Source organism: Malania oleifera, chromosome 9 (genome assembly GCF_029873635.1).
Source record: "Malania oleifera isolate guangnan ecotype guangnan chromosome 9, ASM2987363v1, whole genome shotgun sequence".
Classification (NCBI taxonomy): Eukaryota; Viridiplantae; Streptophyta; class Magnoliopsida; order Santalales; family Ximeniaceae; genus Malania; species Malania oleifera.
In genome coordinates, this window is record NC_080425.1 from 79,829,091 (window position 1) to 79,901,179 (window position 72,089).

The 72,089-nt window shown below is 37.3% G+C and overlaps 1 protein-coding gene across 2 annotated transcripts; it reads right to left on the reverse strand.

Annotated features, from left to right (window-relative positions):
• Positions 1 to 20,083: 20,083 nt before the first annotated feature.
• On the reverse strand, positions 20,084 to 48,997 carry LOC131164337 (serine/arginine-rich splicing factor SR45-like). Of its 2 annotated transcripts, none has more exons than XM_058121448.1 (12): positions 48,573 to 48,997; positions 42,656 to 42,724; positions 36,865 to 36,953; positions 27,754 to 27,800; positions 27,545 to 27,625; positions 27,248 to 27,398; positions 26,923 to 27,163; positions 26,778 to 26,843; positions 25,551 to 25,667; positions 22,938 to 23,004; positions 22,815 to 22,852; positions 20,084 to 20,468 (listed from the first exon to the last, which is right to left on the reverse strand). In XM_058121448.1, the coding sequence occupies exons 1-12, from the start codon at positions 48,926 to 48,928 to the stop codon at positions 20,405 to 20,407; spliced, it is 1,386 nt and encodes a 461-aa protein (XP_057977431.1). In that variant the 5' UTR covers positions 48,929 to 48,997; the 3' UTR covers positions 20,084 to 20,404. The 2 variants fall into 2 exon arrangements, with proteins under 2 accessions (XP_057977431.1, XP_057977432.1); XM_058121449.1 differs by having other exon boundaries at positions 20,084 to 20,705; positions 48,573 to 48,976.
• Between the last annotated feature and the right edge of the window lie 23,092 nt (positions 48,998 to 72,089).

A 72,089-nucleotide genomic window follows, 5' to 3' on the forward strand; every position in this document is an offset into this window, starting at 1 on the left:
GTTCGGAGCTATCACTGGTTCCAACTCTTTTAGTGCCTTGGGTATGAAGTTCTTCATGTTCTTTGTTTTTGGCTTTCTTGAGTAAACAAGTGTTTCCTTATTAGTTTGTTTTTCTGCATCTCCCCCTGAGTTTAATTGATCATTTGCATATGACAAGTCAGGAAATGATGCAATAGGAGACTCAGTAGATGGGTTAGGGAATGATGTAATGTGAGACTCAATAGATGGCACAAATTCAGCAGTTGAGAAATCAAAGAACCGATCTTCGCTCCACATCTCCCCCTGAAGAGAGGGCTTTTGGAAATAAGGAGTGGTTTCAAAGAACGTGACATCAAGATTAACAAACATTCTTTTGGAGACAGGATCATAACATTTGTAGTCTTTCTGAGTAGGAGAGTAACTAATAAAAACGTATTTAATGAAACGAGGTTCCGATTTATCCCGATTGTGAGCATGAACAAGAACAAATGTAATACAACCAAAGATTTTTCAGAGCGAGATTGGAGTGGAGTTGAGAGTTGGGGAAATATTCCTGGAATTTCTGGAGAGGAGTGGCAAAAGAAAAGACTCAACTTAGCATTCAATTAACGAGATATATAGTTGTTAAAATGGCATCGCCCCAAAAATAGTTTTTCATATTTGTAGTGAACATCAATGCCCGAGCTACTTCAAGTATATGTTTGTTTTTATTTTTAGTAAGCCCGTTTTGTTGAGGGGTATTCACACATGAACTTTGATGAACAATTCTATTTTCTTGAAGATAATGTCCCAAGATAGCATTGAAATATTTTGTACCATTATTAGTACACAAAATTTTGATGTGAGTTTGTAATTGTGTTTGAATCATGGAGTGGAAACTGACGAAAATAGAACAAACTTCAGATTTATCTTTCAACAAGTAAACCCAACAAATACGAGTATGATCATCAATAAAAGTAACAAACCATCTCGTTTGAGTGCGATTAAGAGAGCGTGAGGGCCCTTATAAATCACTATGAATCATAGTAAAGGGTTTGGATGGTTTGTATGTGAATTTTGGAAAGGAATTAAGTTGGTGTTTTGCAAGTTCACAAATCTCACACTGAAATTCAGAAAACGTTTTATTTGAAAAAATGGAAGGAAATAAGTATCTTAGATATTGAAAATTTGGATGACTCATCCTAGAATGTCATAACAAAATTTCACTATCACAAGAAACAGATGCAGAATTCCAAATAGTAGTTTTACATTGTCCACTCACATTAGCCTCCTCAAAGTAGTAGAGTTTCTTACACTCTTTAGCAGTGTCAATCGTCTTCCCCGATGATAGGTCCTGAAAAACACAATGACATGGAAGAAATTTAGCATGACAATTGGAATTTTTAGTCAACTAGCTAATGGGTAGTAAGTTGCAGGATAAATTATGAACATGAAGAACGGACTCTAGTGTGATGGAGTCAGGGAGTCAGATATTTCCTTTGCTTGTGATAGGCGAGAGTGATCTATCTATAATTTTAACTTTCAAATTTCCATAATAGGGTGAATATGATGAAAAAAGATGATAGGCATCAGTCATGTGGTCAAAACAACCAGAATCAATTATCCAAGGAGTTTTAGATCTAGATGTTATATTTAAGGCTTGCAAAAAATTACCCCTTTGGGCTAAAGAACCCAAAGAAAGATCGATGGTGTTCGGTTGAGTGAAGGGTCTGAGTCTCGATGGAAGAAAGTTGGGGTTTTGAAAAAAGATGCTCCTTCGAAAGATGAGCTTTTTGCTGAGACTCCCATAAAAAAACTGTAATTTTATGAGGTCCCAAAATCCGAGTCCTTCGCCAAATCAACTGCCCCATTACTGCTCGTAGTTGCAGAATCACGATCGCGAGCACCGTCGATAACCTTATCGGCGCGATGATCAACGACCACACATCTTTGCGCATCAAAGCTATCGAGGTGAACCTGGGACTCTTTAGGAGGGGTATGGAAGTCATCGCGAGCTGTGTCTTTGTCTTTCAAACTATTTGGCGCAGAAACCATTAGGATTCCAGTGGACTCCACAAGATCTCGCCAGAGCCCGACGAATCGACGATGATATTATCCTCTAATTTGCTGACGAATGGGAGGCGGTGAAGATGCTCTTCTTGAGGACTTGAATACTCGTAGGATTGGAGCAGAGAATAGAAGGCATCCTCCATGGATTCCTCTTCGTCGCTGCATCTAGGGTTGTCGATCCCTGACAGTAAGAGCCCAAGAAGTTCGTTACGGTCTTCGCATCCTGAGAAACCCACGATGGAGGCGGCTTCAGAGTTGTCATCAAGGGTTTTAGAGGAGCTCGACCCGCTGTTGTTGATGACTTTGTCGGTCATTGCTAACTAAGGCTTAGAAACACTAGCTCTAATACCATGAAAATAGAATGTAATTTCTGTATTTCTTGAATTGAATATTTTGGACATCCCAAACTACAATATATTATACAATGGAAGGTTCTAAATATGGAAACAATCTCCCTACAGAATCACTCTCAATAATATACAATCTTCTATATTTACCTACTCTCCTAATTTACTCAATATACCTAATGATACTAAGGATTTCAACACTTGCTTCTTCTTTTTTTCTCGATAGGTGCAAGATCGTTCCATGGCTCTTTTTATTATGTCTTCTTGCAGACGGTGCAAATTATTGGTGTAAAATTTGGAAAGTTACACAAATAATCAATGATACAAGCACTATGCTTTCCTAATTACATGATGGCTATTCCTTGATCAGGCTCTGGGAAAATGTTTTGATGCTTAGGTTAGCATGGTGACCAAGAAAAAGATACAACAAAGCAATAATATAAGGGCTTCAAAGTGTACTTAACTATCATGTTCCCTCTTTTTCACTCTTATAGGGGTGTCTATTAACTTTTATCATGAGATGTTTGGGATCCACCTTTGACCGTAGTTGGATTACTTGTTAGTGCCTAATTGTGGTCATGCCTTATGCTATTTTTCCTTATTGGTCATGCTAGCTATGGTAACCAGACTATAGTTACTCCTACAAAATTTAGGGTTGACGTCACCCCAGCGATCTAGGCACACTTAGTAGCTTCACCTAACCATTAACATGTGGCAGCTCCACAAAATAACTAAATCACTTATCCTTCACGAGACATGCATATGGACTTAACATATGCACTCCCTATTTTTCCTTTGTCTAACCCAATGTTGTCTATACTAAATGACGAGGTACAAACAACTTAGATAAGGTTAAATAAATCAAACCTTATTGATTAGATGTCTATTTCAAGAAATGTTATATATAAACAATAAATGTGCCTTAATAACAAATAAAAACAAACATTTCCAAAATGAAAGACCATAATAGAGGTGAAACACAAGATAGGCCATCCCATTAAAAGCCTTATAGTTCGAGGATATTTCCGAATCCATTGGAGGCCATGCTAGCATCTGGTACATATTGAGAGGCAACCCATCTTTCATACTTTACTCCTTGTCCACCCCCTTCTATGATTTAAATCCAATATGAAAGTTACAAACTTAATCCATTAACATACCTTTAAGGGTCTCACTTGGACTTATATTAATACATGTTCTAATGCAAAACACAAATTGTCACACTATTTGTTCATTTATTCCATATTAGTAGTGATCTAAATTATTTGCTTATGTAATTAATTGCTTCATTTTATATTTGGTTTTTTTAAATAGAAATATTAATTGCTTTTAGTAAATAGAGAAAGCTACATTATAATTGCATTAAATAAAGTATGGTAAAATTCATGAATCGTTATTGACCTTCGGTAGTAGTTTCAAACTAGCCATTGAATTTCAATTTGCAACATATTATACAATAAATTTTAGAAATTGTTTCAATGTCATCTAGTGTGCAAAGATCATATAGGGAATGTTATCCTAGCATCCTAATAAGACGTCTCACTAAGTTCTTGTGTCCCACACACACCTATTTACCACTTCATTTACACATTTTTTCCAATTGTATTATGGTTGGAGATTAGTCTTTTGTTAAGTAAAATTAGGGATCACAATGCCTTAGTGACTTTTCTTGCTTTCTATGGCCGCTAGGGATAATTGGATGGCTAATTTGGATGCTAGAAGAGCATTTTGTCAACCACAAGAGACAATTGTTGCAAGTTAGATGCTATTGAAATTATATACAAAGTTCAATTTGTAATACTTTGTGAAGTTCACTAACTGTTATAAATAAAGGACATCTCTGAAGGACTTCCTACCTGAGAATAATGTCTTGAGCCTTGCCAAGGCCAAGTTTGCATATGTGCTCCTCCTTAGTCCTTTTGATTCTATTATTAACCAATTATAGGTACTCTTATGTCACATCTTACAATGACTTGCTTTTCAAATATTACTTAACTAGATGACTCATTGCAAGTTTCTCACAAAGCATCAGCCTTATTAAGGCTAAGGCATATACTACCCTTGCCTACCTTAGGAGGTTGAACTTACGCCAAGATTTTCTCAAGGTGCGTTGGCTAAGAATGAACAATTGGTGATTCCGAGAGGTGCCACACTTGTTGAGCAAGGCCCCAACTCTGCCCTTTCTTAGCGCCTAAGCCACAAGCTAGTAATCCAGAGATTAGTAAATTGGCATATTTAACACCACTAGTCGTTAATCCTTCTTAATTGATTGTTCTCCTCTTTACCTAGGCCGAGGATTCCATGGACTTGTTCTTTGATTACCTTTTCAAAGTTTCAAATGAAAAAAAAAAAAAATCCCTCTTTAGCTTATACAAAGCCCCAAGCAATATCCTTGTTCTTTTTCTCTCGTAGGATAAGTTGTCCATTATAGCCAATGTCGATCTTAATTGATCCTTAGGACATAAAGCTCCTATTATCTAAGACAAATCAAGACAGGTTAGGTAAAATGGAGGAGTGCGTCAGGTGTGCTGTGTGATTGTAGAATACTGTTAAAATTAAAAGGAGTGCGTCAGGTATGTCCCCTGTTTCTATAAACCTGCATATATGTAATAGTAACTGAGAATTTTCCCTGTGGATAACTGTGTGTCATGATTTAGCCCCTCATGACAGGGTTGTGCGGCCCGTAGGTGGGATTTACCCTGACTGGCCAACGAGGAATAAATCACTATACTCCATTGGTCTGATCTGCCCACCTCAACCCATATCTAATGGGAAGCCTGTCCGCATCAAGGGTCTAGGTGATCGACCTACTATCACTTATTATCTAAATAAGTGGTTGCACTCATAACATAACGGAATATATGTAGCAACGGTATCATGCTCTGCCGTATGGTCCAACAGGGTCTGGTACTATATAGTATATCTCTATATACAACTATCCGATTTACCATGATTTTGAAATAACCGTAATAACCATGATATTGCATAAACTGTACTGTAATTCATATATCGTAATACTGAGATCTGTATAATCATAATACTGAAGCTACATAATCATAATACTGAAATTCGTATAATCATGGTACTAAGATATCTGTATAATCATAGTACTAAAATTTCATAAAATCATGAATACTGAAATTCATAAAAATCATGTTACTGAAATTCATAAACATACCTCCGTACTATATTCATATTCACAAACCACACCATACTTCAATACATAATTTTCATAATTAAATAAACTGTATAATTTTTCAGAATTTCCTAGCATAGCATATTTCCCTTACCTATTTACTGAAAAGACCCTATGGTACACTAGCCTAACACCCCGTAGGGCCTCCTACATAACACCCTGAAACCAATATATGCTAGAACAAAATATCAGTATTTCTTCGCCTACATCATTTCCTATAACTGCTTGAAGGCCAAAAATGGGCTAAAAGGCCTTACCTTGAATTTGGGATGAAATCCAACTCCGTTTCACCAACGATCCGCTCCGGCAGACTTGCAGAGAACTTCTCCAGGAGCGCCGTGGTGGCTTCGGATCGTCGATTCGGCGACTGGCGGGGCCGAAAACGAAGAGAGAAGGGAGAGGGTTTGTAGGAGAGAGAGAGGAGACTGAAATTTGAATAAAAATCTGGTTTTTAGCTATTTATAGGGCCAGATTCGTCGACGAGACACATCACTTCGTTGACGAATCCTTCAGTAAATTCGTCGATGAATCCCTGTATTTGGCGATGAAATTCAGAGTAGCCCAATCCGTCTCTCGGTATTTTCTCGTTGACGAATCCCTGTATTTGTCGACGAAACTTGGCAATTTTCCTGAAATTATTATAATTATTATTATTTCCAAAGTGCAATGTCGTCGACAAACGCAGAGCGTTCATCAACAAAGTCTACGACCTCCTTCTGTTCCTGTTTCCATTTTTCTCTCTCTTTATTATTAAAATAATATTATTCTTCGGGTCACTACATTCTCCCCTCCTTATAAAATTATGTCCGAAATTTACTGTCTGTATTCCCTTCTATCATCTCATAAGACAAAATGGTTTACTTATTTTATTACCTGCCCTCACTTATGGCAGAGGAATACTGTGGTTACATGGGTAGTTCTGGGAGATTACAACCATAAAAGAAAATTTTCCCCAAAACTAAAATACTACCTAACCTATACTCTACATTACAATTACGCTGAACTCAACAAAATAAAATTACTATCTTAGCATATACATCAATACTGTAATTCATCATATAAATGGGGATATTTCCGTCTGATTTCATCTTCAAGCTCTCATGAGGCTTCTTCAATCACGTGGTTTCTCTATAAAACTTTCACTAGTGGTATCCTTTTGCTATGTAATTCTTGTTCTTTTTTATCTAAAATTTGTATTGGAGCTTCTTCATATGCTAAAGCCTCACTGACTTCCAATTCCACGTGGCTGATGATATGGGAAGGATCTGGGATGTATTTCCTTAACATAGAAATATGAAATACGTCATGAACTCGAAATAGAGATGGCGGTAAAGCCAGCCGATAGGCTACTGACTCAATCTTCTCAAGTATCTTAAATGGGCCAATGAACCTAGGGCTCAACTTACCATTCTTCCCAAATCTCAAAATCCCCTTCAGTGGTGTTATTTTCAGGAAAACATGATCACCTACTCCAAATTCTAGTTCCCAGCAGCGAGTATCTACATAACTTTTCTGCCGACTCTGTGCTGCACTGATCCTGTCTCGAATAAGTCGGACTTTATCACACGCCTGCTGAATTATCTCTAGACCCAAAACTCGTCTTTTACCTACTTCATCCCAAAAAAGAGGAGATCGGCATCTCCTACCATATAATGCCTCGTAGGGTGTCATGCCAATACTAGTCTGATAACTGTTATTATAAGCAAATTTAACTAGCGGCAAAAACTGAATCCAGCTACCTCCAAAATCTAGCACACAGGCACAAAGCATATCTTCTAATATTTGGATTGTTCTCTCAGTCTGACCATCGGTCTGAGGGTAGAAAGTTGTGCTGAATGCTAACTGAGTCCCTAATGCCTCCTGCAAACTCCTCCAGAATCGTGATGTAAAACGTGGATCACGGTCTAAGACTATGGATACCGGCACTCCATGGGATCGAACAATCTCCTGTATATATATCTCTGCTAACCGGTTCATAGGGTAACTGACTTTAATGGGCAGAAAGTGCGTTGTATTCGTCAATCTATCAACTATCATTCAGATGGCATTCTGACCATGCAACGCCGGCGGTAGCCCAGTAACAAAATCCATGGATACGTGGTCCCACTTCCACTCAGGAATGAAAAGTGGCTGCGACTGACCAGCCGACCTCTGGTGCTCATCCTTAACCTGCTGGCACGTAAAATACTACTGCACAAACTCTGTTATCTCCCTCTTTATGTCACTTCACTATAAATAATCTAGTAGATCCCTGTACATTTTCGTACTGCCAGGATGAATAGTGTATAGAGATCTGTGTGCCTCCTTTAAAATCATCCTCTTGATGCTGTCATCTATAGGCACACACAATCTGGTGCGAAATCTCAAAGCCCCATCATCAAAAATACTGAACTCTTCCCCCTGACCATCCTGTACTCTAGCAAACACTTCTACTAACTCTGGGTCATCTCTCTGAGCAGCTTTAATCTTTTCATACAATGTGGGTTGTACAACCAAACTGGCAATAAGCGCCTGAGGATTATCCTCCATTAATTCCACACCGAGTCTTTCTAAGTCCATCTAAATCAGATGCTGATTTACAACTGCTAGTTGTGATGTGTCTCCTGATTTACGGCTTAGTGCATCAGCTACCACATTTGATTTACTTGGGTGGTAACTGATAGTACAGTCGTAATCCTTGATAAGCTCTAACCACCTCCTCTGCCGCATATTCAACTCTTTCTGTGTAAAGAAGTATTTTAAACTCTTATGATCAGAAAATATCTCACCTCTCACCATAAAGGTAATGTCTCCAGATCTTCAGTGCGTGTGCAACCGCAGCCAATTCCAAATCGTGAGTAGGGTAGTTCTTTTCATATTCTTTCAACTATCCCGACGCATACGCCACCACCCTACCATGCTGCATCAGCACACAACTGAGCCCTTTCAAAGACGCATCACTGTAAATAACATAACCATCACCTCCCGATGGGATCGTCAGAACTGGTGCAGTGATGAGCTGCTGTTTTAATTCCTGGAAGTTCTGCTCACATTCTTCATCCCACACAAATCTAGCATTTTTCCTAGTCAACTGCATGAGAGAACCTGATAAAGCTGAGAACCTCTTAACAAAACGACGATAATAACCTGCCAGTCCTAAGAAACTCATGACTTCCTGCACATTTCTTGGTTTAGGCTAATTTACCACCGCATCAATCTTGCTGGGATCCATTGCTATACCGTCTCCTGAGAACACATGGCCTAAAAATGCCACCCTCTCAAGCTAGAACTCACACTTGTTAAACTTAGCATAAAGCTTCTCTTCCCTGAGAGTCTGTAGCACCTGCCTCAAATGCACCTCATGCTCCTCAAAACTCCTCGAGTACACTAGCATATCATCAATGAAAACTACTACAAACTGATCTAGATACTGGTGAAAAACTATGTTCATCAAGTCCATGAACACGGTCAGGGCATTCGTCAGACCAAATAGCATAACGAGAAATTCATAGTGCCCGTACCTAGTCCTGAAGGCTGTCTTCGCGACATCCTCCGCTTTTACTCTCATTTGATGATACCCAAATCTGAGGTCAATCTTGGAATATACCCGTGTACCCTGGAGCTGATCGAACAAATCGTCTATGCGGGGTAGAAGATATTTATTCTTAATAGTAACTTTGTTTATCTCCTTGTAATCAATACACATTCTCATGGACCTATCTTTCTTCTTTACAAACAACACTGGAGCTCCCCATGACGATACACTGGGTCGTACAAATCCTTTATTTAACAAATCTTGCAACTGATTTTTCAATTCTCCCAACTTGGCTGGAGTCATACGGTAAGGAACCTTAGAGATCGGTGCGGTCCCTGGAGGTAAATTTATAGGAAAATCTACCTCACGCACAGGAGGCAACCCTGGTAGCTCCTCTGGAAAAATGTCTAAAAATTCTCGTACTACTAGGGTGCTATCAATCTTCGATTCATTTTCAGACGCTTCTTTCACAAATGCTATAAACCCCTGACCTCCATCCAAAAGTAATCTACTCGCCTACACGGTTGACACTAACTGCGTTGGAGCACGTACCTGTGAACCAATGAATCTCAATTCCTACTCTCTAGGAAGTTTGAAAATTACTTCTTTCTAAAAACAATTTATACTGGCGTGATTGACCGCCAACTAGTCCATACCCAGTATTATATCTAATCCACACATATCAAACACAATAAGATCTGCCGATAACACTTTCTCCTGAATTTCTATCGGGTAGCCTCTAAGTACCCTCTGACATCTGATCACTGATCCTGATGGTGTAGCTACCGATAGTTCTATATCTAATGATTGGGTCTCATTCTCAGATAATTTAACATAAGATGTAGAAATAAGAGAATAAGTAGCACCTGAATCAAAAAGAACAATAATTAGAAATGATGAAACAGTAAATGTACTAATCACCACATCCGTAGCAGCCTCTGCATCTCCTGGCGTCAGAGCGTAAACACTCGCTGGGGCCACATTCCTCTGCTGGCCACCCCGAGGCTTTTGGTATCCTCCCTAAGCTACCTGATGTCCTCCCTGATAAGGCCTGGGAGTTGGAACCTGGAGCTGCTGAACTGGGCATTCGTGTATCATATGACCAGGTTTCCCACAACAATAACATACACCTCTGCTTGCTCGACACTCCCCCAGATGATGTCTCCCACACGTCTAACACACCGGGTAAGTCGGCGCACCCTGGTTCCCACGAGGTCCTGCCATCTGCCTCTGGTCTCCCCTATCGCGACCTCCTCTCCACGGACCTCTACTGGTGCTAGCCTAAAAACCCTGAGGCGCAGGTCTCTTCCTCTGACTCTGAACTGCTATACCCCTCTGAATGCCACTCTCAATAATTGCAGCTCTGTCTACAACCTCTGTGAATGTCTGAGCCGTAAAACCAATTACTTGCTCAAACAGATTTTGCCTCAATCCCTCTTCAAATTTTCTCGCCTTTTTCTCTTCATCAGGTGCTAGATGTGGAGCAAAACGCAACAACTCGACAAACCGAGCCGCGTATTGGGATACAGTCATCTGCCCTTGTACCAAATGTAGAAACTCTGCTGCCTTCGCGCTCCGAACGATAGCAGGGAAATACCGCTCGAAGAACAGTTCCTTAAATCGGTCCCACGTCACTGGATTTAGAACCGGCCTCTACTCCTCTATCAGACGCGCTGCTCTCCACCAGCACTTCGCCTCCCCTGTCAACTTGAATGCTGCAAATGCTACCTTTTGCTCATCTGTACATGGAAGCACCGCCAATGTCTTTTCGATATCTTGGACCCAATTCTCAGCTATAATCGGGTCATCTCCTCTAGCAAAGGATGGGGGCTTCATCCGCGTAAACTGCTCAATCGAATAGCCACGCTCCCCGGAGCTCCTGGCCATCTCAGTCATCACCTGCTGAGTGACGCTACGTAGAACGACATTTGTATCTCCTCCACCTATACTGGAAGGTCTTGACCTATCCTCCCTAGCATTCGTGTCACTGCTTCCTTGGTCCATCCTGAAAAAGAAAAACATACTTAAGCAACTATCCCCTATACGGACCTATCCTGTACCAATTTCAAAATTAATTACCTTCCCTAACCTTACCCAATATTCAGTTTTGTCACCTAGACACACGACCCGACAATAGTTTACTATGGTTTTCCTGAAATCGTCACCCCATGAAAAACACAGAAACCACCACGGTAATCCTATACCTAGACACAGAACAAACCTCAAATCATTTTTCAATACTCTGGTATTGCTTCTGCTGCACTCTAAAGTCTACAGAACCTAACAATCTAGGCTCTGATACCAAACTGTAACGACCTACTTAATTTCCATGTTTTTTTTTTTTTTTTTCATACTATGATGTTCTACATGCTTTGATACCATAATGGGATAAACCCAATCATCAACCTAAGCAGCAAGAAGCATAAATCATATAAACATAACCATAAATCATTTTATACAATACCAGAGTTCTCAAATGTTTCCCAAAATATACAAACATAACAGTATCTCCAAAAACACCCTTAACTAGTTAGGGTTATACAAAAATACTTCCACAATACTCACTTCACTGATAGGGCACTACTGAAACCCCTCTATCTGCGAGCCTGGTCTGCCCGCCTACCTGGATCACCTGAAAAATAATTAAACACTGGGATGAGCCAACGCTCAGTAAGACGAAATATGCTATTACTAGTGTGTGGCAAATGAGCTACAATATTATGAAAATCTATTTTCATATAATCATGTATAACTGAAAATGAAAGTACAGTACAAGTAATAAAATACCCCACCCTTTCCATGTTGCTTAACATAACAGTATTATAGATTCCTATTCAAAATAATTCTAATGTACATAGGTATGTCCCTTATTTCTATAAACCTGCATATATGTAATAGTAATCGAGAATTTTCCCTGTGGATAACCGTGTGTCATGATTTAACCCCTTATGACAGGATTGTGTAGCCCGTAGGCGGGATTTACCCTGACTGGCCAACCAAGAATAAATCACTATATTCCATCGGTCTGATCTGCCCACCTCAACCCATATCTGATGGGGAGCCTGTCCACGTCAAGGGCCTAAGTGATCGACCTACTACCACGTATTATCTAAATAAGTGGTTGTACTCATAACATAACGGAATATATGTAGCAACGGTATCATGCTCTGCCGTATGATCCAACAGGGTCTGGTACTATATAGTATATCTCTATATACAACTATCCGATTTACCATGATTTTGAAATAACCGTAATAACCATGATATTGCATAAACTGTATTGTAATTCATATATCGTAATACTGAGATCTGTATAATCATAATACTGAAGCTGCATAATCATAATACTGAAATTCGTATAATCATGGTACTAAGATATCTGTATAATCATAGTACTAAAATTTCATAAAATCATGAATACTGAAATTTATAAAAATCATGTTACTGAAATTCATAAACATACCTCCGTACTATATTCATATTCACAAGCCACACCATACTTCAATACATAATTTTTATAATTAAATAAACTGTATAATTTTTTAGAATTTCCTAGTATAACATATTTTCCTTACCTGTTTACTGAAAAGCCCATATGACACACTAGCCTAACACCCACAGGGCCTCATACACAATACCTTGAAACTAACATATGCCAAAACAAAATATCAGTATTTCTTCGCCTACATCATTTCTTATAACTGCCTGAAGGCCAAAAATGGGCTAAAAGGTCTTACCTTGAATTTGGGATGAAATCCAACTCCGTTTCACCAAAGATCCGCTCTGACAGACTTGTAGAGAACTTCACCAGAAGCGTCGTGGTGGCTTCATATCGCTGATCTGGAGACTGGCGGGGCCGGAAACGAAGAGAGAAGGGAGAGGGTTTGTAGGAGAGAGAGAGGAGACTGAAATTTGAATAAAAATCCAGTTTTTAACTATTTATAAGGCCAGATTAGTCGACGAGACACATCACTTTGTCGACGAATCCTTCAGTAAATTCGTCGACGAATCCCTGTATTCGTCGTTGAAATTAGAGTAGCCCAATCCGTCTCTCGGTATTTTCTCGTCGACAAATCCCTGTATTCGTCGATGAATACCTGAAGACCTTCGTCGAAGAAACGCTGTATTTGTCGACGAAGTTTGGCAATTTTCCTGAAATTATTATAACTATTATTATCTTCATAGTGCGATGTCGTCGACGAAGTTTACGGCCTCCTTCTGTTCCTGTTTCCATTTTCCTCCCTCTTTATTATTAAAATAATATTATTCTTCGGGTCACTACATTAGGCATGTATAATTGCCTTCACTTTATTTTTATCTACATTTATTCCATGTGCATGGATAAGGAATCTGAAGAAATTTCCAACTGACAAGGTAAAGGCGCATTTAAGGAATTTGTTTTCAATTGATGTTTATGCATCCTATGGAACAATCGTCCCAAATTAGCCAAGTGGGATTTCATGTCTCAGCCCTTGATTACATTGTCAATGTAAACTTCCATAAAAAAAAAACATATCATATCATGGAAAATGAGGTGCATATCCTTAGTAAGTGACACATGCATTCTTAATGCTAAAAGGCACTATCCATTCAAATATTCCCAGGGCACCAAGGCAACTAAAGGCTATTTTATGAATCTCCTCTTGGGTGATGAAGATCAAGAATGTTCATCCATAAGGCCTTTCACTTGGTTACTTGCCACCAAGTACCCCATCATATTGACCCCTAATTTAGCATATTGGCCTATAGGTTATGTTGCATTCAAGGTTCCCAAAGTCAATGCAAATATAAATTTTTCTATTTTTTTAAATAATTGAAATTTAGAAACCATTCCATATCACTTGGTTCATTGCCACTGAGTCCACCATCATAATGAACCCCGATTTATCATATTGGCCTTCAAGTGATGTTGTATTTAGGTTCCTAAAGTTGATGCAAATATAAAATTTCCTATTCTTTTTTAATAGTTGAAATGATGTTGGGCAACCATTCCACATATTTGGCCATCCTAATAAATCCCCTAGCAATCATTATATTTCTCCCTTACTTTTCGGATCACTTTATGGGACCTCCTCCTAGCTAGTTTTTAAAAAGGTCAATATTCTCATTTAATTGGTAGCCTATGCTATACCAATCTCATCTCTAGTCTAAGAATCTCGTTATACTTCTAGGCAAAGCAATCGTCAAACTCTTTCAACAATCCTACCACCTTATGTTTAAGCTAAGAATTGACATTGGTTGGCCAATTGCCCACTATGTAAAGAGCTTTACTTCTTTTGTGGGTCAAAGCTTCCTTTGGCCACTTCATCCTATATGGCACCCTCTATGGGTAGTCGTTGTTGCCCTCTCCCCCAGTAAGACCATAGTGATTGCTCCATTTATAAATGCAATCGACTTGTGAACCTTATTAATACTTTGCCTCATCTAGCAATTTGGTTGGCTTGTCTCCCATTAATCACTTTAATAGTCATATCTTGGCCAATAATTCAAGGTTATGGCTTATCTATCTTACATAGCATGGCATACCCTTTTGAAACATAGAATACCATTGGGTCTTCTGACCAGTTGCCCATTACTCAGGTTATAGGATCAATGTCTTCATCAAATAAGTGGGCTCCAAGTGCATTTGACACCTATCGACAATAACAATCTCTACTATACCTTTGGTCTTCCATAGAATTAGAAACTAGTGAATGGAAGAAGGCATGCATAGGTTAGGAGTGTATCCAATCTCTCCTTAGGAAGGCATTGTAACTAGACTTTTATCTACTACAAAAAGGAAAAAAAAAAACTCCTTGCATGCCTCCCATGGTTAGATCAATGGGGCAAGGCTAAGGGTTTCGGTCTCTCCTCCCATGAAGTCTTTCTTAACTATATTTGTAGACATTAGGTATTGGAACCATCTTCCTAACTTCTTCATTGTCCATACATGCATTATGTTGATAATCGTGCCATTGTCTACCAACACTTTATGCATAGGTCATCCCATAAAGTGGACCACAATGTACAAGGACTTCAAATGTTTGTCCATTGACTCAGTGGGTTTATAAAGTGTGATCATGGCTAATTCGACCTTGTAGCTAGTTTTTTCATAATTAGGCTTACCATCTTGAGTTCATGCCTTTTTAGCTCAACCACATTTCCATCCAAGAATGCTTATTGACTAAGTGATAACTGAAAGGACACAGGAAGCATGTAGACCATGTTCATTTTTGTTGGAGGCAATATCCTAAACTGCATCAAAGTTGGCCTATATATCATTGGATGACTTCTTGCAAATAGTTCCAGTTGTAGGTTTCTTGGCTACCTCAACAAGTAGCTCTCCAACCTTTTCCTCAAAAGGTTTACTTTCCTTTCGTTCTTATTGATGGGCGAACACTTGTTATCTTGCTATTTGTATTCTTTAAAGTTTTCCCAACTAAGTTTTCATGAGGAGAGATTTATTTATCTTTCTTTGTTTTGATTGATCCAATGCTAGCATCTTGAACACAGCATTGCGAAGCAAATTCTTGGGTTGCTGCTAATGCCAATTTTCATCAGAAACTATAGGCCGAAACATTTTAAGCTTCCTTTGGGGACTATCATCGTGAGCTGTTATTTTCATTTAGACTTCCATCCACATCCTAAATTATATTTATTTGCTTGGCCTTTTGGGGAATCCACTTGCAAACCAACAACCAATTACACTTTTGTTTACATCTTACCCTTCTAAGTGGGTTTAAGGCATACTATCCTACTTCTTAGCTATGTTCAGCCACATCCATATGTATTGTTACCTTTGGAGTTCACAAAATTCAACTTCAACAAAGACCCTATTGATCCATCTAGTTATTGCTTCTTATTCAACTAATTTGTATTTTACCTTTGCCTAGTTGATCTAGCTCTCATCGCTCCTTTTATAGGGATTGTCATACAAGCAACATTTATTGCAATTTTCGAAATGGACTCTCATTAACCTTTAGGACTCCCTTTTTTCTCTAGAAACTTAATTCTACCTTCAACTATTGCCTTTTAAATGTGGGTTCTAAATACCATGCAAACAGCAGTTGGGTGGCTCTAAGAGTTATGCCACTTACAATATTTATTCCCCTAGAGTTCCTCAGCCCTAGGGATCACATTAGCTTCAACTAGCTTTAATTTGCTATCTCTTAACAACCTATCAAAGAAGTCCTTAGCCTTTGTTTTGTCAAAAGTATATTAGTGGACAATATTTGAGGGAGTTGATTTGACCTTTCATCTCTTTTACTTACATCAAAGTTCTTTACTCTTGTCAACACAGGGAATTCATATTCTTTTCCTAGTATGTGTTCGGCCACGTTGACATCCTCAAAGTTGTCTTTTTCTTGGCCTATTTCTTATGCTGACATGTGGAACATATCTTTGTAGTATGTTTCATTGTAAAAAATAAAAATAAAAATAACTTCTTCTGCTCCACCTCAGCTAGTAATAGTTCACAACTAATAGCTCGAGTTGTTAGTTGCCATATATCTATAAATTTTTTTCCATAAAAACTCATCTTTATTTTCATATATAGGCCAGTAAATGCCAAGTTAATGCATTTCTTCTCAAAAATGCAAGTTTGACACTTACTCCTTGATTATTGGAACCTAGTAATGAAATTGTCCACCGATTCGCCTAGAAATTTTTCATGAAACAAATCATCCATCTGTTACAACGATTTGATTTATCCTAGCAATAAGTTCTTACACCATGTAAAAATTGATTTTGTGATCAAGCTTCGAAATAATTGAAGCTTCAAGTAATTGCTCAATCTAGCATCACCATATTCTACTACAAACCAAGCAATGTGCTCGATATAAAACTTCTTATCCTCTCTTAAGAATAACTCGAACTCCTTATATACCTTTAGAAAGGAATGTATCTAGTTATTGGTTTTGGGGCATGGCTTATGATACACTGGTTAGTCTATTGGTCATGCCTCCATCCCCAAGGGTTTATCCCATTATTAGCCTAATGGATTTGGTCCATCAAATTTCTTGCCAATGGCGAGTGTTGTTTGCAAACTGATGGCCATCCACGAGATCATCTCTCTTCAGTGATCATGCCCCAATGTAGTTGAAACTAGCAACCTCAACCAAATAGTTCTCTTGTTGACATTATTAGTCAGTCCCCCCCCCCCTCCGCCTCCTTATTGATTGTATTTTGCGGCTCCTATGATGGTCATGCTTTGGTTGTATCACCTAGGACTCATGATGGGTTGGCGATTAGGCATAGATGGGGAAGATTCTAGCAAAGCCTTTGGCTAATGGGTGATTGTTGACCACCCATACCTCATTTTAGGTTTACATTTGGTGCTCGTCTTTGGGGCATATGCCACATTTCCCCACATGTTCCAACACATGCTCTCAATCCAAGATTTGATCTTGGTCATAAAATCCTCCCAAATCCATCACATAATTGAAATCACTTCCTAGAAGTGTGTTGTTGAATACTCATTTTCCTTGGCCATTTGCTATTAGATAGCCACTAAATGAGTATTGTGAGTCATATCAGGGCCAGCAACATAGGGAAAGAAGTCTCCAAATTATACTCTAAATCGTCTACATCATGCTTATGAGTGATCTACATAATCCTTATGAGTGATAAAACTTTGATGCTTGGTATCTAGAGCACCTACAATGACCCCATTCAATAGGAGTGCCTTTGCTAGCATCTTTACTTGATCTCCTAGTATTTAGTGGTATGATAGGCCCCACCAAGTTTGCCAGAAGGATGCTTATTAAACACCTTTAAGAGAGAACCTTACAAGTTTAAGATAACCTATCAAGTAAAAAGTGCCTTACAAGATAAGGAAAACTGGCAAAGGATCTATAAAAATATAAAAATCATGGTAAGAGAATGGAAGGAGCAAGATAAAAGAACTAAGATTAATAGAGATACGAAATATGAGAGAGAGAGAGAGAGAGAGAGAGAGAGAGAGAGAGAGAGAGAGAGAGAGAGAGAGAGAGAGAGAGATTGTCCCTAGGTTATGTTCATTAGTATGTCAAATTTGATAGCTATGCCCTCCTTCACTACTCATTACATGGCTATTTATAGAAAATTGTCCCAACGATTTCCCTATCTTCGATGGATTTGAGTCTACCTTAATCATACTTGATCTAATCCTTGCTCTATTTAGTTCAAAATCTACAGCTACAACTCACAGACAATTCTAGTCTGCTAGGGTATTTGAATTTGAATTCAATTCTACCTTTATAATTTGATCCCATATGTTGTTACAATTTGAATTCAAGTACGCTACAATCTACCTCTCCGCTATCTACCATAGCATCTTGATTTGGCTCCCCTTGACACAGTGACATGGCATTGAGGCCTAATCTCTAGGAAACACATTGGGTTGGGATCGATTAGGCAACGCCCATGGCTGCTATGCCTCAACATCAACTCTCACTTCTTTCCTTGCTTGTTTAATGCCCATGCAACTAAGTTGCATCTAAGTTGGTTAAGAAGTTTCAAGGATACCACAAGCAATAACCATTTTGAAACTACAATAAAATTTAGTAACCATTAAATTATGCCCATGTAGAATATGTGTGTGTGTGTGTGTGTGTGTGTTTGTGTGTGTGCGCGCGCACGCATGCATGTGCATACAAACAAATTTATGTCAATAATGGATGCCAAAAACAATATTTGAATAAGTTTCAATTTATGATATTTAATGTTGACCTATTTTACTTTCTGTAAAGGACCATCTTCATTTTTCCCATACAGTGCCTTGGTTGTTTCATTGTTGCTTACTTTTCTCAATAAAAAAGGGTGCTTACTAGGACTTTGCAAAGCAATTTATAGTAATTTTTTTTAAAATAAATAAATAAAGTAATTAAGATCTTAGTGTTTGGTCAAACTGTTTATTTTTTCAAATCATGAAATTGAGTACTTATTAGAAGACAATAACCTGACTTGGGAAAAGCTCTTTCTCAATTATATTATTGTCCGACATTTTTTACTTGATGGACACATATATAACTATCTTCCCTGGTAATCTGATCATCAGAACTCAACAATAAAATGTAATTACAAAAAATACCCTAAAGAATAGAATACATTCTAAATTAAGGGTGACAAATCGGATTAAAGGACCGAATTCGGACGGGTCATAAACGAGTCAAGACTAAACGGGTTTGAATTCGTATTGACCCATTTATTAACGAGTAACTAATAGATAAACTCAAACCTACCTATTTAATAAACGAGACATCCATTTAAAACATAATTCATTTATTTGAAATTTTTTAAATGCACTCTGTAGGAACATTGCAGGGGGAGGGGGTGAGGACTAAGGGCCGTGAAGCTTCTGCCAATCTGTCAACTGTCGTTGGGTAGAGCACCATAGCAGGGGGAGGGCCAAAGGGGGTGAGGGTCGTGAGGCTGCCATCTAGGTAGCACCGTAGCAGCCTAGCAAGCTTCTGGGTGCAGAGGCAGCGAGGATGACCGGGTGAGGCTGTTCACCTATGACCGTGAGGTCGTGCCCAGTGCAGCCGTGCGTGAGGTCGCAACTCGTGAGGGTCCTGAGTGCAGACGTGCAGAAGCAATGAGGATGACAAGGTGAGGCTGAGTCTGAGACTGAGAATAGGGAGAATCGGGAGATGAGAGATCAGATCAGCAGGCAGCAGCAACAGCTAGCAGCAGGACAATTTGCAAGCAGCAGGAGGAGAATCGAAGATGCCAAATGGGTACTAAGTAGGGTTAGGGTAATAGGTAACAAGGTTTGATTGCATTATATATATATAAATAATAAGTTATCAGGTAACGAACCCAAACCTGCTTAACTTATTTAATAAATGATTTAGATCCTAATTGACCCATTTATAAACGAGTCAGCTTGTATTAATCCAAACCCAATATAAACGAACGAGTCACAAGTCACCCGTCGAATTTCAACTCGTTTTACCACCCATTTGCTAAATTTTCCGCAAAGTAGGAATAATGAGGCATTAAGCTATAGGCTACATGGCCACCAATGAAAAGACTTGGCCCTAACGAAAGAAGGCATAAATATTTCTCTTTCTAGTAGTGAATTACATCGAAACAAATTAACGCAAATCACAAGTTGAAAATGCTGGCTACAAATTCAAGATTAACCAAATATTCTGAAATTTCTGACAAATCCTAAGGACTAGAAAACCCAAGATATAGCGCAATGTGCGGTCCAGTCACATCACACCCTTGCTACATTCTGATGGAAAAAATTAAAAACTACGTCATTACATTAGTCACATGTATCATAAACACCATCCTTCATAAGCTTCCAATATATCAATTTCACAAGAGAACCAAATGTCACAAATCACGGATTGCTTATGGTTTGCGAGGAGGAGAACTGCTGCTGCTGCTGTTGCTACTGCTTCTTCCTCTTAAAGGCCTACAAAATACCACCTTCAACAAGGACATACTAAAAAGACACAAAGCAACCTATAACAACAATACAGCCTGGTATTTGTACAGTTCAACAGAGATGAACACTTATCATTCTTTATTCTATGAATATGTAGTTCACAGTTTATTTATTTATATTAAACATTTAAGTACAAAATAATCTTAACTATCGAGTGAATGCACTTAGGCCCAGCCAAGAACTGCTTAAATCGCCTACAAGACACTGCATCACCAAAATAAAAGATAAAGAAACAAAGAAAGGCATATTTAGCCCAGAGATGAACGATCAATTTGCAAAATGTAGAATATACATGTTTAGAATTGATCAAAATTGGCCTAACCTGGGAAAATTGACGAGTTCATATTAACAATAGTTTATAATTGAGTTGTTTGTAGTTCAGGTTTTGAAGTTCATGGCATTCTGTTGGTCAACTTCAAAACAAATTGACCAGCCTAAATATGGTAACAATAGATATAGGTGGGAATACAAGAACAGTAACTACAAATAAAAACTAAACTGCATCAGTGAAGAGAAGGAACCACCCATGATTGTCAAAATTATCTGATTCCCAATTCAAATTGTCGATTTGATTTGTTTGATTCACTGGTCTATCAATTTGATTTTGTAGTGAAATTTAAATGATCTTGACGACCTTGAATCTAACAATTCACAATTCAGCAGACAGTGGCATCCAATCCAGATCCAACAAATTCAATTGGATACCAATCGAACCCACCATTTAAAAATTCAAAAAATTCAATATTTTTTTAAAAAAATTCACAATCCTTTTTCTAGGGCCTCTAGAACTGGAAAATAAAAATAAAAAATAAAATTAAAATTAAAAACCCTCTACTTTTTCTTTCTTTTGAATTGTTCTAATTTTTTTTGTTTTCAAAGGATTCTGACAATCCCAAGACTCCTTTCATTTAATTCTCCTCAGGTGTGCTTGTTTTCACTGCTAAGATAGACAGGAGCTGAACTGAATTGGACTGGTGATGACTGTTATCTAATCCCATATTTAATTAGGACACCAAGCCATGGTTTAACCATTCACAGGACCAAAATACCCTTCAATGGTCGGATCTGAAAACATGGCCAAATCTGGATCTACTCTCTCCAGCCCAACAACCAACCTCTTCATCAGACATTTTCTGGAAACCTATCCCCTCTAGTTCAAGCAGTCGGGATTGTTAGATTACCACTTCACCTAAAAGCTTAAGCTATTAGGTTGTGGACCAACAATGTATATCAAGCTTTAATAAGGATGAACGAGGATGATCGCAGAGAATCAAAGTTATCTCGGGCATGGAGGACAATCAGGGACAATCTGGAAAGACAACCACAATTGCAGCTGCAGGTGGGGGTTTCTGTAGAAGATGACCACAATCAGGAACGGACAAACAATTCTGACAATCATGGGTGGTTCCTTCTCTTCATTGATGCAGTTTCTGGACTCTGGCAACAAACTTATTCTGTAGTCATAACTAGTTTTCATTTGTAATTCTTCTGTTCATGCATTCCCACCTATATCTATTGTTGAGAAGATGGAGGCCACGTGCAAGGGCATTCTTGTTCCTCTTTTTGGGTTTATGGAGATGGCTAGCTGCAGCTGGCTGAAGGAGACATGGGGACCAGCCAGCTCTATCCAGCTGGTCCTATCCTACCTGCGTTGCACAAAACATGGGTCCTTACCTAGACCAGCCACAGCACCAAGCGCAACCCTCAAGAATAGTTCATTTTTTAAGCTAGAAATGGTTAGGTGTATAGAGGCATTAACATTTTGATTTTCAAAGGTGAACTACTTCTTTCAACCTTTTAGTTAATAGTACATTTTTCATTCATAGGTAGATGCATGTATATGCATTAGGGCACATGATCATTCAATTTTCATCAATATATTTCATCTTTCATGACTTCATTTGTTTTAGACATGAAAATAATTTCATTTGACTCTTGGTTCTTGAAATAGATCTCAAACCAGCAAGAACTCCTGAGTGAACTTCTAGGAGAAAAGAACTTAAAACATAATACCATTGATCCACAAAGCCTATTTATACTAGCAACATGGTCAAATCCAAACTGTTTTCAAGATATACTAGCACACTACCATGCTTCTTCAGTTACATAGATATAGCCTGTTGACCGACAAACACAACATAGCTACCAGTAAGATAGAACTCTAAATCTTATCATATAAAGGAAAGAGGAATATTCTCTTTTCCTCTTCTTTCTCCTTAATCCTTATATCATTTCAATGAATGTCATTCTTTTCACATGGAAAAATGGAAAGAGGGGAAAAGAAGAAACCATTCTCACAAACAAAAAATCTACCTCCTAGGACTTCGACTTCTTGACACCTTTCTGACTACCTGTCACAATAGATAGGTAAAAACGGCTTAGACAGTTTAATTTGAAAATAAAGAATCACATTTACAACAATAGAAGAGAACAAACCCGCCGCGGACTAGGCGATTCAGAATAGGACGATGATCTCCCACGTCTTACTGCTGGTGCTCGACCTCTGTCATGCATAAGAAAGGCATTGAAGAAAAGTTATAAAGAAATAGCATGCTTACAATGAGCACACTAACAATTCCAAACATATTATAAGGTTCAATATGACATATCAGACAGTAAACATTTTAATATATATGACCTTTGGAAACTATAATAAATTTCTCTGTATCAACCACAACCCATCCAAGACCAAATACTACAAGGACAAGATATTGGAGATAAATACAAGACATGGCATAAAAATTAAAAACAAACATATAACAGCTTCTTAAATAGGACCAAAATTAGAGACAAGGCCAAATCTTTGGGATAAACATAGTCACTGCCATTGCTGAATACAGGACAGCTTATTATTTATGACCAAAAAATATTAGAAAAAAGAGGCCAAATAGTTGGTATAAAGGCTTAGTTGTTTCTTTATTGAATACATGAAAATTTTTCTGTATGACCAAAAAAGTTAAAAATGAGAGGGGAAATAGCAGGGATAAAGAATTGATTGCCCCTGTTGTTGCATTTATATATGCAGTTATGAATGCTTTCTTCAAGAAATGGTGAAATAATAGTACAAGACACCTGAAAATTGGAGAATCAGGGAAAAAAATGAAGTAGAATTCCTTCAGAATTGACTGGACAATTGAGGGAAGGAATTATAATTTAAATATATGACCGCATACAATCACAAAGGCAGTTGAGAAGTGGAAATCCTCAAGAAGAGAAGACTCATAAAAAAAACAGGAGATTTCTTTAAAAAATAATAGCAATGAAAATATAAAAACCCATATCTTTACCATCTGTTGAAGGTGCTCTCTAAGCAAGTCAATCCAAATTATGGTTATGTTAAGTTCTCTAAGCAAGTCGATCCAAATTATGGTTATGTTATTACCAATAGATTAATGACTGGTGAGTCACCTGAATATGCTGAATGTGGATCCTTATCAAGGTTGTCAGAATCAGGATTCTACTTAGGATCATTAGAGGGGTCTGCAGGATTGGATTGTAGAATCGGAACCAGAATCATAGGATTCAAGTTTCAATGTTAAAAAAATATTTAAAATGAATGTATATGGAATTTTACAACAATTCTTAAGACTATAAGCTTAATTAATAAGTCAATTAATAAGATTAATTAATAAGTCAATTAGTAAGCTTAATTAAAAAATATTTAAAATAAATGTATATGGAATTTTATAACAATTCTTAAGACCAAGCTTAGTAAGCACAGCTGCAAAAAGAAGAGGAAGAAAGGATAACAGCAGGGAATACACATGCCCAGTTCAGCAAGTGAGCATGACTGATCATAGAAAAATATTTATCATTTGATGGCACTGAGAAGGCGCCAACCCATATACAAAAGACTCATTTAAAAGAGAATAAAAAGTCTAGAACAGCTCGTAGAGCTAGACAGCAATGACTCCTAAACCAAAAGATACAACGTTATGATCCACACATCCTATAGAATAAATGGACATATCTCTCTTTCCTCAACAAAACAATGAGTTCACCCTCTTTGTACTGGAATATACAGCCCTTCAAGCCCACAATCTAGCCTCAACAGACCTGGCCACTACTGAATGAATGCCCACAGCAGAGTGCTAAGTTAAATTCCATAAGGGATTTGCCCCAGAACACATTAAAAAACAAAAAACAAAAAAAAACAAATAAAAATAAAAATAAAAATAACAGAACAGAACAGAAAAAAACAAAACAAAACAAAAGGTAAGATGTGCAGAGCAATTTCAACTGCATTTTTACATGCAGATAACCACCTCACAATATCCTCCCCTAGTAGCTTTCCCAAGAACACTTAGTTGAAGAAGAACTTTGCTAATGGCTTTCCTAGGGGAATTAACAGTGACTGAAGCCTTTCTTGACAAGTGCCTAATAGAATAAGATGCCTTCAATGGTGCTGAGACTAAATGGAATATGTTGCAGACTTTAACAATCCTTTAACATCTGTAATATATTCAAGTATCAGTACCAGCAAGGTAATATAAAAATTAAACTCAAGGAAGCAGACTGTTCCTAATTTTGTCACAACCTAGAATCGAAAAATTATTTATCCCTCCATTGGGTTAAACAAAAACAAAGATATTATGGTAACATATGAAAAATGAATGCCATGTTCCTGGCAGAATATAACCAAGAAAACCTCAAACAGCATTCATCTTGGCTAATTTACACTTAACAAGTCACTCCTTCCTAGAGAAGGGAAAAAAAGGCAAGACTACCAACCTAATGATCCCCTAGTCGTGTGAAAAAGATGCCCCCCACACAAATCACTCCTTCTAGGGCTTGACAATGCACCAATGCACAAATAATTTTATCATTGCTGAATTTATAGCTCAGGAACCCCAAACACTATAAAAATTTGCAAATTAATTTACTAAAAAAAAATAAACTCGCTGCCATCAAACATCAATGAATGCAAAGCACAAACAATTACAAAAATAAATAATGTGGAAGGACATCTACAGAATTATTGGGAAAAAACATAAATTAACATTACAAAATTAGCACTTATATCCTTATCCTTTCATATTTAAATGTTACCTCCGTGGAGATGCTGATCTTGAACGTGATCGAGCAGGCCTACGAACAGGAGAGCGGCTTCGTCTACGGCTAACTGGGGACCTCCTAGGCGGAGTGCGAGCTCGTCTTGGAGGAGAACTAAGTAATGAATGAGCAGAAAAAGAGGGAAAAATAAAATAAAAGAAAATAAAATATTTGTTCAAATATAATGTGCTGGGAATGAATATATAATGCCACAAATTCTAAGCTAAATCAGTTCGTAATCACAGTAGTTAGATTTTATGCAGAATCGACATCTATTTATAGAAAGTAAATTAACGCAGCAGGACCTACAGAACATGTCAGATATAGAATAAAAAATAATAACAATCTCTCTTAAAATCTGAAAAGGAACTTTTGTTTCTTCCTTATAAAAGGAAGGAATTTGCAGTTATATCTGCATCAGTCTATTCAAAATTCTTTCAATTCAGCTTCTCTATCTTTTTTTTTTAAAGGCAATCATACATTCCTTCTGCCACAGATTTTGCCATCCCTAGCAAGTTTCCACCATGGCCTCCATGAACTTCAGCACTGACATTACCAATTTCATTTCCAATAATTTAGGCTCCATACTACACAAGTTCCATACGCAAAGTTAGATCATGTACAGGTCTGACCTAACGCCATCCATAGCATGTTTTCACCATGCTCTTCATGGTCATTGCACCTTATACACCACACATCTGTCATTGATGTAATTTTTTTTTAGTGATATTTTACTTCTAACTAGTCCATTTTTACGTTTATCAACAATTTATAATGTTTAATGAAACTGACATGCTTCACAACTGATTTCCATCATTCTTAATCGAATTTGAAACAATAAAAAAAAAATACATAGAAATTTCATACCTTTGAAGAATCAAAATTAAAATTTAAAACATATCAAAATTGCATCTAAGCAGCCCTCCAATCAAATGCAAGCTTCACAAGGAAATGCTCCCCAGAACACCAAAAGATAAAAATTACACTAGGAGATAGTCCCATATTTGGCATAATTAATTCTTTATAGGAGTTCCTATTTTATAGCATTGACCAGGTGGGTTCAGACATTTTATCGTCCCAAATGTAAAGATATGAATTGTCAGTTACCATAAACGCAGTCGATTCTTTCAAGGGGCTTGCAACAATGCAAAATAAAGGTTTATAGCAACCATCATTTAATTTAGAAAACACATAAATGTTATTTTATTAGTGTACATAACCTACCGACGCCTTGGAGGAAGGGGAGAACGTCTACGTACAGGACTACCGCGAATCCTTCGAGGGGAGACCCTACAAAGAAAAATAATAATTAGGTCAGCAGCTGTCAAATTAACCAAATTGTTAAAGAAATTATGTAACCACATCTAACCTTGCGGGTGACCGGCGACGTCTTGGTGGGGAAGGAGAACGACCCCTTGCTGGTGATGCAGGCCTCCTTCTGGGAGGTGTGTCACCACGTCGATAAGGAGAATCTACTCGTCGACGAACAGGAGATTCTGCACGCCTGCGTGGAGGAGAATCTAGATGTCGTCTAGGAGATCCACCTCTTCGCTGTCCTACAGGGGATCTTCTTCGTGGTGGTGGAGAAAGGGCCTTCTGACGGGGAGAAGCTGGAAAATTACAAAATAAAATAATACTACAAGAAACCAGACAAACCAACTAGTACAATAACATGTCTACTGTTTAGGGCATACATTCTCTCTGCCGCTTTGGTCCATCCTTTTCAACTTCATCATTCTTGGGAGCATCTCTCTTTGGAACAGTTGCAACCTTTGTGGGTGATGAAGCCTTCTGCCTTGGAGCCAATGTGAACTTAGCTTTAATGACATTCCCATCAATTTGTGCCTACAATGAAGCAATCAAGAATATAAGAGCATGTGACATCCCATCAATTTGTGCCTGCAATGAGGCTGACAAGAATATAAGTGCATGCGACATTGCAAATTCCATTTCTATAAATATTTATCTTCCACATCATAATCATGCCATACACCATCCATGTATAACAGAGCCTTTTCTGCATCAACTCTAGTTTTGAACTCAACATATCCATATCCTCTTGGAAGATTAACCTGCAAAGAGAGAACCAATTTCAAGTTGCAATGTCAGGCCACACCCTGCCCCCACAAAAACAATAATATTAAAATAAAATAAAATACTAGCGTCCCCTACAATGAGATAAAACTTTATAGAAACTCACTGTCCGATCCATTGCCAACATTACGTTCACAACTTCACCAAAATTACCTGCATAACAATAAAAACAAGATAAATACATATTCACTCCAAATAAAACAAGATAAATACATATTCACTACAAATAAAAGTGCAGATACGGTGAAAATCAGCTCCAAAAAAGTCCCAATAGTCAATTCGTAACTTTAACATTTTTTCATAAGGAACCAATTAATTTGCATGCAAGGCAAGCTTTATGTAACATCCCGTTCAATTGCTACCCACTCTTGAGACTATGTTCTGCACCTGCACTCTATTTCCAATACTTCTTTGCCCACATGACATTGCACTTGTAACCATAGTAGTTAGAGGCGCGAGGCGAGCCAAGGCGCAAAGGGTATTTGAAGCCGAGGCGCGAGGTGCGAGGCGAAGGCGCGTGCCTCATGAAGGTGAGGCGCACAATTATTAAAATGGTGTAAAATGTCGATTTGGGGTAATTGATATATGAACATATGAATATCTAGTAATATTAGAATTTAAAATGCCAAAAAATTCAATTACAAAATTGAAAATTTAGCCCAAAAGCATCAACAATTCAACATAGTTCATCATCAAAAGAAAAGAGTACAAATCAAAAAATAGTAGCTAAATTTCAATAAAAAAAATAAATATTATGTATTAATTATAATTTATAAACTCACATTAATTAAACTAAATATTACAAATTAAAAAATAGTAGCTAAATTTCAGTAAAAAGAATAAATATTATGTATTAGTTATAATTTATAAACTTGCATTAATTAAACTAAATATTTAATTAGTAATTACATATAAAGAAGAAGAGGAAAAAAAGTAGCCAAATTTCAATAAAAAGAATAAATATTATGTATTAGTTATAATTTATAAACTTTCATTAATTAAACTAAATATTACAAATTTAAAAACAGTAGGTAAATTTCAGTAAATAAAATAAATATTATGTATTAGTTATAATTTATAAGCTTAGATTAATTAAAGAAAATATTTAATTTATAAGCTTACATATAAAGAAGAAGAAAAAGAGAAGCAGCAGGCAGCACGCAACAGTCAGCAGCAGGCAGCAGGAAGAAGAAGAAGAAGAAGAAGAAGAACTCGCGAGGGCTCCTGCTGGTTGGAAACGAAGTCGCGAAGGGTCGTGCTTCTTCAAAATGTCGAAGATGAACTCACGATCCTGGTTTGAAGCTCGAAGACGAAGTAGCGAAGGCTTCCGGCTGGTTCAAAGGCTCACAGACGAGCTCACGTTGCTGGTTCGAAGGGTCGCGAAGGCCCCTGCTGGTTCGAATCTGCAAAACGAACTCACAAAGGGCTTCGAAGGGCCGAGAGGGGCTAGGGGCTATGTTCGTTCGAGTCGAATGAGGGCTACGGGGTCTGGCTGTGGCTATTTCTCTACTTTAAATGACTAAAAAATCACAAGGCGCGACTCACTGCGCCTGTCGCCCCAGTGCGCCTCATCTCGCCTAGCGTCGCCTCTTGCAGGTCGCCTCGCCTCACCTGGTTTGAGGCGCAAGCCTCTTCGCTTCACTGCGCCTTGCGCCTAGGCGCGCTTTTAACTACTATGCTTGTAACTGTGTCAAACATTGCTGAAAGCTCATTTTGACCCTTGGTATAATCCACCCCCATGTAATGCAAAGAATCCACTTTCAATTACTTTAAACATTTACAAATTCATCAGTGCACCGTGTACATTGGATAACCTCTTCTTGTCAAGCACAAGACAGTGTAACAAGCTGCCACCTCCCACGCCATATAAGGGGTTTAGGTAGGGCAAGATGCGTGCAGCCTTACCTCCACATTTGGAGGGTCTATTTTTGTAAGTTGAACAGGTGACCTTTCATATTTTGGTGTAACACCCTCACCACTAGGTCAAGACAACCTCATGTTTAACAACCTCCTCTCATCATGGAACTTATTTTTTTTTTATATAAGAAAAAAAAATTATATTTTAGTGGAACAAAGAATACAATAAGGGGAGCACAGGACATCCACCCAAGAACATTAGAATTGCTACATTCATTAATTGTCACTTTGCTTGCACCAAAAGACAATGAAAGATCCATGAAGATTGACCTATATTTTACCATTGAAAAGATGTTCACTCATGTTCTTAGACAACACAAAATTCATGCACAAATGGAGAAGTTTCACAAGGCATAAGGTATGTGGAATGAGTATGGCCACTGTAAGATTAAAAAACAATGTTGTAAATAATTGGTCCTAGCACACACACATGCTATTTTCCATATTCCTTCGTTAAGCCTTTACAACGCTTTTTATGACCTGTTATTTACATAAATTAAGGTGCAGCACTATGGTGAGAGAGATTCGTGAATGCATGCAAGAAGCTTCAATGGCAAATATGCAATCCAATGCTGAGTGCATAACAAACAGAGAAGATTCATGCCTTTCAGGTGACAGTTTATGGATGGACATTCATGAAGAAAATCCTAGGAAGAAAGGAACAAGTAAACTAATCTACCAATCTTTTTTACTCATAGTCTGGTTGGAGGTTGTGTTTACTAACTGATTACTTCATTAGTAGTTTATAATTTGTAAATTAGTTAAGAAAAAGATTAAAATTAGTAACTTAGTCATGATGCTTTGGTGTCAATGAATTTTCTATAGGACCAAGAGACTTGCAAGGATAAAAGGAAGAAAAAGAAGAATCTTAAAGAAGAATAATTTAAGATATTGTTGATGTTGAAGATAAATAGGAGTTTCCCAATGATGCACACAAAAGGCATGGATTAAGATAGATCTTTTGTATGATGATTTGGATGGTTCTTGGAGATCGGAAGATGATGTTTTTCAACTTCTTTTTTATATACAACTGTAACAATATCTAATTTTGCACATAAACTTGAGTGAGACTATACACAATGCACATATTGTCCACTGCATATGCAAGGACATTATACATATTAATAGGCTTTGTTGGTACATGTATAGTGACAGATGGACAATTGTGAACTGTCTTTAACCGTTTTGGCATACTTGAGTGAGACTACACACAATGCATATGTTGTCCACTGCATATGCAGGGACATACCTGCATATATATTAACATGTTAGTAGGCTTTGTTGGTACATGTATAGTGAGGGATGGACAACTGTCTTAGACTGTTTTGGCACTTGTCTTATAAAGCCCAGGAAAAAAACAAAACACTCTTTGCAGCTTTTTTTTATAGCAAAAGAAGATCACTATTAGAAAAAGAGGTGTACAAGAAGGAGAACAAGAGATCCTCCAAAACAGAAGAATGAGAGAAGAGAAAATAAAAAATGAAGCAAAAACAATAAAGCAAAACTTAAACAATCAGACTAACAAAGACAACCAAATCAGTTGGTTATCCAAAACCTCACTCCTTTAAAACAACTAACAGAAGCACGTCAAAACAAGCCAAATAATGAATCTTCTCCCATAACAAAGATCCGTTGAGCTTTTTTTCCATAAATACAAGCATTTCTTTCAATCCATAAATCCAACAAAACTGCGAAAACCACACACATACACAAAGCCTGGCCATCCTTCCTTTTACCAAACAGCAAAAGAAGTAACCATCAAATCCTCCACTGACTTTGGAGAAACCCAATTTTCTCTCAAAAGACCAAAAAGCTTATTCCATATATTCCAAGAAAACGAACAGTGCAAAAACAAATGATACGCTATTTCAAAACTACCGAGACAAAGAAAAAGCATATCAGGAGAAAGTTCCTTTGAAGGTCTCCTACTCTGCAACAGATTATTGGTGTCAACTCTATTATGAACCAACCAAATAAAAGCCTTGATCTTTGAGGGAAGTTTGGCCTTCCAAATTATTCTATGGAGTGGAAAGGAAATATTAGCATTAATCAAGTAGTCACAAAAATATCTGCAAGAATAAGCCCCCGAAGAGTCTAAAGAAAAAAGAACGCTATCCACCTCCAAGGAAGGGCAACAAGTCCCCGATAACATCAAGAAGGAAGACAACTCCTCTACCTCCCTATCTTAAGGAGTTCTACAGAAATAGAAGCCCTAAGAAAAATGAATTGACCTTCAAAAATCAAAAAAAAAAAAAAAAAGGAAATAACTTCCTTATGATCTGAATTTAAATGACAAAGACAACGAAAAGAATGTAACAAGGCAGCACTACCCACCCAGACATCTTCCCAAAAAACGAATACAACAGCCACTACCCAAGGCAAACTTAGTGAGGAACAAAAAGGGGGTGGACCAAAGAAATACACCTCCCTGAACTCTCCTAAGAACATTCTGAAATTAGCATCCCAACCATTCACATGCATACCAGATCTACTTTTACCGACTCCATGCAATAGAGAAGACTCCTCTTAAGGAAAGCCTCCATAACCATTTAGCCAAAAGAGTGGTCACTTTAGACACCAAATTACCAAGACACAAATCCCTTCCAACCTAGACCAACAAACAGTCTCCCAGCAAACAAGGTGATCTCTCTTATCCCAACCTTTGACCAAAGGAAATCTCACGTGATATTCTCAATTTTACTGGCTATCCCCACCAGAATCCTAAAAAAAAAAACAAATAATAAAGAGGAATACTAGCAAGACAAGCATGAATAGGAGTAATGTGACCCCCCAAAGAAAATAACTCAGCTTTCCACCCATCCAAATGCTAGAATCAGTCCATCACCATCACTGGATCTCAACAAACCAGAGACCTAGGATTACCTTCCAACAGGACACCTAGATAAGACAAAGACCAGTCCAGAAGACCACAACCCGCTAACAAAGCCAACTCTTTAGACCTACTAGATGTCAAATGATGGCTTCTATATCACTCTTCCCCAAATTAATTTTAAGCCTAGAAACCCTCTCAAATATTTGAAGAGTTGAAATATTCAAAAAACAATCTCTATAATCATGAAAGGAAAAAACAAAAAAGGTATCATCAGCAAACTAAAGATTGGACACACAAACCCTACTCAAAACATCGACAACCAAAGCAAACAAAAAGGAGTAGTGGACTCCCTTGTCTAACACCTCTTGATGCTCTGAACCACAATTTTGGTTATCCAGTCAATAACTGAGGGAAAAAAAGGCATTAGACAGGAAACCCCTCATCCAAGACCTCCATCTCTCCCCAAACCCTTTTCTGGATAACACCTTATCCAAAAAATTCAAACTATTCCTATCATAAGCTTTATCAAAATCCAATTGAAAAGAATGCCCTTCTCCATCTTCCTATCAACCTCCTCTACAACCTCATAAGCAACCAAAATAGCATTCACAATCTGCCTAATCCCTACAAATGCACTTTTAGCCTTAGAAATAGTATCATCTAACACCACAGTCAACCTATTAGAGAATTTAGCAATGATCTTATACACACTAATCACTAAACTAACAAGCTTAAGATCAGCAACCTTAATAGATCAATTCCTCTTAGGCACCAAAGTGATGAGAAATTGGAATTAATGCTCTTGCTTAGAATCCCATTGCAATAAAATTCATTAAACAACTTTAACAAATCCATCCTAACCACATCCCAACACACTGAAAGAAGCCAAATTAAGCCCATCTGGACCCAGATCTTTATCCCTTTCCATCCCAAACACAATTGCCCCAACACATCCTCCTCCTTGAGAGGCCTTTCCAACCAACTCACATGATCCCTGAAAATGGGATTCCAGTCTAAACCCTCAATCTTAGGCCTACAAAAATCCTCTTCTAAATAAATATTGTTCTTTCCAATCTTATTACCTTATTACTAATAGAAGTTCTTATATGGTAGTTTCTTCCTTCATTATTTTCCAAACAATTTTATGCAGCTCACAACACAAACAAGACACGAGTAATCCACAACCTAAAACAAGCCCAAAATAGACTAGTTAACTTGGAGCTCACAATGAAGAATAAAAGAAATTACAACCCAAATTTTACAAGATAAAGGTTGGGTAGCCAGTAGTATTGAGAACATTAAGAGACTTTCGTTGGTCTGGGGTGCGGGAGAATAAAGATGAGGTTGTCTGTAGTTCTAAAAAGGAGGGGGTTTGGATCTTGCTAATTTGGTGTTTAAAAACATTGCTCTAATGGGTAAATGGTTGCGCCAGTTTTCCTTAAAAGAGTCTTCTCTTTGGCACAAAGTTATTAAGAGTAAATTTGGTCTACAGGATAACACATGGGATGCTAATTAGGGTTTGAGATGTTCTTGTGATAGTCCTCGGAAGCATATTTTCAAAATTATATCCTCTTTTCATTCCTAATAAAAATTTTATTGTGGGAAATGGGTACCATGTTCAATTTTGGGAAGACATTTGGGTGGGGGATTATTCATTTTGTCCATCTTTTCCCTTTTTGTTTAGATCATCCTCTTTGCACAATGAATCAATTTCTTCTTTCTTTATTTCTAATGAAGCTGCTTCTTATTGGGATTTCCATTTTCATAGGGCTCTTAATGATAGAGAGGTTTTGGAGCTTGCCTCCTTATTCAGTTGTTGGATGGTAGGCTCCTTTCCCAAAGGAGAGAGAATCATTCTTTGATTCTTGATTCTTCTAGGGAGTATTCATGTAAAAAAATATTTGAGCACTTTACCAAGAAAAACTTGTCTTTCCTGCTTCATAGATCCATTTGGAAGACTAAAGCCCCCCCTAAGGTTAAGGCTTTATTTGGTTGGTAATTCTTAATAGAGACTAACAATCTATTGCAGAATGAGAGGCCTTTTAAGACTATCTCCGATGTTTGTTTTCTATGATTTCAAAATTCAGAATTCACTTCTTACCTTTCCCTTCATTGCTACTTTTCTTAGAGTGTGGAACAATTTTTTTGTTTTAATTGGAGGGAACTGGTTGTGTCCGGAGTCGGTGAAAGATTTGTTGGCTATCCATTTTTCTGGCTTTGGAAGGAATAAGAATGCTTCAGCCTAGTGGAGGTGTGCAATTTTGGCAGTTTTGTGGGGGATTTGATTGGAACAGAATGCCCGTATTTTTTACAGGGAAGAGGATGTTTTGGATAGGATTTAGAATTTGGCCTCTTTGTCAGTTTTTAGAGCTCGGTGCTCCAAAGGGTTTTCATTTTCTGATTTGCTGCATGATTGGTTGGCTGTGCTGTTTTGATTTATTTCAAATTAGTTTTTCTTTCCTCTTGTATTTTTTAAGGAGGATTTCTTGTGCTCCTTGTACTTCTTATTCTTCCAAATCAAATCTTTTTTCAATTAAAAGAATATTAAAGTTTTATAAAAGAATTATATGCTTTTCAACTAATATCTGTCATTTTCTAAGTATCCTTACTTCTAGGTGTGTGCAAATATTACCCAAAAACCCAAAACTGACCTGAAACCAAGTTGTTTCACCATTGGGTTCAGTTTTTCTGTTTTCAGTTTTTAAACATATAAAAAATTAGTTTCAACTTCGATTTCAGTTTCAAATGTGAATCAAACCAAAAAAATCAAATTGTAGATCCATATTCTAAATTAACATTCAAATTAACATATTTACAATAAACGTACATTTATATTTAATCTCTGTTGCATATATTTATTATTTTACACTTTTATATTTAATATTAGTTTTATCACTTTTTTATTTATGCTCTTTCTGATGAATATATTAAAATAAAAAGATAAAGAGTATAGACAATTTTATAGAACGAGAGATCTCCGCCTTTATCCTTGGGCAATATGAGACAATGTAACTTCCTCGAGCTGCAGTATTGCCAGGCGAAGTTTTATGCATCTTTGTTCTTGGATGAGGCGGGACTTGTACAAGGGACCTCCTCGAAATGAAACACTGCCAGGCACCTGCTGTTCTTGTTCCATGTTGATTATTTTATAAATGGAACCATTCCCCTGCTCCACAGAAACCAAGACTCTCTCTCCACTTCTCTCATAGTACTCACAAGAACCAAATCTCCATGAGATTGGGCATTTTCTGTTGGGGCTTCAGTCATATTAGTTTTTATGTGGCCTAAATTATTTATCCCAAACATTTTATATATACATTAAGCCGTTAGATAATTTAAATATTCTTGAAACTGATAATTAATTTGGGTTTTATTGAAACATCAATTCTTGGTTCGTTTTTTATTTGTAAATTATGAAAACTGACAATCATCAGTTTTGGCTAAAATCGAACCAATCCAACGGGTTAGACCACTACTTGCTTCATAGGCTACACAAAAAGATTAACTCCCTCAAAAGCCTACCTCATTCCTTTCCCTCCAAAAATGATGACAGGAAACACCACATTTAACTTTTTACTCACTATAAAAATATAAACCTGCCTAAGTCTGCAGCTCATATCAAATCAAGTCTCAAGCCTCCCATCACACCTTCAAGATGTAAGCTGCATCCACCAATTTTCACGTCCAAAAGCAATGCAATAAGAGGTACTCCACACATTCAGCCTTATTATTTATAAAGAAGATAGCCATGCACCATAGCCTTTTCCTCTTTGCTAGCATCATTTATCACTAGTTAAATTTCTTTCCCATGTTGCATCACAAGCCCAAGCCCAAGCCCCCTCCCCACCACAAAAAAGCCACTTTTGTGGAAGCACAACTTAAATTTATTAACAAGCCTTTCAATTAATCAGTGGATGTCATAATATGCAAAATTTGTATCTTTTGTCACAGCAAGTCTTGCACAGCAATTACCAAAACGTTTAAGTAATTATCCTGTAATACACAAAAAGGAGGATAACAGGCGTCCACAAGCCACAAGGCTTCCTCCCTTTACAAGGGTATGGAGAGGGTCAGTACAGTGTATACAACCTTACCTTGCTTTTATGCACAGAGGCTGTTTCCTTGGACTCGAACCCATGAGCAACCAGCCACAAAGGAGCAACCTTATTGCTGATCCAAGGCCCGCCCTCACAAAAAGGCGGATACTTAAAAACAATTTTAAATTTTGATGGTAGAAGACACTGACATAAATTGGCAGAAAAGGATGCATGCAACCAACCACACCTAGTGGGACTCAAGGCTTGGTTTGTTGTTGTTGTTTGTTGTTGGAAGGTAGAAGACTTTCTAGTGCAGTAGCGCCTAAGAATAAATTGTACAGAAGCTTGGAGGAGTAAAATTATTATCAACCACCAAAAAAAGATGCAGCCTACAGATGATAAAATAAGTATATAAGACTAAAAAACATACTAAATATTTCTCTTAGGTGGCCTTCATTCACATTCCTGGTGAGCTGCTCGACACAAAGAGTAAGAGATTCAGCAACTGGTGAAACTTTCCTGCAATCAAGAGCCATGTGTGAACATATGACAGGAATTAAAGAATTACAAACTTCTATGCAGGCACTATAGTGTCTGCACACAAATGCAAGCACACAAACATGAGTAGATGCATCTGCATTTGTGTGAACATGCGTTGAGAATAATGATGTTATAAGGCATCATAAAGGGAGCATTGCAGGATGTATAATTAACCAAGAAGCAAAAGGATCAAAACCAAGGACATGTTGAGAAGATGCATTATTTGCACCATACTTCCAAGTTTTGCCTTGTCACAGTAATGTAACTGTATTCATAAGTTGTGTCAAGTGTGTGGGCGTGCTCTGTTTTGGCAGGGGCTACAATACACACAAAATTGTGAGGGAAAATGATTTAAGAGAACCTTCCTAAATTCATCGAAAAAATAAATTAACTTAAATACTAAAAAAGTTATAGGAACTTGCAACACTAGTGTAACAATCTTAGAAGCAGGTTTTCAGATACATCCTATTCCTGCAAAAGGTAAAATCATTTAGATAGCCAATTGAGTAAAGTTTGGAGGTTTCAATCAGAAAGTCAACAGACTCTGAGAAAAATGAAAGTAAGAAGTAAAGAGAACTTGCAACACTGGTGTACCAATCTCAGAAGCAAGTGTCCTGATGTGTCCTGCAAAAGGTAAAATCATTTTACCAAGCTAGTTGAATACGGTTTGGAGGTTTCAATGAGCGAGTTAACGGTCTTTTTGAGGAAAATGAAAGAATAAGAAAAGAGCACTTGCAACACTGGTGTACCAATCTTAGAAACAGGTCCGGATGGGTCCTGCAAAAGATAAGATCATTTAGCAAACTAATTGAGCACAACTTGGAGGTTTAAATGAGCAAGTCAACAATCTCTTTTGAGGAAAATGAAAGTAAGAAGAAGAAAAAAGAGGAGGTGTTAAGAAAAATAGGGAACTATCAGCTGTACCAGCAGAAAGAAGGCTGGAATTTCCTTCGACTATGATAAAATTGGGATTGTGAAGGGTGGAAAAAAAAAAGGAGGGAAGAAAGATAGGAGAGGGCACTATGTTAAGCAAATGAAAACTCTGAAAATCATATCTTGGAATGTCAATGAATTGAGAAATGCTAGAAGAAGGGCTGTTATCAAAAGCTTTCTAATAGATTGGAAAGGGTATCTGGTTTGCTTGCAACAAACCAACAGGAGAACACATAGGCAACAAACCAATAGCATCTAGAGGACCATAATTGGTAATCACCCACTACAGAGAAAGTGATGGTGCTTGGAATAGAAAGGTCTTAGCGATCATTGACAGTAGGGAGACGAATTCCACTGTAAATGGCTTTCTTAAGTCCTTGGCAGATGTTATGTCTATTCTCTGGTGTGTATAAGCCTGGGGAAGGCCAATCAAGGGAATTGCTAAGGGCTAAACCATTTACAGGGAGAAAACAAAGGGAGATCCCTGGGTGTATGGTCAAGACTTTAACTTGGTGACCTATGCTAATGGAAAGAAGGGAAGATGGCTCAGAATCTGATTGCAGGAGGTAACTTTGGGAATGAGAGAATTGCTCTCCCCAGGTTTCCAAAAATCTACTCACAGGACAGAAGAAACGAAGATCCTTTAAAACCACAATTCCAGATCTGCAGAGATTGGGCAAGGGAAGGAATGCTCCTGTGAAAGATTATGTAACTCACATGAGAAAGTTGGTTTGCAGCATAAAAAATATTCACATGGAATCTCATTCCCGGGAATGGGATGCCTGCCTCATCGTAAATATTTTGTTTGGTTTGTGCTGTAAGATTCCCAGCAATGTACACAGGATGCCCATGTCAGAGTTAGGTTCGATACGAAAATCTTAGTAGGCAATCCAAGAAGACAATTGTTATACCCTTGACACGTGTATAACAATGTATGAAGAACTGTACCTAATTAAATCCAGGTCCTAAAATTCAAACAATCATAAATTGAAAAAATTGAACACTTTAGTAAGTGGGGGGCAATGCTATCCGTATTTAACCATTAAGTTATATTTTTATAATAATAACAACAGCAATAATAATTTCATAGTTCTTCATAACGTATTATTTTAAATATGATAATAGCGGGTAATAACATTATATTATAGGGCATTAATGTCCAACCCGATAAAATAGGAAGGATAATTTGGTCGCAAAAGTAGGCTTCCCATGGAATGGAATTCCTATGAAACTTATCGCGGGGTTGGTGGGAATAGGATGTCCATATTTTGCAATAATCATTTATTCCCATAACCGTTAATGCCAGCCACATCAGGTTCTGCTCCAGTGCCCAAACAAACATGGGAATGAGAAGCGACAGACATCACATTCCCGCGAATGTGGAAAGATGCCACTAACCAATCGTAGTCATGAAATGAGAAGGTGCATGACTTTTTAAACACAAGCTCAAAACCGCTGTGTTCCCTCCTCAAATTTCCCCAATCTTTTGCATGAAATATGATTGATGTAGGGAATTGAAGTCAAAATTTTAAAGGATGGTGGTTTAAAGTGAATTCTTACAAGGTGATGGTAATAACAGGAATGACTTCGGAGGTTTGGAATTTCAGAACATTGAAGCTCAACAAAGGTGCTTTCTTTGCTCGGGAGACAACTTGAAAGAAAATCACGTCCATTGGCAACCTTCAAAAAAGGGTGGGAAAAGCGTGGTGAACAGGCATTACCCCTTTTAAGCTGAGACAGAACTGTAAACCATTTTCTTCTTCGCTTTTAGTGGCTAAAGAACTACAGGATGTGGCCCTTATGCCTGGCATCCATGGGCAATGGCTAACTCAATTTCTAGAAAATTATGAGCTTGGTTGGAAGTTGGAACAGTGTTGCCTAATTCACCCAACCCCCTTGGAATCACAAAGGGGACTCACACAAATAAATAAGTTTATAAACCCATTCATGATGCATTTGTGATTCCCTTCTCTAAAAGCAGTGGACCATGAATTTTATATACTCATTCAGTTGTTCTAATTTTGATCACTTATCTAATTCAATTTTTTGCTTTAGCATCTATCAGACATCTTTGTCCTTGCAAGACATTTAAGCTTGACTGTATCTACTCGAGACAAACTACTGAATTTGAAGTTTTCTTTAATATTAGACTTGTTAGCATTCACATTTTTCACCATTTTCATTAAATTCTTATATATCATTTAGTCTCAATGCTTTAAAAAAATTATGAAGACCATGCACATTCTTTCAAAATATACCCTAACAAGAAATTCCAAGCCAGTGTTTTAAAATCTGTTATCCGTGTTCTTCAGGATATTTTTGGGCCCAAACACATTAAGGCTCTTGTTTAAAAAGGTCAAGTTTTGAAAGGCGCACACTTTTTTTCTCTTTGACAGTCCCTCGGAGGAAAAACCATGCATTTTATACCTTCCCAGAAAAGGTGTACACATGGGAACCCAATTTATATATTTTTTTAGCAGAAATATTAAACCAACGAAATAGATTTGAGCTTGAAGCCCTTTTATCTGTCATCTCAAAGAAGAAAGGGTACAATTGAACTTCCTTCACTCACCCTCTGGTTGCACGCATCAGCTTCTCCAATGACCTCTCAACCTCCCAACCCAAAATCAATAAAATAAAACAAAATAAATAAATAAATAAATAATCCTGAAAGAGACAGGTGGGATGAAGCTCCGCTGCTGGTGCTCTTCACGTTATAGGTTGGAAGGTCCTGCAGCATCTCAACCCTCTTATCACTTATCTCCAGTGTGCAGTGTTCTCAAGTGCTCTCTCTCTCTCTCTCTCTCTCAACCATAACCAATCTCAAAAAATCCTTTGTGAGAGGTGAGAGCAGAAGTTTGAGAGAGATAAGAACTGAAGTTTGGGTAGTGAGAGAAGTTGTAGGACTTTTCTGATTCTCCCAAGAAAGGTGTGTGATATTTGTTTTTTACTAGCTGAAGCCCATTAGCAATTTGTTTCCTTGGACATGTATGTGGCTGTGGCTTTGCAATTCATAGATAAAGACAGCTGGAGTTAACTGAATTTGAAGAGTTAAAATTTTATCAAACTGATTTCATAATTTATCAAATAAAATTTTATCATTTATAATATATATATCTTTATTTTATATATTTTTAAATAAAAATCATTTTTTTAATAGTAAAAATAATTATAATAACAGCACAACCAGCAAGGCAGCAAGTACAATGAAGGGGCAAAATGTCCTCCCATGAAGAGAGTGAAATACAGCCAAAAAATTACAAAAGTAATTACAAAAGCACTGCCCATCAATCCTAACAAGATCAGCAATGGCAAACCCCTAAAAAACCCAAACAAGAGGAACCACATAGAGACTAAAAGGACAGTTCTATCCCATAACAAAGCTGATGAAGTTGCGGGATCATTGAAGGTTTTTGCACATTTCTTTTGATCCATAACATACACAAATTAGCAAACACAGCACTACCCCAAAGCACTTCATCATTCCTGCTCTTACCAAAACACCAGTAACTCACAAGCATAAAAATTACCTACAGCCCAAGGAGGCACCCAGGCTTCACTAAATTACGAAAATAAGGCACTCCAAAGGTGAGTCGCAACCCTACAATAAAGGAAAAGGTAAGCATTTGTTTCCTAGGACTCATGACACATCACACACATATCAGGCATGAGAGCCATATAAGGCTTTCTGATATGAAGCAAATCATGGATCTTGTTTGAAATCATTGCCCAGACAAAGGTTCAAATCTTGAATGGCACTCTAGCCTTCCTAATGTTGTGGCTCAAAGGAAATAAGTTGGCAGTGGGAGATTTGTAGCGGTAAATAAAATGGATTTGATAGAAGAAAAAAAAAGGTCCTGGCGAATCACCTTCCCTCTCTCTCCTCAACTCTCCTAGAGACTTGCGCCACAACACCTTGAGGCTTTTCATCTGGGTAAAAACCCTCACCTTACACCTTCACTTTTAAAATATTGTTCCCAAATACCAAAACAACAACTGACAAACCAACAACTTATCTCCCATCATCCCAAAAGTACCAGAATCCCAACTAAACCTACCCCCTCTGTACGGTTGTACCATGTGCTGGGCAAAGTATCATACCGCATCTCCATACCCACACCACAAACCACAATGCACCAAGCACCTTGAAACACTGATTGGGGATTAAGGTTTGCACAAAAACAGAAAATTGTGAATTTTAACCCTCTCACAGTTTTTTGGGTTTTGTGGAGTGGAGGAAATAGAAGAGGATTTGAAGAGGATTTGTTCATACAGAGATTGAAAGAGTAAATGGCTGAAAACTTCACTCCTTTGGCACAGCAGGGCTAGTGTTGTCGATGGGAAATCCATTCTAGAACTAACTGATTTGTTGTCATGTAAATGATTTTGTACTTGGCTCAGGCGCTCAGCAAGTTTTATTCTCTCTCTCACCAAACTTTATCCCACCCTCCGAATGTTTCTTCACAATCTCATAAGATACTCATAACAAAACAAATTAACTTCCAGACAAATGATGATAGAAAAATGAACGAATTTAAGGTTTAAGATCAAGCACTTTTGGATTTTGCATACATCCTGCTCATGTCCAATGCAGGGGCAAAAGTTAAAATGTATCACGAACAAAAAGTGATAGAACTGAATAGTTCTACAGTCCCTCAAAACTCAAAATTAAGATGCAATAGGGAAATTTTTTATAAGTAAAAGGTCATTTCAAGAGAGCTCTAAACTTAATCTGAAATATGATTGACCTTGGGGGTGGCGTAGTTCTTTTAGTTTGTGGTGGTGGAGAGCGACCTCGCTTGCCAGCTGCAATAGGACTGTAGACAAAGTAAATGGTAAAAATCATGCAGCATCTCAATCAAGAAGATAAATAAAACATCAAAATAAGAATTCATTGACCAAATACAAGAGATGCATGGATTTTCAATTTTTATCTTTTTAGAATGACTAGTGCACGGTTCAATAGAACATTTAAAATTATTTAGTTCATATCACTTCCAATACTTATTCAAAAAAAAATAGAGCCACTAAATTTTCATTAGACAAAAAAATTATATAATTGCATTGGCTTTCATGGTCAGAACAGAAAAGTATTACCACTACTATCAAAGAACATGTAAAAGGGTCTGATTTTATATAATATAAAATGGGTGGAAGGATTCAGAGAAGCATAATTATGTTCACGTTAGTACAATCGAGGAAGAAAGGCAAAACAAGATTGAAAAACCAAGCTATGTATTGTATTCACTCTCAATAAATTAACTAATAATGGATGAACTTGTATTTCATCAATTCACGTAATTTAATGCTTCCTTTTCTTAGGAGGATCATTTTCAGATCAATAAAAAAAAAAAAAGCACACGTAAACATTGGCTTACTGGAAAAAAAAAAAAAAAAGTAAGCCGTATCTCTTGCAGATGAACTTTTATTGAGCTAAGTATCATGTTTTTCCCAGATAAACAAAGAAATTCATTAAGGAAGAAAGACTGCAGATCCTACTGAATCAACTAAAACTAAGACTAAAAACAAAAGAAAACGCTAATGAAGCAAACTAGACAATCCCTTGCAATCCACCAAACCACTTCGTCAAAAGGAACCCTAGCTCCAAGAATTGCCGAAGATATAATAATACTCCAGAGCCAGCAAGCAGTACTTAAACCATAAAAATTGTATCACTATACCCCAACCAAAATTACATCACAACTGCAAAAGTAGCACACTTCCAAAACAACCTTCATCTCCTTACCCCGCCAAAACCATGAAATCGGTCTAAACAAGGAAAACCTATAAGAGGGAGTGAGGAAACCACTGCAAAAAACTCCACACAACATTTTTTCCAAAAGGAAGCATGCAACCAAAGGCAAAAAAAAAACAGAGCATTTGACTCACCGTCAACCAAAAGCACCTCAACAACAATCTAAAGAGACAGCTTTATTGAGCTTGACTGGTAACCATCCATGGTTGTAACGTGTAAATGTATTAAGAACATAAAGTACAGGCAAAAAGAATGACTTTTACGGGATTTGGTTTTACAAATGAGAAATTCAGAGGAAGTTCATCTTCACTGGGACCAGATCAAGGGACTGACACAAGAGATAGATTAATAGGAAAGATAGTTGAAAAAACCTCCTGGAGCATCAAAATCCAATTGAAAAAGTTTGCCCAAAGGGTGTACAGTCTAACATATACATCAACATAGTGCTAAAACAATAAATTTCAAACCATAGAATATTGGTTTCAAAATGATGGACGCACATAAGTTTAATCCACAGTTTATACTTTCAGTTTTTACTTCTCTTTTGGGATTAAAGGAAGACGACACCAGAGGCTCCATTGGCATGCCTCCCAAGTACATGCAGTGAAGGACTTGCCGAAAATGAGAATCAACAATAAAAAATGGCAGCATAGCTAGCATCTAAAAAAATGCTGACTACCATATGAAAAAAATTTTTGAAGACAAGTTGTAAAGAGATGTCCCATTACAGGCTATTTTTGTAAAACCGGTTAGGGATCGCTGTCAGTTATTGAACATGTCCAAATATCGGAAACACGAAGATCCCCGTTCAAAAAAAAAGATCATTACATTTTTAATTTTTAAATTGACTCAGAAATTTAAATTTTCTTTTTTTATTTGTGCATCACCCTTTACGCCTTTTTGTCATTGCAGTGATGGACGCGTGCTGAGCTAGTGTTAGAATAGCAAGATTTCTGATTTCGCAATCGTAAGATTCATATCAAGAAAGGTCAAAACAATCATTTGAATTGATGGGAGAATGCCAGAGCGTGAATTCAAGGGAATCAGTAACTGAATTGAATTGATCGAATGAATCGTAATGAATCGAAAAATCATAAAGAGTCGGAAGAAACTCCTCTAAAACCCAAAATTAAAGATTTTTAACCGTTTTCTTTTTTCATAGAGCCCTTCTCTTTGTATTACATGAGTTTTGCCCTCCAAGAGGGAGAAAAAAGAAGTCTGTTGGCCCTCCTCTCATTCTGCCGCCCCTTATTCTGCCCATACAAAGATTAGAAGAAAACAGGAAGTTAGAGAAGGAACCTATCTGAGAAGAACCAAAAAAGTCAACTCGGGGTGGAGCTTTTGGTTAGCCAACCCCTCCTCCATCCTAGATTTAAGATCTGATTTCATTAGTTTTTTATATTTTTAGAAAAGTTGTTTATGTTTTTTATTGACTTCTCTCTCTTGTTTAGTTAGAGAGCAAACCCATGCTATTAAAAATGACTTTTTTATTAAAAACGGCAAAGTTCAAAATTCTTATGTTTTCATTGATCATTCCCTTTAAAACATAAGCTCATTTTTCATTATAAGTTTCTTGTTTCTCTCCTAATGTTTATAAAGAAAATGCACATGATTTTTATTGTAAAAAAAAAACACAGAAAATTCACCATAAGCAAGAGAAATTCAATTCCAAAATATTTTGTGTCCAATCTTACTTTTTAGTGGTATCTTGAATTAGGGTTGTGCCTTAGTTTTGGGTCACATAGTGTGTTTAGTTTCATACTTCATAGAACACTAGCTTCAACACGCTTGAGAGAGGGAATGGTAGATCATGGTTATATTTTGTTATGGACTAGTCCCTTTACATCATATATGTATGGTGAAAGACATGGTACGATTTTTAGAACCTACAAAAACATGCTTTCACAGGCACGGCACCTTCCAAGTCTCAAACACCATATTGTTGAACATCTCAATGTATTTCCCAATTTTGCTTGTTTTAACTATATGCACGTCAGTACGCATGGTTTTCAAATTTTGCACCGACTCTACAGTTAAGTCGAATCTCGATTTGACACCGATGATGGTGAGCCTCATGTTGTTGAAAAAAGCTACAGAAAAGGCGCTTACAAAGCCTAGAGGGTGGTAGGAATAGAAGGTCCTAGAGGTCTCACATATCATGTTAATAGAGACACTCATCTATTGTAAGGATGACCCTTTCCAAATTTTGAATCTAAGATGTAGAGGCGGTTTCCGGTTTGAAAGTTAATCTTGGAAAAAGTGAAATCATTCCGGTTGGAGGAAATATCGACAGCCCTCTCCTTGCTATCCTTCTGGGCTGCAAGATGGAAAAAGATGGAAAACGGTGGCAGACTCGCTCTCATTAAAAGAACCTTGACAAATCTTCTCTTTTATTTCATGTCTTTCCTTCCCCTTTCGGCTTCAGTTGTCGAGAGACATGAAGGAAATCAAAGGAGCTTTCTTTGGGAGAGCTTCAGGGCAGAATTCAAATTTCACCTTGTCAAATGGGGCATGGTGAAGCAACCCATTCGTTTAGGAGGCTTCCTTTTGAAGTCTCTCCATTTTTTCAATAAAGCCCTTTTAGGGAAATTGTTGTGAAGATTCATAATTGAGAAAGATCACCTTTGGCAGGGAATCGTTGCTGTGAAATATGGGCTCAACATAATGATTAGATCACCCAAGCTACTAGAGGACCACACAAGGTAGGGGTGCAGAACTTCATTAGAAAAGGCTGGAATGATTTCCTTTCTTGCATTAGATGGGGAATGGGGACAATATTTATTTTTAGCATGATATGTGGCGCAATAAGAAGGCCCTCAGTGTCTCATTTCCAGCCATTTACAACTTGGCCAGTGACAAAGATACCTACATCAGTTAGCACCTCCAAACCACATATCAGAGGCTCTTTTGGAACATTCCCTTCCTCAGAAATGTGAAAAATTAGGAACTCAACCAGCACACAGACTTCAACAGCTTTCTCTACAACTTCCAAAAATAGTACTAATCATCCATTTTGGACCTTTGATACGTAGGGGGTCTCCACTATTAGATCCTTCTACTAAAAGCTCTTTCCTTTGGAGTCTAACAGCTTTAATTTCCTCATACCTAAATTTGGAAGACAGCTGCCCAAATAAAAGCTGACCTTCTTGCTTGGGAGACAACACATGGTAAGATCTTGGCTTTGGATAACTTGCAAAGCAGGGGGTTGTTCATCGCCAACAGATGTCCCTTTTGCATGGCTGACGCAAAATCAGTATAGCGCATCCTCCTTCATTGCACTTGGACAAGGAATCTTTAAAGCTTTGACTTTGATTGGACAATGGTGGCTTATCTGGACTTGGAAAGGGATTCAGGCAACAAAAAAGAAGAAAAAGGCTATGTCTCTTATTCCTCTTGCAATTTTCTAGTGTGTTTGGAAAGATGGGAATAGTAAAGTGCTCAAAAATTCAACCTGAACACTCCAGATCAGCAAAGAGCAATGGTTTACCAGAGTCAGCAGCTGGCATAGTGGGAGTGTGGGACTGTTGTTAATACTATAATGTAATCTTTGACCTTTGTGACACCCTTTAGGGTGGTTGACTTTCTGTACTACAGGCTGGCATCCCCTTTGCCTTTCCAATAAATATTACTCATCAAAAATATATATATCAATATGCCAATATATGCCATCCTAATTATAAAAAAAAAAAAAAGGTGCATTCACTGGTATGGCACTTGCAACCTTGGTCTTAAGCCTTAAACTCTTTAAAAATAAAAAGTGACCCTCCACACAATCCTAGAAATAGAAAGAGGAACCAAAGCAAAAATTTTCAACTTTATAGTTCTTGCTATCAATCAAGAAATTTCCCAGTGTAAAAACAGAAAGTCTCAACTCTTTCTAGTCCTAACACAGCATAACAACAAGTGTCGGACCAATTCATGCAACCAAAATCATCAACCAGGAAATAGGTTTGTAGGGACACAAATCTTTCAAATATCCTTCCAAAGAAAATTTAATATTGTCACCTCTAGGCCCTTTTAATTTTGCCTTTTTTTTTCCCAAATGAGGGTCCATTCAAAAGGCCCCCATCTAAAAAATCCCTCATTAGCCCATCCCATACCCTTTGCATATTCAAACGACATTACTCAGCAAGTCAGAAATATTTGAGAAAAGTCCCCAGCCCCAAATCATGAGCATTCCTCACTAAAGAAACATCCCAAGAAGCTCTTTGACTAGAATAATGCACACTACTGCTGACCAACACATCCCTACGTGTCGATGACAACAAGAAATCAATATACTGGTTTCTATTGAAGAAAAAAAAAACAATTGCCATGCCAGAAAAGGAGAAAAAAAAATTCCTTCCATATCTTTTTAAAATGTCCACAGCCCAAGCCATGATGCAGATAAAGAGTTCTATAAGCCTATAACAGTATGGAACACATATTATTATTAGTTTCATCAATGATGTTATGATTTTATCAATTAATGATTGTTCCACGGATCTGGAATTCAATTTATCTATTGAACTTTCATTTTGAAGATCATGAGGGAGGTTTGGGCAGCACTTCGTTGCTGATGAAAGCCAGTTACCCGACATGTTCTTAGAAGGACAGGTTAGAAAGAGAAGGGGGGGGGGGGGATCATCTGCATATCATAAAGTACCCAAAAAATAAAACATCTTCTTCGCATTTCAGGTGGAAGCTAGCAGCTGGTTGCTTAGGAAATAGGAAGAACTTCAGTCCTTGCAATAACATTGGTTCCAAAAGGATCACTATCCATGTTTTGGAAGGATGAGAAACAAAAACAGAACAGTGTCCTAGGGAGAAATGTTCAAAAAAGAAAACGCTAATGAAATGACACCTGCAACTACTACCAAATCACAAAAAAGATACACATACGCATATGCAGAGAGAAACAGGGAGAGAACCTTTTTTTTGGAGGGCTGCGGCTGCGAGAGCTGGCGCTATGAGAAGGAGAGGAAGACGAGGAGAAAGATTTGGAGCGGGAGCGGGAACGCGAGAGCGAGCGAGAGCGGGATCGGGAGCGAGAGGAGGAGCGGGAGTCGGAGCCAGAGTAGGAACGAGAACGAGATCGAGAGCGCGAGCGAGAGGACGAGCCCGAAAGTGAGCCAGACGGTGGAGAGGGACGACCTCGGCTTGGCTTCGCCATGGCCAAGGCACACAGCAGGAAGCGAGAAACCCTAGCAGTCTTCAGGCTTCGGTGGAGTAAAGCAGACAGAATGCCAGCTTCTCCCGTCCAGACCGTCCAGTAGAGCAGTAGCATTCATCGTCTTATTTGTTTCTAAAAACAAAAGATTCGACGAATTAGCTATGCGTGTAGTTAGGGTATGTTATCTTATGTTAATACTGAACTTGAATATACATGATCCTATCATCATGAAATTATCATTTTTTTTTTCATTTCATAATTTTGAGTTAAAATATAATTTTTTGCTGAATATTTTTTTTAACCATCGTTACAATATGTCGTTCTTAACTAAAATTATAATTTTTTAATAAGTTTTGTGTTAACTTTGGTATATTCCCAAAAGGAGAATGAATTTGAATTTTAAAATTTTGACCTACCTAGGTTTATCCAAATAGCAACAGTATATCCACAACCTACGGTCTATCTATACTGTTCCAAATGCGCAGATAAATAAAACGTGCGGAAATTAAATCATGCGTAGTATTCACGATATAACATACACGTGCGGTAAATAAATTACGAAAAAATAAAATGAACACATGATATGTTATCGTGGTTTGGCCAATATTGCCTACGTCCTCGCCTCTAACTCGCAAACTCAAGAATTCCATTAATGTTAACTTAACGGGTAGAGCGGCACTAGTTACAATCAAGTCAATTCACGAGACTAACATCAACCTACAACCGCACCTTACCAGGATGGTGCATCTAACTTTCCTAACCGAGTCTAAATCAATATGAAACTATTCAACCGGGCTAGTCTCCCTCTTCAGACTCACATCTAGAATATAACAGATATATTTTTGCGTACAAATAAAGTATTTCTACTCAAACATATATGTATTACAATACAGCACGATATAATCAATGCATGTCAATACTATATGAATTATAAGTCCAGTGATGTATATGTGCAATCTACACTTAATACAATGTCTATATCTAATCAAGTGCAATGAATGTACTAACGACCTTATCTTTGAAACAAAGTATAGAATATCTCAATCATAGTTTAGGGTTTCAAAGATTTTCAGCAAATGAAATCAAACAATCTCTAAAAACATTTTCTCAAGATACTAGCACAAGAGATGTTTGAAAATAAGTTTAGGAAAAATATTTTTGCACACATAAAAAATCTAAGCTTTAGGTGTCTTGCAATGTGAGTGCAAAGACCCACAAGCTACAAAGTTTCCCACAAAATGGATTTATTGAGTTAAACCTGGGGAAAAATTTGGTAGACTCTCAAATCAAAATCAAACACATAATAAATAATGAGAGTTTTGGTTAAGTGAGAATAATATGAAATCACTCAAAAACACTTTGATTTTGTAAGGGAAAAGCAAATGGATGAGTGTAAGAGATTAGTATTGAAAAAATAAGCTTTGAAAATTTCAGAATATTTTTCTCCTAATCCATATGCTAATCACCCACTAATTGAGAAAATAATCTCATATATATAAACACAGGGGAAAATATAGTCATTGAGGACTCAAGGGTAATTATTAAATTTGTTTTAAAAATGTTTAGAAAAATTAACCTGTTTTAACCGCAGTGAAAAATTATGCAACCCGAGGGTTTCGGACGCCTGACCTGAAGTTCAGTCGCCCAAACAGACATACAAAAAAAAGTTATTTTTGAACGTTCGGGTGCTTGAATAAGGGTTCAATCTGCTGAACTGAAGGCGATTTCAAAAGACTGCAGTTCGGTCACCCGATCCCTAGTTCGATAGCCCAAGGCAAATTTGAATGTAAAGTTCGAACTACCGAGTTGTTGGGAAAATTTAGAATAGCGGTTTGGTAGAATTTTACGCCAACTTCGTTCCATCACATCGCGTCATTGCCGCCTACTCCACTGTACGAGGCACCATAATTCATCTCTCCGAAGATACCTTCTCTCAAGTGCTCGGATGCAGCCTCTATCCTATTCGAGGCCTCCCCAAGGCTTCCTGGCCCACACGCTTCGAGTGGTTCGACTCTCACACAGCACTCAAGCTGATCACCGGTAACCCTTATATCCCTTCCATTGCTCACCTTAAATCCAAGGACCTCACGGTTGAATTTCGAATCCTCCACCATATGATTACTTATAATCTTTGCCCTCGAACCGGTGGACGCGATTGGGTGACTCTGGGTGACATCTTCAATATGTATTGTCTCTAGGTTGGGCGCGGTATCTACTTGCGCTCTGTGATAGTTCAAAACATGGAACAAAGCCTGAAAAGGTAGCAGGGTTGTCTTCCCTATCGTCGTCTTCTCACGACCTTCTTTGATCTTTTCAAGCTTATTCGCGTCAGGATGCCCTGCATTCGACTTGTGCCTAAGGATACGTACACCAAGGCCACCCTTCATTGCATGCATTTCGAGAAGGACGACGATATCAACACGTGGTTCAAAACCCATGAGTAGGGTCAGGCCCCTGTTGATGAAGTCGAGGCCGCCATGGAGGAGGATGAGGGAGCTGAGGATCCCTCCGCTGACCCTATCTTGGAGTGCCTAGACGGCATCCAACATGCTATGACGCAGTCTGATATAAGTAATCGTGCTCTCTTTGACTCTATCGATGCGGCACTTGCCCATTAGGAAAATAATAATCGTGCTCGCTTTGATTATCTTAACGCTTCCTTAGTCGCTCTCTCTGATAGACTTGGTCGTCCGCGGGAGTAATCCCTTGTACCTCTTTTCCCCCAATTTTTTATAATGGCAAAGGGGGAGATATAGGTATAGGCCTTCAAATGTAATCGGTTTGGATGTTTTTTGGACATAGAAGTACTGTCAGATATAGGCATTCAAATGTTATAGTTTCGGATGTAGTAGTTTATCGACAAGATAGTAATAGTCCTAGTGATAACTCTGCATGTACTTGCGATTGATGTATTGATTACTTTGCATATATTTTGATTGATGAACATGAATCATGAATGAACTTATGTTGAATGCAAAGTACTAAAATGTTTGAATACTTGCGTAGAATACTGAAATGTTGATATACTGAACTGTCAAGCATAGGTTTCATGCAGGTTTAAAAAAACATGGAAAATGTATTATTTATAGATGGCATGTTGCCGCAAATTTAATTGAATCTCTATTTAAATAATGCATACATCAAGGGGGAGGAACTGTTAAAATTCCAAACATTTACATATAGTAAGGGGGAGCATATTTTCAACAAGAACACTAATGGATTGTCATCATCAAAAAGGGGGAAAATGTTAGACCAAGGGGTTAAGGGTCTTTCATTCCAACTGTGTTTTGATGACAACAACCCATTAACAGTTCTTTAAGGTTATTAACTTTTTCCTCTAGTCCAGCTCAGTTGCACAAAACGGCTCCAAAGCAAGCAAGTTTCAAACCAGCCAAAAGCAACATATGATGTGACCAGAACTCGGCCACTCAAACCAAAGCATTCATGGATCCTACATAGCAAACACATATTCTAAGTTGAGTGTGAGAGTTAGAGAGATTGTTTCTGTAATCCTTTGTATATGGTGTGACTCAAAAGAGCAAGCAAGAAATGGGCAAATCACATACATATCACTATAACACAGGCACAATCCCACATATATAACAAGTCAAGTAAAAATGCACAGACATGGTCGAAATGAATTTTTGAAAAAGTAAAAGGGGCCTCGTTGACGAATACAGGGTCTCGTCGACGAGAACAACACAGACCCTCGTCGACGTACACAAGGTACTCATTGACGAGAAGATACCGAGAACACCAAAAAGTTTAGAGCACCTTCATCGACGAACACAGGGGATTCGACGACGAAGTATGCACACGTTTTGTTGACGTACACAGGGTACTCATCGATGAAAAGAAACCAAGACCTATTAAAATTCAGAACCAGTGACTCGTTGATGAACACATGGCTTCTTCGACGAATAAGCTAAAGGGCTCGTCGACAAAGGCGCGACCTTGTCGATGAACATCGAGCTGCAGGCTTCATTTAAAGGGGCAGAATGGCTAGTTTTCTTCTTGTCTCATATGAATAAATGCCCAACGGCTCTCTTGCGCCCAGCTCACCCCTTTGGTGTTTAAAATAGGTCTTTTGCATTAACTTCAAAGTTGTGAAGCTTACTAGTTGTTGAAAACATTCATTGAGCATTTACTCTAGGGTTTCATTGTGCTACCACTTGCCCTCTTGCTCTTGCTTTTGTTTACACTCCATTGAAAAAGAGGAAATATTGTGAGGATTACATCGTGATACTCAGCTCAAGAGGAGCATTTAAGATTGTATCTACCTCTCTTCCAACTACTTGTATGTAAGGTTCTTTGTGAGCCATTGTAAGGTGTCTCTAGATGAGCACCATTGTAAGAGCTCTTTGTAAGCAGCCGATCGTGTAGGCTTCTCCGCCAGAAGGAGGATCACATAGTGGATTTGGGGAATCCTTGAGTTGGTCTCAAGGCGTGGATGTAGGCGCGGTGCCGAACCATGTTAATATCGTTGTGTTAAGTGTCTCTTCTCTTTTCTCTCTTATGTTGCTTTGCCATTACCATCTGCTTGATTTATACATTGTGATTTAATACTCTTGTTATTGCCAAGAAATTTGTGTGATTGCAAAAAATCTTGCATATCCGTGAAAAATGTCTATTCACCCTCCCTCTAGACGCATATCTGGGCCAACATGTACCGAATCAAAAGATCTTAAACTATCAGATACAAAAAAATATTCAAGTAATACAACTAAAGAATCCTAGACTATCGCAAACTATCGGATATCAATCGATCTTCAGCTGTACAGGTTCTCGGCACTTCAGCAACCGACAGAACTGTCGACAGTTTTCTTCTGGAAAAGTTCCTATCTAAAACTATTGAAGTAACCATCGACGGTTTGTTGGAAAACTACACAATTTCCTTTATGTGCCCCCTCAAGATAGGCGTGCCACCAATTAAGCCAATCTTGGAGCACATAGAGTGAAATTTCTAACGTAATAGAGCTTTAGTCAAGAGGTCTGCAAGCTTATCGTGGGTGCTGACATGAGATACTTGTAGCATACCTTTAGTGACCAAATCACGAACAAAATGAAGATTAATAGCAATATGCTTCATTCGTGAATGCATATCAGGATTAAGACTCAACTGAGTAGCACCAATATTATCACAAATTAAATATGAGGATTTAGTAATCGGAATACCAAGTTTCATGAAAAAAATGAGTGAATCCAAACAAGTTCTAAGGTGGTTGAAGCAAGAGCCCGATATTTTGCCTAGACGGAGGTGATATTGTGAGAAGCAGAAGAATCCACAAGCCACTTTTTGTCATTAGACTCGGTGGTAGTAGCACAATTTATAGATTTCACTCTTGAAGCCGAGTGACAAGTCTTGGCTGAGTATCCCACTTTGTCACATAGCTGACAAATAATCTAGAGCTTACCAGACCACTCTCTACGATTATAGCGACTAGAGTTGGTGTGATGTTGACAATAGGAACTAGTGCTGGAACGTTAGTTGTGGTTGAATGTGGAAGCGGTATTGCGGTGTTGAGTGATGTTTGCAGTGGCAACCATGGAGGAGTTAAAAGCTTCAACACGTTTTAAGTAGCTTTCGTGGCCAACCAGTATGTCATGAAGCTTATCAAACGTAAGAGAAGTCTCACGTGTCCGAATAGGTGCTACAATATCACAGAATTCAAGACTGAGACCGTTAAGGACATAAAGAGTAATTTCATCCGCTGAGAGGAAATAGTCAATCATAGCAAGTTCATCGACTAAAAACTTGATGGTATGGAGATACTCCAAGACTGAGCAGGACTCTCACTGAATGAGAGTCAACTCCTCCTTAAGTTGCATAACACGAGTACGTGAACGATTGACATACAACCATTGCAACTTGAACTAGGCATCATGAGTAGTGGTTGAAGCAGCAATAAGCGGCATTACCGATTCGGAGACAGATGCAAGGATGGCGTGAAGGATTAGCTTATCTTGCTTGAGCCAATGCTAGAAGACCGGATTGGAGACACTTGTAGAAAATGAACCGGCAGAGGAGGTGCTGGTAGAAAGGGTTGGTGACAGACATACAGTGGTACCATTAAGATAACCCTGGAGGTCATAGCCAATGAGTAATGACATCAGTTGAGCGTGCCATGAAGGTAAGTTGGAAGGGGTTAGCTTCAGAGGAAGCAAGGAGCCGGCATTAATGACAACAAGAGTAGTGTTACCATTTCCAGGAAACTCGAAAGTGTTGACAATAACAGACTCAGGGGAAACGGCCATGAGGGGGAAAAAAAGCTCATTAGAGAAAAGAGCTCTAATAACATATAGAATTTGCAGAATACTTTCATTGATATGAAGATGTCCTATATATAGGGACTTGTACAAAGTATGGTTGTTACAAATTCAAAAGTATTTAAATACCAAATCAAAAATATCATAAACTATCAGATACAAGCAAATATTCAAGTAATACAACGGTAGAATCCTAGGCTATTGCAAACTATCAGATATAAACCAATCTTCAGTTGCACAGATTCTCAGCAATTCAGCAACCGATAGAACTATCAACGGTTTGTTGAAACTGTCGATGGTTATCTTCTATAAATGTTTTTGCATGAAACTGTCAAAGTAACCAACGATGGGTATATAATAACCGTCGACAGTTGGCTAAAAAACTACACAGTTTTTTGTTACACTTTCTTAAAGAATTAACACAAGCTTAAAGGGGATTAAATTAAAGTTCTTAAATCTTCTACCTTAATTTATAGTCAAATTCTCCTGGCACACAAGGTTTAATTGTGGTACTCTCCTCTCTCCATACAGATAGCACCTAAGTACTTATTGAATCCAAATATTTCCTATTTAGATTAGCTGATAAAATCAAAGATCTACATTCAAGTAGTACGTATGTAAAGGTTTCTGCAGTTAATGCAAAGCGATGCAAGCTACCTACTATGCAAATAAGCTAATGTAAGTAGCGTTGTGCTGGAGCTGGAGACGCGTAAGCTGCAAGCTGGAGATGTTATCTGCAGGCCATTTAATTTTGATGAATGAAATTTCTCAAATCTAATTCATTGTAATTTATTGTGACTGATTCCAAGCTACATATAAAAAGAGGAGTTGTGGAGAGATGAATACATAGAGAAGAAAAGAGAGAAAGAAGAGAGTGTGAGGAAGAGAGAAGCTGAGAGAATTGTATTTCTTTCTGGCGGTTTTAAGTGAATTGTGGTGTGCTCCATGGACGTAGGTCGATCTTGACTGAACCATGTAAATTTCTGGTGTCTCAATTTTTTTGGTTGCTCACAGGGTCCCAACAAGTGGTATCAGAGACCAGTTTGGAGCAGAAAGGCCAGATTGGAGTTTTTCACCAAAATCAGAGCTCTGTCCAGTGGCTCAAAATTGAATTTTGAGGCTACCATCATGTTCACCTCGCCGAGACAAAGCCAACAGTGCAAGCCAGAGCTCGAAAGGAGTTCAGACGGAGACACACGCGCCAAGACATGCTTTGCCGGAGTAGTACGCCTTGTCACGCACCAGTGAGCTGCCGATCATGCATTTTCCTCGCTCAAATCGCCTCGACCCAACCCGGCAACCCTCGATCCGACCCGAAAACCCTCGATCCGACTCAGTAATCCTCAACCCGACCCACAGGTGGCCCCCACAGTGCCACGTCAATAGGTGGGCCCCACAGTGCCACGTTAGCATCGTTGACTAGGTTTGACCTAATCTTTGACAGAGATTTTCAGAGTCATTTTGGGTTCGTGTTTCGAACGACTTGAACCATTTCTAGGGTTTTCAACCGTTACGGATCCAATCGTGCTATCCATTTGAGATAATTCCATCTATAGATCAACGAATTGAGATGTCGAGCGAAAAGAGCTCAAAGATCGAAATGTTCAACGACAACAATTTTGATTTTTGGAAGATGCAGATTGAAGATTATTTGTTTAGGAAGGAGTTGCAATTTCCATTGAAGGGTAAGCCAGCATCTATGAATGAAGACGTGTGGGAGTGCTTGATCGAAAAGCTCTCAGAGCCGTCAAAATGACATTGTCAAAGTCTGTGGCATTCAATATCAAGCATATATCATTTGCCAAGTCTCTGATGGATGCGCTTTCTAATATGTACGAGCAGCTATTAGCCACTAACAAGGTACATCTTATGAAAAGATTATTTACTATGACCATGTCTACAGGTGAAAGTTTTAGCAGGCATTTGAATAATTTCAACGAATTGTCGGATCAACTCGCCTCAGTTGGGATAACATTTGATAGTGAGATTCATGCCCTATTGATTCTCAGTCAGTTGCTCGAAAGTTGGAATGGTGTTGTTACTACAATCAGCAGCTCCACAAGGAAATCAAAGCTTGTATACGATGAGGTCGTCAGCATGATTTTAATGAACGAAATCAGAATGCAGTCAAACCATGGTTCCACTTCGAGTTCAGCCTTGAACATGGAAAGTCGAGGCAGAGAAAACAGGTATGGACGATCAAACAACCGCGGCAGATCTAGGCCCAAGTGGTCTAAATCCATAAATCACAGAGGTTCTCAAGACACAAGTTCCCAGGGCACAAAAATCATTGAGTGCTAGAACTGTGGAAAAACTGATCATTACAAGAACCAGTGCAAAAGTCTAAAGAAAGAATATAAGACGAGGGCGAAGACAGAAGCAAATGTTGCTTCAGAAAATGATGATATGTTGATATGCTCTTTAAAAAGCAAAAAGGAGTCTTGGGTGTTAGACTCTAGAGCTTCATTTCATGCCACTTGCAGTAGAGATTGTCTAGAGGAGTATACATCGGGTAATTTCGGTAAAGTATATCTTGGCAATGATCAACCTTGTGACATTGTCGGCAAGGGGACAGTGATGATCAAAATGAATGGGTCAGTATGGAAACTGAGAGATGTTAGATATATTCCAGACCTGAGGAAGAATTTGATTTCAGTCGGTCAACTGGCAGATGAAGGATATATCACAACTTTCATCGGTGATGAATGGAAGATTTTGAAGGGTGCATTGACAATTGCACGAGGTAAGAAAAGTTGTACTCTTTATATAATTCCTAATGCATGCATGTCTATTATAATTGCTACAAGAAATGATGATAGCAACATATGGCATCAACAACTCGGACACCTGAGTGAGAAGGGACTCAGGGTGATGCACTCAAAGGGTAAGTTGAGTGATTTACAGTCGGTGAAAATTAACACATGTGAGGATTGCATATTTGGGAAACAGAAGAGAGTCAGTTTCCAGACAAACATCAATACCCCAAAGAAGGAGAGACTTCAGCTAGTCCATTCAGATGTTTGGGGACCAACAACCATTTCGTCCACAGGTGGGAAGCATTACTTTATAACATTTATCGATGATCATTCACGGAAGGTATGGGCATACCTCCTAAAATACAAATCTGATGTTTTCGATGCTTTTAAAATTTGGAAAGCAATGGTAGAAAACAAAATTGGTTTGAAAATCAAAAGGCTGAGATAGATAACGGTGGTGAGTATATTGACACCGAGTTCAAGAAATTCTGCTATGAGCATGGTATCAGAATGGAAAGAACTGTGCTAGGTATGCCTCAGCACAATGGCGTAGCCGAGCGGATGAACAGAACGTTGACAAAAAAAAGTTAAAAGCATGCGTATGCAGTTAGGCTTGTCAAAGATGTTTTGGGCGAAAGCAGTCAACACAGCAACTTATTTGATTAACAGAAGTCCATCAGTACCATTAGACTATAGTCTACCAGAAGAAGTATGGAGCAATAAAGAGGTAAGACTTTCACATTTGAAAGTTTTTGATTGTATTGCATATGCACATATCAATGATCATGTCAGGAATAAGCTGGATCCAAAATCCCGAAAATGCACTTTCATCGGTTATGGTGGAGATGAATATGTGTATCGCATTTGGGATGATGAAAATAAAAAGGTGATCAGAAGCAGAGATGAGATTTTTTATGATAAGGTGATGTACAGAGATATACACACAACAGAGTCTATAGAGTTTGAAACAACCTTTATAAATGTGAATGATGCTTTAGAAGGTGTAAGGACACGTCAACAGAACACCGAGAATCCTCGGCAGAATACCGAGAATCCTCGGGTAGAGGAACATGTGGAGCAAATTGTTGCACCACCACCTCCTACTCCAGCACCAGAGCTTAGGAGATCTTCTTGGCAGTATGTACCAAACAAGAGGTATGTGAATCATTTACTTCTTACAAATGGAGGAGAACCTGAATGCTATGTTGAAGCATGTCAGGTAGGAGATTCAAGCAAGTCAGAGCTTACAATGAAAGACGAGATGAAGTCTCTTAACTCCAACAAAACATGGGAACTAGCTAAGTTGTCCAATGGTAATAAGACTCTTCACAACAAATGGGTGTACAGGATCAAAGAAGAGCATGATGGATCCAAGAGGTATAAAACTCAGTTAATAGTTAAAGATTTTGAACAGAAGGAAGGAATTGACTACACTGATATTTTTGCACCAGTTGTCAAGCTAACAACCATCAGATCTGTTTTGAGTATTGTTGCCTCGGAGGGTTTAAATCTTGAGCAGTTGGACATGAAGACGGAATTTCTTTACATTGATCTTGATGAGGAAATTTATACGCAACAGCCAGAAGGTTTCTCAGTTAAAGGTAAAGATAATCTTGTATGCAAAATGAAAAAAAGTTTGTATGGTCTCAAACAAGCTCCTAGGTAGTGGTACAAGAAATTTGATAGTTGTATGTAAAGGAACAATTTTCAGAAGTGCAATACCCACCACTATTGCTACTTCAAAAGGTATCGTACTAGCTATATTATCCTACTGTTATATGTTGATGATATGCTAGATGCAGGATCAGATGTAGAAGAGATCAAAAAATTGAAGCAACAATTGTCAGAGGAATTTAATATGAAAGACTTGACACTTGTAAAGCAGATTCTTGGGATGCGGATCTCTAGAGATAAGCAACAAGGTACGTTGTGGTTATCTCAGTAAGAGTACATCAGCCGTGTTTTACAGAGGTTTAACATGAGCAGCGCCAAATCTGTAAATACACCATTGGCGGGTCACTTTCGTCTCTCTAAGGATCAGTCTCTCTAGATAGATGAAGAAAAAAACTTCATGGCTAAGGTATCATATGCCTCAGTCGTTGGACGTCTAATGTATGCTATAGTTGGTACCAGGCCAGATATTGGCCAAGCAGTGGGAGCTGTGAGTAGGTATATGTCAAATCCAGGGAAGACAAACTAGGAAGCAGTGAAGTGGATTTTGAGATATTTACGTGGCACTATTGATAAGTGCCTATGTTTCGGTAAAAACGATTTGAAAATCCAAGGGTTTGTAGATACTGATTTTGCAGGTGAAATTGATCATCGCTGAAGCACCATCAGTATATATTCACTGTTGGCACAAAAATTGTTAGTTGGATGTCACAGATACAGAAGATTGTTGTTTTATCCACTATAGAAGCTGAGTATGTAGCAGTGACAGAAGTCAGTAAAGATATGATTTGGCTTCAGAGTTTATTAACAGAGCTTGGATTAAAGCAGGAGATGAATGTTTTGTACAGTGACAGTCAAAGTGCGATACATTTGACAAAGAACTCTACATTTCATTTCATAACTAAACATCTTGGATTGCGTTATCACTTCGTCAGATCTCTGATAAAGGACGGCGTATTGACACTTGAAAAAATCCAAGGTAGTAGAAATCCGGCAAATATGTTGACTAAGGTGGTGACTATAGAGAAGCTGAAGTTGTGTTCAACTTCAGTTGGTTTTCATGCCTGAAGACATATTTTAAGCACATAATTTATTCATATATTGATATTGGTTGAGGAGGCGTCTCCATATCCAAGTGGGAGATCGTTGTACTGGAGCTGGAGACGCGTGAGCTACAAGCTGGAGATGTTATCCGTAGGCCATTTAATTTTGATTTAATTTTGATAAATGAAATTTCTCAAATCTAATTCATTGTAATTTATTTTTGATTGATTCCAAGCTACCTATAAATAGTGGAGTTGTGGAGAGATGAATACATAGAGAAGAAAAAAGAGAAAGAAGAGAGTGTGAGGAAGAGAGAAACTGAGAGAATTGTATTTCTTTCCGGCGGTTTTAAGTGAATTGTGGTGTTCTCCATGGACGTAGGTCGATCTTGACCGAACCACATAAATTTCTGGTGTCTCAATTTTTCTGGTTGCTCACAGGATCCCAACACGTAGGAAAATGTTTATGCATGCAGTTAATTAATTTGTATTCCAAAATTAAAAGGGCAAGGTCCTTGACTATGACATGAAGTAAATATTGTCAAGATATCTATATTGATATATTAGACAAAATACATTAACCTCGTATGATATCTGATAAAAAATAATAATCTTTTATGAGTTTTAAAAATTTTAGGAATTTTTTTTTAGGTTTCAAAAATCTCAAAGATTTCTCCCGAGATTTTTCAAAAATATACAAACCTCTCCTTATATTTTATAAAAACATATATATATATATATATATATATATATTTTAAAATTTGTCTTTTTGATAAATTTTAAAAGAGTTTTACAATATTTTTGAAATTTCATAAAAAAAATATATCTTTTTGATAAATTTTAAAAGAGTTTTACAATATTTTTGAAATTTCAGGGGAGATTTGTGTCATTTTTGATAAATCTCCCCAAATTTTTTTAAATCTCAGGAAATGTTTCTAATTTTTTGTCAAATCTCAAGAGAAGTGAGTGCGTCATTCACACACACACACACACACACACACACACACACACACACATATATATATATATATATATATATATTTATTTATTATAGGTAAGGACGAAATTAAAATTTAGTAATAAAAATTTAAATTTTGATTCTTTACTTGTGAATCGTGATTTATCTGATAAATTACCATGCCATGAATGCCTTAATAGAAAAGTCGCATCAATGTTGTGTAGATAGATCCAAAGAATTTGTTGAATCATAAAATATATAGGGTAGCCTCAACCAAGAGCTCTCCCATAGACCTATGTGTAGGACAAATATAGTCTGTCTCCAAGAATGAACAATGATGATGATCTTTTCTCTTGTTAGGACCGGAGGAGCCCATAGGTGGGCTTGATACATATGGGTGAACACCAACTTGACCCAAAAGGTTAAGTCAATTGGGTCTTAGGCTCAACTATGTATATGAGCACCCATCATCCACTCAATTTTTCTAATGTGGGACAAACTCACAAGTGGAATTCGCAACAATCTCTCCCTCACTTGTGAGTTCTAACTGCTCCCCCTTGAACGAAAACTGTCTCCGTTTTGGGAGTAAACCCAATTCCCCAACAATTGCTCAAGTGGGCCTCACTACTGGCACCTTACGTGCCTCGAATTGCATTCCATGTACCTTCAAACCAATCCTACCTCCCACGTCTTGACCCTATTCGGATCCATCCCAGGCCTAGATGATCCTTATTGGCCTCAGTCACACACTTGGTCCTCCAACTATTAGCACGTCAGGAGAATTAGCTTCACGATAGGGATATGAGACATTTTACAATGTTGCTGACCTAGAGTTACGAATCGTCTGCTATGATACCACTTGTTAGGACCGGAGGAGCCCATGGGTGGGCTTGATACACATGGGTGAGCACCAACTTGACCCAAAAGCTTAAGCCTATTTGGTCTTGAGCTCAACCATGTATATAAGCACCTATCATCCACTCAATTTTTCCAATGTGAGACAAACTCACAAGTGGAATTCTCAACATCTCTCTTATGCATATATTGAGTAGATTAAAGTCCCTAGTGAACGATAGTGAAATTATGTGTGTGTGTGTTCTTTCAAGATCTCTTTCTCTCTGTATATATAGATTGGGTTTGAAGCAAAATGTGCAGACACACGCATGATGTACGTACTATTCCCACATGAGAATTTGGGACCAATACTGTGTCATTAGAAGCATTTCTAGTTCCACCCACCTACATTTTTCCAGGGAAGTCAAATAAATATCCTACTCACAATTTCAAATTTGTTTGGTATCTTTGCCACTTCCTATTTTTTATTTCTGTTTTTTATATAAAGGAAATTGAATAGCTTTCCAACAAACCATCGACGGTTACTATATAACCATCGATGGTTTCAAACAAAAACTTTTTCAAAAGAAAATCGTTGATGATTTCAACAAATCGTCAATGGTTTCGTCGGTTGCTGAATTGCTGAGAACTTGTGCATCTAAACACCAATTGATATTCAATAGTCTGCGATAGCCTAAGATTCTTCAATTGTATTATTTGAATATTTGTTTGTATATGATAGTCTAGGATTTTTGATTCGGTATTAATTAAATACTTTTGAATTTGTAACAACCATACTTGCACAAGTCCTATATATAAGGCATCTACACATCAATGAAAGTATACTACAAATTCTCTATCGTATTAGAGCTTTTTTACGAGTGTTTTTTTTTTTCTCATGGTTGTTTCCTCTAAGTTTGTCATTGTCAACACTCTCGAGCTTCCTAGCAATGGCAACAATCCTCTTGTTGCCATCAATGCCGGCTCTTAACTTCCTTCGAAGCTAACCCCTTCCAACTTCCCTTCATGGTGCGCCCAACTGACATTATTGCTCAATGGTTATAACCTCCAGGGCTATCTTGACACTGCCACCGTATGTCCATCACCAACCCTTTCTACCAGCATCTCCTCTGTCAATTCGTCTTCTATAGGTGTCTCCAATCCAACTTTCTAGCATTGGCTCTGGCAAGATAAGTTGATCTTTCATGCCATCCTTGCATCTGTCTCCGAACCAATAATAATCTCGCTCATTGCTACTTCAATTACTGCTTATGATGATTGGTCCAAGTTGCAATGATTGTATGCTAATCGTTCATGTACTTGTGTTATGCAACTTAAGGAGGAGTTGACTCTCATTCAACAAGAATCCTACTCGATCTCGGAGTATCTCTATGCCATCAAGATTTTAGTTGATGAAATTGCTGTGATTGACTCTCCCATCTCAGCAGATGACATTACTCTATATGTCCTCAATGGTCTTGGTCCTGAATTCCCTGATATTGCAGCGCCTATTCGAGCACATAAGACATCTCTTACATTTGAGGAGCTTCATGACATGCTAGTTGGCCACAAAAGTTACTTGAAATGTTTTGAAGCTTCCAATTCCTCCCTGGTTGCCACTGCAAACACCGCTCAGCACCGCAACTATCACTTCCACATTCAACCGCAACCAATGTTCCAGCACTAGTTCCTATGATCAGTGTCACCCCAACTCTGGTTGCTTTAATCGTAGAGAGTAGTCTGGTAAGCTCCATATTATTTTTCAGCTATGTGACAAAGTGGGACACTCGGCCAAGACTTGTCGCTCAGTTTCAGGAGTGAGTCTATGAATTGTGCCGCTACCAATGGGTCCGCCGACAAAAAGTGGCTTGTGGATTTCATTGCATCATCTCTGATCTGGCCTATTTATCTGTTCACTTGGAGTATGATGGCATGAATGAGGTCGTCATTGACGAAGGCTCAGGTTTGCAAGTCACACATGTTGGCTCTATGACCCTCCCCTTTTCCTCGAAACCTTTTACATTAACTAATACTTTTCTTGTTCATAATATTCACAAGAACTTAATCTTCGTTCATAATTTCACTAGTTCTAATAATGTCTATTTTGATTTTAACCTATTTTATTTTCTTGTGAAGGATCAGAGCATGGGGCCGACACTTCTTCACAGTAAATGTCAGGATGGTGTTTATCCGATGCCGATAGCTTCTTCCGCTACGAAGTCTTCTGTTTTAGCACTTGTTGGTGAACGAACAACATCAGACACTTGGCATAGACGACTTGGGCATCCTTCAAATAAAATTATTGATTTTGTTATTCGTACATTTTCCCTTCTAGTTGTAGTGTCTCTTGTCTCTTCATCATCTATTTGTAATGCTTGTCAATGCAATTAAAGTCATAAATTGCCTTTTTCTTCTACTTCTCTTGTTAGCACTCATCCTCTTAAATATATTTAAATTGATGTTTGGGGGCCTACGACTTCCACTTCACTTGATAAGTTTCTATTTTATGTCTTGTTTGTTGATCACTTTAGCAAGTATTGTTGGTTGTTTCCTATCCGTCAAAAAAGTGATGTTTGCTCTATTTTATTTCAGTTGCAAGGGCTACATGAAAAAATCAAACATTTGTACTTCGATAATGGGGGCGAATATCATGCTCTTCGTCAATTTATCTCTTCTAATTCAATTAATTGGCTGACCACCGCTCCTCATACACCTCAGCAGAATGGTACAAGTGAGCGTCAGCATCGGCACATTGTCGAAACTGAGTCACTTTATAGAGTTAAGCGAGTCTTCCTCCATCTTATTGGTCCTATATGCTTTAGGCAGCAGTTTATTTGATAAATCGTATGCCCACTCCTATTTAAAGTCCATTGGAATGTTTACTTGGTCGTCTACCCGATTACAAGAAGTTGCGCATTTTTGGTTGTCAGGTAAACTTTAACCAAAATCAACACCTTGTCTCTTCCTTGGTTACTTGAGCTCCTAAAGTGCCTATAAGTGTATGGAACTTGTTACATCTCGCATCTATGTGTCTAGGCATGTGGTATTTGATGAGTTTTTTTTTCCCTTTCCTTCCTTTGCCAATGTCACTATGCCTTCTTTGTTAGTTTCAGGTACTAACACACAGGATCTTGCCATACCAGCGGTGCCTTCCATTGGACGGAAACCCTCCTCTTCTACCACTATGATGGACAGCGCTCCTGCAGCTCTGGCTTCACCTTTCCGATCCTCATCATCCTCCCATGCACACTCTTAGCCAGCGATAATACCTTTGCCTACCACACCTGCATCTTCAACTCGGTCTACCCGTACTCATGTTATGACTACCCAGTCTATGAATAATATTAATAGACCCAAACACCTTTACCTTGCCACTAGACACCCTCTTCCTCAACTTGTAGAGCCCCTTGAAGGATCCCAAGTGGTGACATGCTATGTCTGAAGAGTTCATTACTTTGGTTAAACATGACACATGGGAGCTTCTGTCACAATGCTCCACCACCAAACCTGTTGGCTGCAAATGAGTTTTCTGTATTAAACGAAATCCTAATGGTAGTATTTCTCACTATAAAGTACAGTTGGTGGCCCAAGGTTTTCATCAATGACCTGGTTTTGATTATAATGAGATGCTCAGTCTTTGTTTAAAGCATGTGACTATTCGAGTTGTGATCTCCATTATTGTTCAAAAAAATTGACCACTCCGACAGCTAGATGTTAACAATGCATTTTTGCATAGCCGACTTCAAAAGGATGTATTCATGGTTCAACCTTCGGGTTTTTTTTATCCTAATATGTCTTCTTATGTTTGCAGGTTAAAGAGGTCTTTGTATGGCTTGAAACAAGCACCTCATGCTTGGTATCAAGAATTGAGTGTTTGTTTTCTTCAACTGGGATTTTAGCAGTCCAAATCTGATTCCTCTTTGTTTATCGACAGTTGTGATGATGTTACTGTTGAATCAGGTGTAATCCCAAGAGAGGGGGTGAATTGGGTATTTAAAAAAATTTTTGGCACTTATTTACCTCTTAAACCCTTCTTATATATTTACCAACAACTTCTTGTTACTCAATTATGTATGTGTAAGGCTATCCAACCTATAGATGCAATATACACAATTTAAATGCAGTACTGAAATATAAAGAGTAAACGGGAGAGATAACACAAATACAGTTTTACGAGGTTTATCCGACTTGGCCTACGTCCTCGCCTTGAGCAACCACTCAAGGATTCACTAAATCCCTACTCCTTAAATTGGGACGGAGCTTCCCTTACAAATGACTGCTTACAAGAGGCACAGCTCCCTCCTACTCCGCTGCTTATAAGAAATACAACTCTCTCCTCACACACTGGTTCACACACCGAACCGTGTATACAATAGAATCTAAAAAATAACACTCAAAAATGCTTCTAACAAAAGCGTGAGAGTACAAATCAATTTCCTAATACATTAACATATGATTAAACTTGAAACTCATGAATGTATGAAAATGATACAATCATTTTATGTATGATATGCTTCAACACACAAATCCCTATTTAATCAAAACTCCAAAGTAAAGATATATTTAAAATGTTTTGGAGTATACTAGGGTTCTTGGTTCACTTTGCAAAAATGCACAAATATATTTGAAGTGAACTTGTTAACAAAAACTTTGTCTTGAATATTAAATCAATCAAAATGACAAATTTTTTCTTTCAAGTATTCAATCACAAACTGAGTATGTTGCTTTTCAGAAATTATCCCTCAAAAATATATAGTTATAAGTACCAAGGATATTTAATCAAGCGTTAAAATATATCTAAAATATAGATCCTTTAGAAAACGCACTTAAAACAAACCTTTCAATCAATCACATAGCTTAAATCAAGTAATGATCTTATTTAGAATAACTATGTATATGTATAGGCACTTTCAAGATCAACCTTTTAATTAAAATAGGTTTTTCAATAATAAGCTTAATGAATGATATATATGTATATTTATATACTCTTGAATCAAAAATCAATCAATCAAGTTAAATAAACTTTCTCAAGTAATGATCTTTTCAAAAACCAATTTTTATACGAATATGCTCACTCAAGATCAAAACTTTTCTAATGATAGTCAAGAGCACGTAATGGGATGAGATGAGAATTTCTTAAGAATAAAAACTTGAAAAATCAAACCTCAATACTAGATTGAAGTACAGTTGAGTAAACAAGCTCCCTTTGAGAATCTGAGTTGATTTGCCCAAGCTTGAAGATTAGAGATTGAAGTGTAGGCAATCGTATATCACTAGGAGCAAATTTTCAACGTTCTTTCAACAATGTGTGTTCTTATCTTTCTTGTGTGTATAACTTGTGTTCTAGGGTTTAGATATTTAGAATATATAGTATATTACCCTTAGGATTGATCTCAGCCGTTGGATCAATAAAATAGTTCACGAGTTCTTTTAATAAAAATATGAATTTTAGACTTTCCCGCGACTTCAGGCAACCGAAGTGGGGCTCAGGCTCCTGAAGTGACAACTTTAGGCGCCTGAGGTTTCAGGGTCAGGCGACCGAAGTACCTCTACCAGGTTCTGTTTTCCCATTTAATTCTTCAGGCTACCGAACTTAATCTTCAGGCAACCGAAGAAATTCTTCAGACTATTGAGGTGAAGTTCAGGCTACCGAAGTCCATTTTTTATTTCCTTTTTCTAATTTAAAAAAAAAATGTTTTGCTTTTTTTCTTGGGCCTTTTATAAAACATATTTTCCATGATTTCAAAAACATTTCTAAGTCCATGGAAGTTCCCTAATGATGTACATGAAATGCATGAATCCTAAAATCATTCTAAGTTATGTTGAGCTTCAAATTAAATCATACGAAAATGTAAGTACATGATTTCTAAATACCCATTCCCAAAATATTCTTGAATTTTGCCATTTGCATCTTGATTCTCGTACTCTTTGAGTTCTATGGTGCTTTTTAAGATTTGTAAGTTTTACTTGAAGGCTTCTATGACTCATTATCTTTCCGTGCATGCTTAATGTAAGTCTTGTTTACAAACACAATGCACAGATCAAATACAAAGAGATTTTTCATTATCAAAACAGGAGTGGACTCGTAGAGTCAACAGTTACACTCTATTTTCTGGTATATGTTGATGATATCTTACTCACTGGAAGTAATTCAGCCGCTATCTCTTAAGTTGTTTAACAGCTTTGTCATCAATTTTATCTGAATTATTTTCTTGGCATCGAGGTGATTTCAGTTACTTGTGGGCTATTCCTTTTCGAACAAAAATATTTTTAGGATCTTCTTTCTCACACCAATTTGGACGGTACTAAGGCAGTGATGACTCCACTTTTTACAAAGGATCTTCTTCAACTTCAGGATGACTCTTCTCTCGCTGATCCAACTGAGTACCACCGAGTTATAGGAGCTCTCCAATATCTCTCTCCTACTCGGCCTGACATTGCCTTCTTGTTTAATAAGTTGACTCATTTCATGCACAAACTATCTTAGCTTCATTGAACCGTTGCCAAACACGTTCTGCGATACTTATAGGACACTTTTAATCATGACATTCTCCTTAAGTACACTGGGAATCTCACTCTTCAAGGGTTCCCTAATGCAGATTGGGCCAGTGATAGGGATACCAGATCCTCCACGTATACTTATCTTATTTTTCTAGGTGATTGTCCTATTTCTTGGAGCACACGCAAGCAGTGTGTTATGGCTTGTTCCCCCACCAAGGTGAAATATCGAGCTCTTGCTTCAGCCACCTTCGAGCTTGTTTAGATTCCCTCATTGTTTCATGAACTCGATATTACGATTACCAAACCCCCATATTTATTTTGTGATAATATTTGTGCTACTTAGTTTAGTCTTAATCCTATTATACGTTCGAGGATGAAGCATATTGCTATTGATCTTCATTTTGTTTATGATCTAGTCAACTAAGGAATGCTGCAAGTATCTCATGTCAGCACCCACGATCATCTTGCAGGCCTCTTGACTAAAGCTCTATCACGTCAGAAATTCCACTCTCTGTGCTCCAAGATTGGCTTAACTAATGGCACGCCTATCTTGAGTAGGCGTATAAAGGGAATTGTGTACTTTTCCAACCAATAGTCGATGATTATTATATACCCATCAACGGTTACTTCGATGGTTTTAGACGAAAACATTTCCAGTAGAAAACTGTCAATGGTTTCACTAAACTGTCGACGAAATTCTGAAAACTATCGATGGTTTCAGCAAATCGTCAACGGTTCTGTCAGTTGCTGAATTGCCAAGAATTTGTGTAGCTAAAGATTGATTAATATCTGATAGTCTGCGATAGCCTGAGATTCTCTAGTTGTATTACTTGAATATTTGTTTGTATCTGATAGTTTATGATCTTTTTAATTTGGTATTTAAATACTTTTGAATTTGTAACAATCATACTTTGTACAAGTCCTATATATAGGACATCTTTATATCAATGAAGGGATTCTGCAAATTCTATAGAAAGTTGTTCAATTTCACCGACCCTCCGGCTTAACTCAAGGCTAGTTAGAATGAGAAATATGATTTGTCACTCCTTATTCATGCCAATGGCATTTTTTTTACACCTTTTATCCTAGCTTTGTATCCATTTCCTTTTTGAGATTGTTTACGGTCTACATTTAATTTCATGTTTACATATATATATATTCAGGGAGCATGGATTTTGGACCTTGAGTTATTATATTATTTTTTCCCCTCATCTATTCACCTTATTATGTTATTTGTTTTTTAATTCTTACCAGTTGTTGACCACATGTAAGGTACATTGTGAGTACACACATGATTTAATTTCAAATTTGAAATATTTATTAAAATATGTATAATTTTGAATAGTTTAAGTAGTTAAACATTTGTTTTTTTAACAGTAATCTTTTCAAATGACTCTTGTGGACTTGTTTTTGCATATTTGCATTAAAACAATAAAAAAAAAGGTGCACATAAACGCTTAATTATTGTAGGAGCTGTTCGGTATCATAGTAAAAAATTGCAAAAATCAAAATTAGAAACAAAACATATTAAAAATTAAAATAAATTTAGATTTTTATTAAAAAAATGCTCATCTTTCGTTTTAAATCAATAATATTATAAAATATGATTAAAAAATAAAGTTTTATAATAATGCACATTCAAAAAACTAGTATGATAAAAATAAAAAAAATTATTATAATTATTTTACTTAATTGTTATATTTTCAAATTTTATTGAACATGATAATTAAAAAAATAGTGAAAATATTTTGTAATTAGCTTTATTATTTTTTTGAAATTAATGTATATATTTATTTTAATTATATTTAGATTTATATGATCATTTTATTTTAATTTTATTTTTAAAGTGTATAAAATAAATAACTTAATCCAAAAGAAATATTTCTGGATATTAAAATTTCTGACAATATGTTGTCAAGACAATTGTTAATCATAAAATATGATCTTTCAATTTTTTCACAAACAATTAAAAATTGACAACAGAATTTTTAAAAATGACAACATAAAAAATACATTTTTATAATCTATTTCTTCATTCTCTAGAAACAAAATAGAAAATAAAGACAATATTAAACATATCCTTAAGTAATAAAAAGTGCTTAATATTAATATGTGCGAGTCAAATATATATATATATATATATATATGTATATATATATATATACATTATTTTCTAATAATTATGAGTTGTTCCTAATATGAATTATCCATTTAATTAATATATATATATATATATATATATATTACATTATTTTCTAATAATTACGAGTTGTTCCTAATATGAATTATCCATTTAATTAATAATTACTCATAGTCGTGTGCATTTCGCCTAAAATAGTTTTTTTTTGCCTTGTTAATTTTTTTGTTAAAAATTAAATATAAAAAATAATATTATAACTTTTAATGAAATTATTATTTAAAATTGGCATTATATATTTTCTCACTTTGAATGCTATTAAAATTTTCTTTTACTCTTTTTAGATGCAGTTTAATTGCATAAAAAAAGTTATATTAAATTTAAATAAATGAAACCCACACCACACATCTAGGGCCCAAGTCTGAGCCCAGGCCTGCCTGCAAGGACCTTATATAAGGAAGAAGTAGAACTCTTAATGGGCCCATGGGCTTCTGTTCACTCCTTCGCATGGGCTTTATTGATGGAGTCTCTTTTTTGAATCAGTGGGCTTGTGGAGGGCTCAGTGGGTACCGTGCTGCTGCATACCAGGACGCCAATTGTCTCTTGGGCTACCAAATAAGAAGTAAACTAAAAGCTCATACCTCTTTGCTATTTCTTTTGTGTTTGGGAATTTAGAATTTAGAATTTAGATAATTTGAATTTAGATTTTTGTATGAATTTAAATATATATATATAATATAAATTTATACTGAATTTTGTTAAAATTTATGAAAATCTAATTTTGACCCTTCAAAACTATATTGCGAAACACAATCTCATTTGAAAGAGTTGAATCAATGTTGAAATGAGAGATAAATTATTTTTGGTTATAGTAAATTAGCATAAACACTGGAGTTAACAATTATCCAAATCCAATACAAATTCGAATCTAAGGTTTATCGAGTAATAAAGTTGATTATCTTAGTAAAAGAAAATTGAAAATAATAATAAAAAAACAAAAAAGTGAACAATAAAAAAGAGAAACTAAGCATTTAAAATTGTTAATATGTTTGATTAGGATCATTTGATATTACGGTAAAAGATTATGAAAATGAAAATAAAAATAAAA

Bases quoted from the DNA above. Each gene is read 5' to 3' on its own strand.
- LOC131164337 (XM_058121448.1), bottom strand. From the start codon at position 48,928: ATGCTACTGCTCTACTGGACGGTCTGGACGGGAGAAGCTGGCATTCTG. The intron at 42,725-48,572 runs GTTCTCTCCCTG...CTTTGTCTACAG, and splicing joins CGCAGCCCTCCAAAAAAAAG to TCCTATTGCAGCTGGCAAGC. The intron at 23,005-25,550 runs GTAACATTTAAA...TATGCATGACAG, and splicing joins AGATCAGCATCTCCACGGAG to AGGTCGAGCACCAGCAGTAA.